This window comes from Mesocricetus auratus, unplaced genomic scaffold, assembly GCF_017639785.1.
Source record: "Mesocricetus auratus isolate SY011 unplaced genomic scaffold, BCM_Maur_2.0 Super-Scaffold_100676, whole genome shotgun sequence".
NCBI lineage: Eukaryota > Metazoa > Chordata > Mammalia > Rodentia > Cricetidae > Mesocricetus > Mesocricetus auratus.
This window is the reverse complement of record NW_024429266.1, coordinates 150868663-150937552: the sequence shown is the minus strand read 5'-3', so window position 1 is coordinate 150937552 and position 68890 is coordinate 150868663. Positions and strand designations below refer to the sequence as shown.

The 68890-nt window shown below is 50.1% G+C and overlaps 1 long non-coding RNA gene across 1 annotated transcript; it reads right to left on the bottom strand.

The window, feature by feature from the left end:
• Positions 1-8612: 8612 nt before the first annotated feature.
• On the bottom strand, positions 8613-56278 carry LOC121137205. Its single transcript, XR_005874436.1, has 2 exons — positions 55733-56278; positions 8613-8902 (listed from the first exon to the last, which is right to left on the bottom strand). It is a non-coding gene; the product is annotated as an uncharacterized LOC121137205 (long non-coding RNA).
• Between the last annotated feature and the right edge of the window lie 12612 nt (positions 56279-68890).

The window sequence follows — 68890 nt, the reverse complement described above, 5'->3', positions numbered from 1 at the left end:
TACTATGGTGTCTCAATTTCATTTCTATGTCTGTGTTAAAATAGCCTGATGAAAAGCAACTTGGAGGAAAATAGACTTCTCATTGTCTCCCCACTATCACACTCCCCTCACGTCATAGCCATTGGAAGCAGTTTTCCTTGCACAAAGACAATTGCAGTGTGCTAAGGTTATCTGTGTCTGTGTTTCCCTTCTGCTGCTCTGGTCATGTGGTCAGGAAGCCACAGGTATGTGCTCCTCTAGAAGGGACTCCCTGCCAGTGCCAGGAAAGGCAGTGCCTGGTAGCACTGGTGAGGTCCCAGCATAGGAGGTTTGTCTCACGTCTGTCTCTTTTGTTTTGTTTTAAGTTTGGACTCACCACAGCACAGAATGGTCTCTAGTTTGCATAAATCCTCCTGCCTCAGCCGCTCCAGTGCTGAGTAAGGGGATTACAGGCATGAGCTCCCATGCTTGGCTTGCATCAGATTCAAAGACAGGGCCATAGTCAGTCTGGGCAGCCCTGTTAGGAACCAAGCCAGATTCCCTTCTCTCTCACACAGCTCTCCTCCTAAGCCTCTGGGCTCCAGAGCTCCTGTCTACCACCTTAGGGACAAGGGCTTCCTTCCCAGTGTCCCCTCCTGTCTCCGTCACAGGAGCTTCCACTCTGTGCTCAGCTAACTCCACCAGCCCAGTCCTGCTTATCCCTGTCCCCCTGCCATCTCATCATAAGGCAGCTGCAGCCACCACTCTTAGGGGACACCAACAGTCTCCTGAATGCTCAGCGTTGCAGGAATGGTACCAGGGACATCTTTCCATGCAGGCACAGCTACACCTGTTTTGTCCTTTAGCCAGATGCATAGTTTTTCCTAGCAAGCATGGATTAGAAGTCACCTCCCAATTCTCTTAAAGAACCTTATGTACTCTAGTTTTTGTTACCTGTGCCTTGGCCCCAGATACCCATGGCTTTTGCTTTCTTTCCCCGCTTTGGTGTCACTCAAAGCTCTCGGTTCTAAAGACCTACCCTGACTACTCACTTAAGAAAAGTTTAGAAGACTTTTACCTACCCTGACTACTCACTTAAGAAAAGTTTAGAAGACTTTTACCTACCCTGACTACTCACTTAAGAAAAGTTTAGAAGACTTTTACCTACCCTGACTACTCACTTAAGAAAAGTTTAGAAGACTTTTCTCTAACGTGAGTGTTTTGCCTCTTTGCATATGTGTGTACCACTTGTGTGCCGGATGCCTGTGGAGGCCAGAAGAGGCTGTCAGTGCCCTGGAGTTACAGGTGGTTGTGAGCCAGCTGCTTGGTAGGTGATGAGGACCGAACCCGTGTCCTCTGCAAGAGCAGCCAGTGCTCTTAACTGCCGAGCCATCTCTCCAGCCCCAACTACTTGACTTAAAACCATAGCTCTCATGCTCTGGACAGTTCCATCTTCCTGTTCTGGTCCATCTCCATTTACTCCTCACCACCTTCCTTGCGATGTGATATCTCATATATTTGCCTCCTGTTTCCTCTCTCGCACTGGAGGCTGACACACCAGTGAGTGAGTGACTTGAGAACAAGTAAAGAACCATGGGAGAGCTGTCAGGGAGGGGCTCAAGGTGGCTACCGAGATCTGAGTGAGAAAGAAGCAGGGATGCCCAGCCAAGCTGGCCTTCTGGTGCAATGCAGAGTTCCCTCCTGTGGCCATAGCCTTCCAGGGCCCCTGCAGTCTCCCACTCCCTTACTTTCCTTCCTGCTCAGACACTATCCCCATAACAGATGGAGCCTGACATTCCAATGGGGGTCATGTGACTTTGTCTGGGTCCCACAGCAGGGGATGGTCTGACACGCAGTAAGGCCTGGACAGAAGAATCCATGTGGACCCTGAGCCCAGCACCCACTGACCTATATATTTCCTCATTCCAACCTTGAGCATACGCTGAGTTCTCTGGCCTCTCTTTCTGAAGGTTGTTGCTTGGCAACAGTTGCTAGGCAAATTTGCAACCAGTGAAGAGTCAAGGCTCTCTTGTAGAAGCCCTCGGGAATGCCAAGGTATATCAGGCTATGGTGACCTGTGTTTGACAGGGCCCAGAGATTCCTGCCCAAGGCATGCTGTGAGCATGGGATAAGCACATTTGTCAGGCTCAGCCCTTGGCCAGGGTGGTGATGGCAGCCACAGAGGACTCCCCTCCTGGTGAGCCTTGAGCTTCAGGTCCCATAGTTGCCAGGGTCTGATCAGGGTGCCTGCTTGTTGCCACCAAGACCACGGAGACATTTGGTACTGGCCCTCCAAGGAGCCAAATTCTGTCAACAACCCATGGGCTGTTGAGGAACTGGGGAGCCAGGCTTGGCTAAGGGCATAGCCCAACTGACAGACATCCAGCCAGTCTATGGAACGCAGGAGGTGGCTCCTAGTGATGGTCTGTTGGTCCTGTAGTTACCACCAGGTCTTCAAAGGTGATTGTGTCACTGAGTGAATGGTTACTTGCTATACAGTTGTGATAGTTAACACTGACCATCACCTTGTCAGTCTTTAGGATCTAAAAGATGAACCTTTGGGTATGTTTGTGAGGGGATTTTCTAGTTTGAATTAATTGTTGTGTGAAGACCCTCTAAATGCAGGCAGCACCATTCCACAGGCAGAGGTTCTGGGCTCATTAAGAAGGAGAAAGCAAGCTGAGCACCAGCATCCATCCTGACTGTGGCTGCAGTGTGACCAGCTGCCTCACGCTCCTCTTCCTGACTGTGTGATACAGTGTGACCAGCTGCCTCATGCTCCTCTTCCTGACTGTGGATACAGTGTGACCAGCTGCCTCATGCTCCTCTTCCTGACTGTGTGATACAGTGTGACCAGCTGCCTCACGCTCCTCTTCCTGACTGTGGCTGCAGTGTGACCAGCTGCCTCACGCTCCTCTTCCTGACTGTGGATACAGTGTGACCAGCTGCCTCATGCTCCTCTTCCTGACTGTGTGATACAGTGTGACCAGCTGCCTCACGCTCCTCTTCCTGACTGTGGCTGCAGTGTGACCAGCTGCCTCACGCTCCTCTTCCTGACTGTGGATACAGTGTGACCAGCTGCCTCACGCTCCTCTTCCTGACTGTGTGATACAGTGTGACCAGCTGCCTCACGCTCCTCTTCCTGACTGTGGCTGCAGTGTGACCAGCTGCCTCACGCTCCTCTTCCTGACTGTGGCTGCAGTGTGACCAGCTGCCTCATGCTCCTCTTCCTGACTGTGGCTGCAGTGTGACCAGCTGCCTCACACTCCTCTTCCTGACTGTGGATACAGTGTGACCAGCTGCCTCACGCTCCTCTTCCTGACTGTGGATACAGTGTGACCAGCTGCCTCACGCTCCTCTTCCTGACTGTGGCTACAGTGTGACCAGCTGCCTCATGCTCCTCTTCCTGACTGTGGCTGCAGTGTGACCAGCTGCCTCATGCTCCTCTTCCTGACTGTGGCTGCAGTGTGACCAGTTGCCTCATGCTACCTTCCTGACTGTGGATGCAGTGTGACCAGCTGCCTCATGCTCCCTTCCTGACTGTGGATGCAGTGTGACCAGCTGCCTCATGCTCCTCTTCCTGACTGTGTGACCTGCTGCCTCATGTGACTTCCCAGCTGTGACAGACTGTCCCATAACTGTGAGCCAAAACAAGCCCTTCCTTCCTTAAGTTGCTTTTGTCAGGAGATTGTCATAGCAAGGAGAAAAATAATTAATAGAACAGCACAGAAAACAAGCACAGGTTGGAGCAGGATGGGGACAGTGGTGGTGCTGGACTGAGCAGGAGAATGATGGGACCAGAGGCCACCACCCTGACCTGTGTCTATGACACTGTGGGTGGATATAAGATGGAGTGGGGTTCTTTGGCCTTCTGGTGCTGCTCTGTGCCCTCGGGCCAGCCATGCTCCTTCTGGGTGGTGGGTACATGTGTCTGTCCCAGAGGGTCCTCTGAAGCATCACCAGCTATGGCCCCAGCTGCAAGGTGTTGGGCGTCACCTGTGGGGCCTGTGCCAGGTCTGGGTCCCTCAGAGAAATACTGACCGCAAGGGTAAATGCTGGAGAACTTTCCTTGTGCCCTGTGACTCACACGGGACCTATTACCATCCTGTTTACCAAAAAAGGGAGCTGAGGCCCAGAACAGATGAGCGATTGGCCCAAGGCCACAAAGCTAGGGAGGGCTAGAGAAGCTAAGAGTTGGACCCAGCGGCCTGCCTATCAGCCCTTCCCTGTAGGCCACATAGGGCCTCTGCCTTCAAAATGTCTGTGCCCTCTGCTCTCATGACTCTGTTTCATACTCACACTGTAGGGGCAGCCCATGGTTAGGTCAACAACATCTCATGAGGAGCTGCCCTCGGCCACCCATTCCAGTCTGCCCAACCCAGTGGATGAGTTCCTGGGAAAGGAGGTCACCTGAGAGAAAGGCTATTTCTAGCTGAAGAAATCCATTGCAGATGAACAAGGGTCCCCTCTCCCATGCCCCACACCACAGATGAGTCCCAGGGCCCCATCTCCCATGCCCCACACCCCAGTCAAGTCCCAGGGTCCCCTCTCCCACACCCCAGTCGAGTAGAGACCACTGGTGAAGAATCCAGATGGTTCTCGAGCTTCCCAGTGGGGGCTGTGAGAACCCTGAATTGGAGAGCCCTATGCTTTATTCTATTTTAATAAAACAGTTACTAAAACCTAGGAAGATACATGCTCATTGTACAGCCGAGAGAGCACAGAATAAATGCAGAGATATGCCTGGTCACCTTGCTGGAACCAGGGCTGGGGCTGACACAGCTCTTTCCTGTCTCTTCCTATGTGTATGGACATGAGTTCTCTGATGACACGTACACCCCCCTCACCCACACACACCCCTACATTAGCTCATATACACTCACATATACACACCCAAACAGTCTCCCATATACACCCTCACTCCCCACATCTCCACATACACACCCCCATTCATGTCCCCACAGATACATTCTATACATATACATCTCCATATTCACATATACCCCCTATACACACCTTCTCCATATAAACCTTCCATATACATTTACACACCCACACCTTTACATATACCTCCACATACTCCCACATATACACACTCATACATATCCCCACATACACCCTCACACACATATGAATTTCTACATAATACCCCCATACATATTCCCTATGCTAGATGTTTTTATGGCAACTTGTCACAAGCTAAAGTCATCTGAGAGTAAGGAACCTCGGTTAAGAAAACGCCTCCATGAGATCAGGCTGCAGGCAAGCCTGTAGGACACTTTCTTAATCAGTGATTGACACGGTAGGGCCCAACCTATTGCGGGTGGTGCCATCACTGAACTGGTGGTCTTTCTGGGTTCTATAAGAAGTCAGGCTGAGCAAGCCGTGGGAAGCACGCCAGTGAGCACTGCTCCTCTATGGCCTCTGCGTCAGCTTGTGCCTCCAGGTCCCTGACTGTTTGAGTTCCTGACCTAACTTCCTTCATTGGTGAACAGTGATGTGGAAGTGTAAGCCAAATAAACCTCCTCCCAACTTGCCTTTTGGTCATGGGGTTTCATCACAGCAACAGTAGCCCTAACTAAGACACTGCACGTACACATACTCACATATATACCCTACAAATACATCTCTCTAAACACACACCCACACACACTGCTCCACATACTTAGCTTCTCTGTATATACACACCCACATACTCACACTTCTACACACCTACGCACACACCCCTCCTCCAGACGCACTTCCACATACACACACCCCACATGCACACTTCCCTTGGGTACCCACATGCATCCCCACAGACGCAGCCCCACACATCGCCACACACAAATCCACATACACACCCCTGTACCAATTCCTTCTCCCTAAGAAAAGCATAAAGCAAAAATAGAAGGAATGGAAATGGGCCACATTAGAAAGAGGACACACCATGTGATTAGTCTCTGTGCTGCTGTGACACTGTCTGACAGGACACCTGAAGGGAGTGGAAAAGGTCACATCGTGTGATTAGCTGCTGTGGTAATGTCTGACAGGACACCTGAAGGGAGGAAAGGTTTACTTGGACTCACAGTTTCAGGGGTTTCGGTCCTTGGTAGCAGGGAAGGCAAGGAGGAGTGGCTGTATGTAGATGATAGAGGGTGTGACAGAGGCTGTTTACACAAAGGACCAGGAAACAGAGACGACAGAATCAGGGTGTGGCTCTAACCACCAAAGACCCAGCCCTAGGACTCCCGTCCTGTCCTCCACCTCCTAAAGACTCTTGCACCGCCCCAAGCAGCTCCCAGGTGGGGAACAAGTGTTCAGCATATGAACTTCTAAGACACTTCAGATTTGAACCACAACTACACAAACACTATTGTGCAACTTGCCTGAAAGCCATGTTCTGGCCATGTCCTCACATCACAGCAGATGTCTGGCTTCATCTGGGCGTGGTCATGTCATCCTTTGGCAGTATGAAGCCGGAGGTGGAATTAGGCTCCTCCTCTCTTTCTATTCTATTTTCCCAAATACTTTGAAAGGGGAGCTCAGAGCTGTTTCATTTGGAGTAAATTTTTCTCTGAGACTTTGAAGGAAAACCCACAAGGAAGTCAGAGCCTGCAAAGTCTGCAAAATGGGGGTCCTCTGGGACTCCTGACACCATCTGCAGTGTCAGAGGCTCAGTGAACCTGTCTCCTGTCCATGATGGCCTCTGAACTGCAGAAGAGGAGACTGGACCTTGGGCCAAGGACAGTTCCTGTGTGTGTATTGTGACACGGTGAACTTGGGGCTCCATGCACCAGGCAGGGTCAGAGCATGACGGTCCCAGAGAAGTTCCCTGAGCACTCCTTAAAACTGTAGGCACTGTCTGCCTGGGCGGGGTCATCCTGTGCCACCATCAACTGTCACTTCCCTTGGTCCCCCATTGTAAAAAGCATCCATAGGTGGACTCAGCAAGACCTGGGAACGGATGCTGTCATGTATGACGTGGATTTAGAAAAAAAGAGATTCAAGACTTAAGAAAGAGGAGAGCTTTCAAATGTAGAAAATGGGAAGAGATAGGAGGGTGGGGTTGAAGATGGAGTGATAGAAGGGATGGGGCCTATGGCTGCTGCCCAGCGGAAGGCTGCAAAGGAGCAAGGATTGAGGATGAAACTGCTAAGGAGACTGAAAATGAGGACCCAGGGAGAGACGCTGGAAGCAAAAAACGAGATTGCAACTAGGAAGAAGCACAAGAATAGCACTTTCAGCTGCCCCCACCTTCCGAAGAGCATGAAGACAACCCAGCCTGAGTCAGGCTAAGCCGCCAAGGGAAGGAAAGCAGACCAATGGTCAACTGCAGCGAGACTACGAGAGAGATCAATGGGTACCAATCAATAAGATAACACAGAGGCAATGAGCCAGAAAGCCACGGGCTGAGTTCTTCCTTCCCGCGAAGGGGGAACACTTCCTGAAATAATCAGACCTTTCTGGGCAGCCAGACCTTATGACCTGCATCCTGTACCACAATGGGCTCCTAGAATTGGCTGAGCGTGAGTCTGCCGATGGGACAGTGTCCACTGCCCAGCATGGCTGCAAGCTACTTGAGTTTCCTTGGACCTTAGTGACCTCCGCAAGGGTGAGGTCAGGTCCTTGACTACACTCAAGCAAAGAATTTTGGGCTAAGCCAGAGTGAAGTGAGTTAGTGAGTTTGTTAAACAGGGGGGAAAGATGACAAGAGGACACACTTCATTTTGCAGAGCAGCGTTTAAAAGGGACACATAGAAAAAGGACAGTGTTATGATAAAGCACAGGGGGAGCCTTGGTGGATTCCATGGCAGGCGAGGGTGACCGAGGAGGAGGAAGAGGGACAAACACGCCAGGCAGATAGAGCTTAATGAGAAGTTTTATTAGGAAGGGGGGGGGGGAGTAAAGAGACAGAGACAGAGAGGACAAGAGAAGAGAGAGACAGGAAAATCCTGTCTGCCCCAGGGGAACAGCAGGAAAGAGAGAGGGAAAGACAGTGTAAGTGTGTGGAGGTCTTTCTTTTAAAGGGGTCCTTTGCACCTGGGCTGACCAGGGTGAAAAGTTTCTACACCCGGATAGAATCAAACTAAGTCAAACCAAATTAGAAAAAAGCCCACGTTTAATGGATACAGTGTTCCTGGATACCTTCCAGCCCCCCCAGAGAAGAGACAGGAAAGGGAAAAACCACGAGTCTGTTCTCCGGGGGCAGTTTAAATATCCTGGGTTGAACCTCCACCATAAGCCAGGATACTGCCTGAGCGCGTTCTGCCAGGTGACAGAATCCTAACAGACAGCCTGCACCTGAACACCAGACTGCAGAGGGACATGGGGGAAAAGGACAGCTTGCACACCAGCAAGGCTGCGAGGCACACTTAGGTGTATTTAAAATTGTTTCATTTGATCCTGGGGTTTTCTAAGTCACTGCTCAAAGGCTATGATTTACTCGAAGGCTTTAAAGATTAACTAACTTAAGGCATGAAGCACGGAGCTGGTTCACTTCTTTCTCTTTCTTTAAAGGGTGAAATTACCAAAGGCTGTGCGCTTTGCTTTTAGATGGAGGCAAGATGGCTCAGAGTCAAACTCCAGGTGACAAATTTTCTGTCCTCAAGTAAGCAGAACTTGCTTGGTTTTGAGTTGTTTGAGTTGTCTTTAAGAAAAGCAGGCATCATCTCTATAGGCAACTTGATTTTATTGGTTATGTTGAAGTTTCTTGACACTCAGTCAGCAGGAAGGCAGCCTGGGTCCCAGGGTGAGGGGCTTCCTCCCTTCCTCATGCCCCTTAATTTTCCACCTTTCTGTCTTGAGTTAGCATCTGAAATTCAGGATTGTAGGTTAGAATTTGAATGGACCCAGCAGGCAGTGGCTGGAAGCGGCCCCTCTGGTCCTGACCAGGACAGATTGACAGCCAGGGGGTGTCCGGCTTGGTTAGCTTCTCTGCCTTGGCTTGTCCTAGCTGGGCCTCCTAGGAGGAAAGAAGGAAAGTGTCCAGGGAACACCCTTTTCTATGCCAACTTCCCGCCCCCTGACTCCCCACCCCCCTGACTCCCCGCCCCCACCGACTCCCCACCCACCCTGACTCCCCGCCCCCACCGACTCCCCGCCCCCACTGACTCCTCACCCCACCGACCCCCGCCCCCACTGACTCCCGCCCCCCTGACTCCCCACCCCTACGCCAACTCCCTGCCTCCCTGCTCCTGAAAGATGCATAGCGGCTGAAAATTTCATCAAAACACTGGCCTCTGGTCACAGGAGTGAGGAGCCCAGGGGTCCAGGCATCCTGCTGTTGATCAGGTCCAGGATGCTGCAGGACGGGGTAAGGTGGTGTGGGGAGTTGGGGTTGCTCCTAGTGTGCATGCTGGGGGGAGGGGCAGAGAATAGCAGCACCAGCTTCCTGGGTGGAAGGGCAATGCAGATGGCGATATGGGTACCGGATGTAGTGGGCACAGGAGGTGGGACATGCAGGGTTCCAGGCCTGTGACTACCAGGGCTCCAAATCACAGGTTCCCTCCCCACCCTGAAGCTTTGGTGTATTTAAGAGCCAGATCATTCACTAAGATGACTTTAGGATAGGTGGTATGTGGGGACATGCCCCCACTGTGAGAACAAAGCTCCCTTGTCTGAGCTGATTTGAAGACACTCAGCTAGTCCTCCAGGTGTGCCTGCTGTGGGCAGGAAGTATGCTTTTAGGTCTCACCAACAAAAACAGCAAGTCCAATCTGATGGGAAAACCATTCAGAGAAGCACAAACAGGTCGCCTTCTTTGGGCAGGTTGTTCTGTGACCAGAGCACAGTGAGTGCTTATGTGTGTGAGTGTGTATGTATGCGTGTGTGTGTGTGTGTGTGTGTGTGTGTAGTGTAAGTACAGTGTCCTGTGCCCTCTGGATTGCTCAGTCACCTCCACAAGTCTGGAGGGAGGAATACCTAGAGAAAGGCTGAGGATAGGACAATTGACCGGGGCAGGGCAGTTGACAGAGCCAGGGCTGTGGTCAGGGACTAGTCTTGGGAAGTTGACGACTGAGGCTGGGTACTGCTAAACGTGTTGAGGCCATGAGGACCAAAGGAAGAACATCACGCAGCTGTGTGGAGGGGTGGACCATGGAGGTGGGAGGATCAAAAACCTGGAGTGTATATCGGCTACCTCCAACACAATGGTCCAAGCACTCCTTTGAAAGACTAGCAAACTGGGCGGATGCTGTGGGCTGAGCTGGACTGGGATGTATTACACTGTGCTGGACCTTCCACAGCTTGGGACCAGGCTTACTGTGTGCAGAGGCTACGTGTGAGGACAGGCCAGCTGGAAGGAACTGTCCTGGATAGCAGACAGGGACCTTGTGGGTGCAGGTGAGGGAGATATCTCCAAAAGGACATGAGGCCACAGGACACGTGTAGGGAGCCAGTGGTGTCAAACTGGCCACTCCCAATGCCCAGCCAGCAGCTTTCAAGAGTGACTCTAGAGGGCACAGTGTGGCAGGAGGGGGTGGCTATAGACAGAGGGGTGGCACTTGGAGCTGTAAGGGGAACTCAGGAAGGGCTCAGGAGTCACTCTGACTGGGGTGTGAAGGGTGAACAGGAGTTTGCCATGTGATCAGTAGGGTGGATTAGGGCCGAGGCCAAGGGCAGCCAGCTGCACCAAGGAAGTAGAGGCTCCTGTGGGCGCTCCTGAGCCTGCAGCACCACGCAGGCTGCTCTTGCCCAAGCAGCCCAGGGATTAAACTGACTTTGTTGGGATTACAGTTGCCAATCAAGTTCAAGTACATTTTTAAGAGCTTAATTTGCGGCCCTAGGTTTCAAATAAAATCATCAAGTCCAGTCGATTAAACTCATTAAGGCGGGCAGCCTGGCTGGCGTTTATGCCACCATCAGATTCGGAGAATTAATTAGTGGCTGTTATCCTTTGTCGGGATTAGTGGTGCTGGCCTCAAGGCCCAGGGTGTCTGTAGAAGGCAAGCTGTAATCTCTTTAGTGGGCCTCCACAGATCGGTGGCTGTGGGGCAAGAAGACCATGTGATGCCCTGATTCCACGGATGGGAGCGCGGCCTCAGGAGCATGGATATGTGCAGGCTCTGCCAGCAGGCTGGGCTGACTTGAGAGCACCGAGGTTGCAGGTCCTTCACCCCAGCCCTGACCTTACCCATTGCCCCATGCAACCAGGGGAGGGAGTCTGTGTCTCTTCCCCTCTTAGACTGCATAGCATCCCCCAAGTCGGCGGGGCCCAGGGCTCCAGTTTCTTGAGTGGAAAACTGTCATGTGCCTGTGGTGCCACTGAACTGGCTGTTGTTACTTGCAGTCCTCAGCATGGTTCCAGGAGCAACTTTTGCACACTAGAAATCAAGTCACAGCACAGCTTCCTCACTGACGCAGTGTGCTGAGGCACATTCACTTTCTAACTGAGAATGGATGAAGGAGAGAGAGAGACAAGTGGCCCTGTCACTCATATGCAGAAGAGCACCTGAGATAGGAAATTTGAGCTCTGTCTACAATTTGTCCCTAGTTCTTCTGTCCAAAGAAGTTCTCTTTCTCCCTTGCTGACTCATGCATGCCAGAAGTATCCTGCCTCAGGGACTTTGCATGTGCTGGTTCCCCTGGCCCCAGGTGCCAGACCCTTTCTATTCCTGAAGGTCTCAGTGTCAATATTTTGTCTTCAGGGAGGCCTTCTTGCTCCATCCAAGTATGTTCTCAAAAAGGACCATAAAATAGAAAGATCACATAAGCCATGTAGGTAATTTAAAAACTTACACTAGTCCCATTAATGAGAAATTAAATTTAGTTAATATTCTAGTTTCCTTTCTGTTATGATGAAGCACTCTGACCAAAAGCAACCTGAAGAGGAAAGGATTTGACTTACACTTCCAGGTCACAGTCTGACCTTCGCAACTGAAGGAAATTGGAGCAGCCATTCAAGGCAGAAGATGGAGGCAGGAACCATGGAGGGACACTGCTTGCTGGTTTGTTCTTAGGCTCATGTTTAGCTAGTTTTCTTATACAGCCCAGGATCACCTGCCTAGGAATGGTGCTGCCCACAGTGGGCTTGACCCGGCCCCATCAGTAATGAAGACAATCCCTTCAGACACACTGACAAACCCATCTAATAGAGATAACTACTCAACTGAGACATTTTCTTGGGTGATACAATATGACAGTTAATGCTAATTGGGATAGTTTATGTGTATGTTAAATATTTAGCTATATTTATCTAATTCACTTTAACCCAACATGTCAAAAACATTTACCATCCCATAGGTAACCAGTGTAAAAATATCAGCGAATGGTTCTCATACTCTTGTGTTGTGCTAAGGCTCTGAAATCTGATGAGTTTTATACTTTTGGCTGTGTCAATTCCAAAGCTCAATTTTTATCAGAAGCACTTGATCTGCATTTAGATTTGATGGAGTTTACGTCGAAAGAGATTTACATACCCAAGTAGTTCTAAAATATCTGAACTGATTTGAGTTTCCATTTTTTAATTTAAATTACTTAAAATTCAATAAAGTATAAAAGCCTCGGGTCCTCATCTCACGGGAACCCAGTGTTTACAATCAGCCAGGGAAGAGCAGCCCATCTTGCAGAAGGTTCTGTGGGGCTCTGGAATATTCCCTGACTTTTCTAGGCAGTCCTTGCTGCTGTCTGCCCAGAACGCCTGCGTCTGCTCACTGTGTCTCTCCTCCTGCTTCCTCTGGACCAGTGGCTTCTCCCGAGGTGGGACCCACAGGGAGGGGGTCTGGAAGCAGAATGGAGGACAGGGTGGGGCTGAGGGTAAATGCCGAGGTGAGTGATGATAGCAGAGCCTCCCTGAGGCTGTGGTGAGGAGGGTGCACCTGCAGTGTCTGGAGAGCGTGGTCCCCGCTGGTGTGGGGTGCAGATTTAGTGGGACAGGCTTGGAGACAGGAAGCACTATGGCTCCCAGATCAAAGCAGGGACGTACCTGGCCTCACTGGAACCGGGGCCTTGGGATGGCAATGGCGTTCTCCCTGTCCTTGCTCTGAAACCTCTACTCCGGTTCTAGTCCCGACAGCCCATTCATGTTGTGATTGCCCTGGGCTGGCCTTCCTCACCCTCCTGCACCTTCTCTCCAGTGGCCACACGTGGGAGTACCTTGTTTGCCCATCACAGATTGAGGAAAATCTGGTGACTGACCAGGCTGGGGCACAGCTATCCATGGGCTCAGGGAAGAGGAGGCCCCCAGGAAACTTCACTGCCTGGAAGTGAGTGGATATGAAAAACCAACAGTCACCATGTATGGCGGGCATGGAGAAGACCATGGGTCCCAGGACTAGTACTCTGCCAACTGAAGTGCTCCTGAAGTCTGCAGCTAGGACACTTTTCTTCTGTGGGGTAGGGTATAGGGACTCGGCCCAGTAGGAAGTGTCTGCCCTGCTTTCTTACTGTGAGTCACCAGAACACATATTGTGGCTGCAGAGGTTGTCTGGGAAATGGTCAGGGACACCCCACTTGTTCCCAAGTGTGGTAGTTTGAATGTAATTGGCTCCCATAATCTCATAGGGAGTGGTATTAGTAGGAGGTGTGGCCTTGATGGAGTAGGTAGGGTCTTGTTGGAGGAAGTGTGTCACTGTGGGGGTGGGCCTTGAGGTCACATATATGTTCAAGCCACAAACAGTGAGTCAGTCCACTTCCTTTTGCCTGCAAGATGTAGGATTCGTAGCAACTTCTCCAGTAGCATGTCTGCCTGCACGCCACCATATCCCGCCATGATCACAATGAACTGAACCTCTGAACGGTAAATACCACCCAATTGATTATTTTCCTTTATAAGAGATGCTGTGGTCATGGTGTTTCTTCACAGCAATAGAAACCCTAAGACACCAGGGAAGAAATGAGACAGGCATTCAAGGCATGGGAACCTGATTAGGAAGGGTGAGACTAAGAGGAGGGAGACGAAAATGAGGGGGGGACTCTCAGCCATAGTCCTTAGTCTAGCCTGAGGCTGGTGGCCCTGGAGCACCTTAGATCCATGCTGGTCAGTAGCGGTGTCCTGGGCTCTGTGCTATGTGTCTCCAGCATGGTGTCCAGATGGAAATTTGAGCCTGGGTGGGATCTAGCTTCCAGCTTGTGTGAAATGGTACTAAACAGTATCTTACTTCTCAGGCAACAGAGGAACTCTGGGATGGTGAGGGTGGAATCTCTGGGTGCTGGATCTGAGCTGTGTTCAACTAAGTGAAGCCCCTGTGTGTAGATATGGCCTGCTGATCTCTGTGAGGCCAGTTTCAGGGCCTCTGTGAGCACCTGTTCTGCCTAATGCCTCTGTGGGGCATCTGTCCTGGGTGGGTATGCAAGGGCATTTAAGGAATGCTTTTCTCCTTCCTCCTTCCTTCTTTCCTTCCTTCCTTCCTCCCCCTCCCTCCCTTCCTCCCTCCCTTCCTCCCTCCCTTCCTCTCACTCCCTCCCTTTCTAGGAGTCTTTCTCTGGGGTTCTGTCCTCTTGATGTATCAGCAGCTTCTCCTGTGGACATGACCTGGAAATTCTCATTCTGTTTCCTTAGCAACTGGGAGGCAGCTGCTGCCCTCCATCAGCTGGATCTCTGATCCAAAACTTCTCTGTGTCCTTTCTTCAAGGCCCCATCAGCCCCTCCTGTGTCCTATGGCAGTCTCAGGCCCTGTGTATCTGTCGGTCTTATAGGTGGCTCTGATGTGGCTTTCCAGAACAGAGTCTAGATAGGGGTGTGTGGACCTTAGACGCAGGCTGGGCTGGAGTGGGAAAGGGTTAGTGTCACCATCCAAAGTGGTCTGTCTGTTGTGGTCCAGGACCAGGAACAGTCCCAGTGTGTGTCCACTGATGTGACATGAGCTGGGGCACTGGAGCAGGTATCATTCAGGTTGGGAAAGACTAATGTGGCCTTGCCTTCAGCTGACCCCGTGGCTCTCATGGTCTCTGAAGCCCAGTAGGTCTGTATACCCCAGATGGGCCCTGTGTCCACTGTAGAGGGAGGGATAAATCTGGCCTTGCTTCCTTTGGAGGATGAAGAGTAAGCTCTTCCAGGAGGCGAGTGGAGAGCCAGTGTGCCCTGAGTGTTCTGGAGAGGTGGGACATGGGTATCCCAGTGACTTTGATAGCCTGAGCATTACAGGAAGCACCACCAAGGAAGGGGATGGAGACCATGGCTTCCTAGGGCTCAGGGTGATAGGAAGTTCCCAGGTATATTGAGGTCCATCCAGGAACCTGGCAACTAAATGCAAAAGAACACGGGGATATGCCTAAGATACCCCCACCCATTCACTGAATAATGTGCTGTCCTGGCTGCAGAGCACTGACACTCCATCCTGCTCTCCCTAGGTGTGTATATTGATGGGACAACCTGGCCATATATCCAGGTCCTGAGGGATAGCCTGGGACTCTTGTGGCCACCTGCAGCTGGGTTGCCTTCTGCCCTCTCCTGCCACAGGCCTGGGGCCACATTTTCTGTGTGACCTCTCTGTTCCATCCCAGTAACTCTGGCGGATGCACCATCAGTGCCTGCACTGGGTGGTGTTTAGCTGCTTTTAACCTGAGTTGACAGCTCACATCTTCCAAAATGTGCTGTGCTGCGCTCCTTCATATGACCCTTCCTTGACACCAAAACACAGCCCTTGGGTATGTGTGGCCTGCATAGGGTGGAGCTTAGCACCGCTATCTCCCAGAGTCTACTGTGGGTGGTGGCTTCTGGGTGGCGCTCTGCTTACTGATGAGGCCTGAAGACAGTGTGTATGACAAGATGAAGACAGGGAACTGGCATGACTGTTTGGTAGGGACTCTGTGATCACACCCAGGACCCAGCAAGGCCATACCTGGGGATCAGTCACATGGCAATGGTTTTCTGGAACCAGAGTGGAGGCCTGTAAAGGACCAATTATACCCCAGGAAGCTGTTCACAAGCTTATCTCCAAACGACATGTGCTATGTAACTGTTCTGAGAGATTGTCTCAACTGAAGCTATGCAGGAATGGAGAGTGGGCTCTCCAAAGCAGGAATACCGGGGTACCCTCTAGATGAGGAGCAGCTAAGTACCTCTGTATGTGTCCTTGATGCAACTATCGTTCCTCTGCCTAGAACTGCCATGAGGTGTGGATGGGGTGTGGGCAGGGCAGAGCATCCCAGGAAATGACATGTTTGAGACAGGGTTTCTTTTTGTAACAGCCCTGGCTGTCTTGGAACTCATTTTATAGACCAGGCTGGTCTCAGACTCACAGAGATCTGCCTGCCTCTGCCTCTCGAGTGCTGAGGTTAAAGGTGTGTGCTACCACCAGCTGGCCAAGAGTGATTTTAAGCACTCTTCTGATTATTTGCCCTCTCCTGTCCTGGGTGCTGAGGGGTGAGTCACACAGACACCACTACGTCCTTGAAGCATGCTGAGTGCCTGGTACCATCAAAGCTACTGACTCCAGGAAACTGGCACATGGTCCTGGGGGAGCTTGATCCAGGCACTCAGGGATGCTAGGCTGGCAGGCAGCTCTATCCCACTTAGACCCTGTATCCTTAAGCCCACCTCCTACTCTCTCTCTTTCCATGGCCCCACCTCAGAACCTCCAGAGCCTCTTTTCCTATGGTCTGGGTCTCTGCCCTGGCTAGAAAATCCTGTCACCTGCTGCTGGAGACACAGCAGAACAGGGGCTGTGATGATCTTCGCTGAGGGAGTGGTTAGGCTAGGGACAGCCAATCAGTTGCTCAGAAGGCTGGGGCCTTGAGTGGAGGCTCACATCTTGCAGGTCCCTGCTTTTCACCCATTACCAGGAGGTCTGCGACTCTGATTGGCACTGGGCACTGATAAAGAGGTGGTTGGCAGCTGGGTTGAGCCTCAAGATATTTGGAAACCTGGGACCAGCTACATTATTTTTTGTGTAGGTTGAGGCAGATAGAAACTCATCCAGAATGGAGAGCAGAGATGAAGGACCTATCCTCCATGTGAGAAGGTTTTGGCCCTCACACACATTTGAGTGGGAGACTTCTATGCAATGTGAACCTGGTGATTTCTAGGATTCTTGGCGAAACTCCCAGCCCAGTGTTTTACAGCTAAAAGCCCCAAGTTCCATCGTTAGCCTCATGAGCCATGGGTGGCAGTGGCTGAGAAAGAGTTCCTTGTGAGTGATATTTCATCAAAACTTTGCACAGAGCATCAGGGACCGAGTTCGTGGCCAGGGCATAGCTCACGCCAAGGCCCTGAGGCCACAGTGTGTGTAGAATGAGCTGACTAGACATCTGCTACTGAAGGCTGCTTTTCTCAGAACTCAATGGAGACTCAAGCCTTATAGCATCTGAGGCTGGCTGCCTGGGCCACATTTTTTATAGTGACAAGGACAGGACACAGGCCAGCAGTTAATTAAGTAACAATGGGCCTGCTCTCTCCAGCTAGGGGGCAGGGGAAGAGCTGAGGCTATGCAAGCCATCCTGAATCAGGGGCCTGCCGTACACCACAGCTCCTGCCTCCCTGACTGTCCTGGGATGAGGCCAAGGGACTCAGGTCTCTTCATTTCATGTGTGACCCCAGCCCTGCCTATCCTCCTCTGGTGTGGTCACCTCCTGAACCTCTGATACAAAAGCCACTAAGGTCAAAGGCCAGGTGAGCCCTTGCTGCACCTTAGCTCTGGGTGGAGTGGAGAGCAGAGCATCCTGTTTCTGAAGGTTGGATGAAGTCTGACCTGCCATCCCTGGGAAATGGACGAGCTGCCTAGCTGACCAGGTCTCCTGCTGCCCCTGGGGCTGATCATCAGTGTATGTGGACACGGCCTCCTCCTGGCCTTGCCCAGTTCTGTGGCAGAGATGGTGCCTACTGACCCTGCTCTGCAGCTCTGGCCTGACTCAGATGTGGCTCCTGCTGCAGAGCACTCGCTGGGACAGTCTCATATCCAGTGGTACAAGAGCAGAGCAAGTCCCTCTTTCCAGACCCCTCCTGTGGCATCCACTTCCTGATAACACTGAAACCCTCTGCAGCTCTGACATGCACCTGGGAAATGATGATGTAGAAGCCAGTGCAGTTGGAGGGTAGGGGCATCTGCTATACCCAGTACTATGCCTGCTCGGTCCTTATGGGAAACTTGTGTTTCCCCTTTAAGAGGACCAGCTCAGTCAGTGGAAAGCAGACAGCAGTAGCCTACACCCAGGTATTCATGGATCAATTGTATGCAAATATATGCACCTGTTGGGAGGGAGGTGGGTTATCTCCAGAAACAGGAAGCAGCTCATCAAAGGCCCAGAATCCCAGCCTGGGCTCCAAGAATCTCAGAGGAGCAGCAGAGGGGGAAGGGTTCAATGATGGAGCTCTCCTGACAGGTGGAACTCTGGGTCCTGGGAACACTGGGAGCCAGAGTGGCCAGCTGCTGAGTCCTCCACACAAGGCGGACATAGAAGGACAAAAGGAGCAGCTGTGTAGCAGCCTCTGTTATCTTGTGTCAGTTCATAGTGAAGGGAAATAGTTTATACATATTTAATAAAACTCGAAAAGTAATTCTACTTGCATCTTCATAGGATTCGTGACAACATAGCTGGAGAGATGGCTTAGTTGTGAGAAGGCTTGCTGCTCTTGCAGAGGACCTGAGGTGAGTTTCCAGCACCCACACCGTAGTTCAACAAGTATCTGGACTCCAGTTATTAAGGATTTGGTGCCTCTTCTGGCATCTGTTGTTAAATAGGCACCTGAGTCATTTTTCCCAGGCTCGAGACCTAATACCTATAGGTACCCACATACATGTGTGTATGCACAGACATATGAATAAAAACAAAGTGACTCTTAGAAATCACCATTAAAAAATGTACCAGCCAAGCTGGCTGTGGTAGTATACCTGTAACCCCAGCCGTGGGCGTTTGAAGCCTGGTTTGTAGTAATGAGTAACTGTCTCTAATAGCAAAGGAGGACAAAAGGACTGGGGGACGGCTCAACAGGCACAAGAATGTGAGTTCAATCCCCAGAACCTATGTTTAAAAAATGAAGCAAAATCAAAAGCTGGAGATGGTAGTATGTGTCTGTAGTCTCAGTGCTGGGCTCGGAGAACTCCAGACCAATGAGAAACCGAGTCTCGCAAAAACGAGGTAGATTGCTCCTGAGGAACAATACCCAAGGCTGACCTTTGACCTCTTCACAGGTCCACCTGCACATAAAGCAACAGGCATACACAATCATACACACACAAACACACATGCACAAGCACATACACACATACACACAATCATATACATACTCAAGTTCACACAAACACAATCACACACACAATCATATACATACTCAAGTAGACACATACATACACACAATCATATTACAATCATATACATACAATCATTTACACACCTACCCACAATCATATACACACACAAGTACACCCCCACACCCCCACACGTAACAGTCAGAATATTTAATGTCAATGTGGGTGTCTCTCATGACCTTCCCCTTGGGTAGTGCTTGTGTAGGTAATCACATGCGAATGAAGTGCCTGTGGGGACCCCGCCCTCCTGCATGAAGGGGTGTGTGTTCTCTCTGCTGGTGCATGAGGAGACCAGGAAGTCCAAGGCTGGGGGACTGTCTCTGCCTCATCCCACACTATAATGAGGCAGAAGCAGCTCATGACAAACCAGTGCACAGGAGCCAGCTGTGTTAAAAGCCAGAGTCCCATCCCTTTCTGTCCTTAGCACCTTCCACTAGGCTCCACCCTTTGCACTGTTGCCCTGGCAACTACATCTCAAACTGAGAAGACAGAATGAGGTCATCTCGGAGTAAACTCAGTCTGGGGGCCTTGGGCAACAGCACTGAGGGTGAGTGTCAGCTTGCCTCCTGTCTGTCTGTTGATGGGTGACAATCACTATGTCCTCCAGGCTATTGGGAGGATGGGAAGAGAGTTCTTCTTCTGTGTGTACGCTCACCATGTGTCCTTGGAGCCCGGAAGAGGGGGTTAGATCCCCTGGAACTGGACTTACAGATAGCTATATAGGTGCTGGGAATCAAACCAGGGTCCTCTACAAGAGCAGACAGTGGTGCTCTTAACCACTGAGCCACTTCTCCAGCCCATGGAATAAGATTTTTTTCATCATGGAGGTTGCAGGATAACGAGACAAACACACAATTGCTCTCCAATTATGAAGGAAAAGATGAAGGTGGGAAACGGCAGTATGGAAATCGCCCAGCGTAAGGGCCAGTGAGGGCCTACTTCCTCTGAGCCGTCTCTGAGGCACTCACAAGCATACCGTCCACAGCTGGGGCGGGGTCTCATTTCTTCACTTCTCTGGGGGCTTGGGTGGGCAGAGGCTCTTTGTGTCTGTGGAGGGAGTGATGCCAAGCTTTTAATGAAGTGACAGCTATTGGTCCTTCTGAAGAAAATGTGCACGTTGGTGGGAGCCAGTCACCTGGTGGTGACCTCTGCACCTTTCACCCCTGCCTTTTGAGAGCCAGAGAGATGCCTGTGGGGACCCCACCCTCCTGCACAGGTTGACCCAGCCCATACCTTTGAGGAGGCCACTGTGTTCCCAAGAGATGGACCACACGGGGCAGCGGGTGGGGAGCCCTGGCCAGCCTGGCCTCAGCCTTGGTTGGTGTCTTTGATCCTGGGTCCTGGCTCAGTTCTCTCCCACCACCTGCCCGTGAAGACAGGCATCTCATTATGTTCCACCTGGACTGGTGTTCACTTTGCAGCGGGAAAGGGGACTCTTCCCAGAGGGGGGTTGAAATGATGAGCAGGTAAGAGCCGGCGCCAGGTCCCAATTCATCTTTTGATTTCAGCAGGAAGCCTGCCTCGTCTCACCTCGCCTCACAGGCCTCACACGTGGCAAGGCTGGGGTCTCCGTGGAACGAGCTCTTCTCAGACATCAGGAGCAGCAGGGGCTTGGCTCAAAGGAAGGCAAGCAGTGGATGCTGCCACCCAGGCGGGCCAGTGTGCCGGCTGGTGGGGGTGGGGGTGGATGTTGAGGACTAACGTCTAAATAGGAACAATGGTTCAGCAGTGGTGATGCTGACAGACTGTGCGGACCGAAAGAAAGGACTTGCAGACTGTATCCACTAGTGACCTCCAGCTAGCTCCTCTGACCTCTGGAGTGAGTTGTGTGTAGGATATAGCCAGCCCCTGGGTCTGAACACTTATCACAGGACCTTGAGTTGAATAGAAGGGGCTCTGTTCTAGCCTGAACTGAACTGCTGGGGTCTAAGATGACTTGATATAGCCTTATCTGGTTTGGGCTGGTCTAGTCTGGTCTAGGTCTAGTCTGTATTCTTTTAAGCCTCTCTGGTCTTGTCTATTCTGGTCTAACATCTGGGCAGGTCTAAACTTGTCTGGGCTAGTCTATTCTGGTATAGGTTGGCCTAAACTGGCCCAGTTTGGTCTATTCTGGTATTGTTTAAGCTAGTCTAGTCTGGCCTATGGTAGTGTTGTCTAGCCTGGCCTAATCTAGTTTAATCTATTCTTGTGTACTTGGTCTGGTCTGGACTGATCTAAGCTAGTCTGGTCTGATTTGTGCTGGTATGAGCTAGCCTGATCAAGACCGGTCTAAGCCAAACAGTTCTGTTCTGTTTTGGGTTGGTTTATTCTTCTTTGGTCTGGTCTGTACTGATAGAGTCTAGCCTGGTCTATATTGATAGAGTCTGGCCTGGTCTGGTCTGGTCTGAACTGGTGTGGGCTGGTTAATTCTAGTGAGTTCTAGCCTTGTCTGGATTGGCCTAAGTTGACTGGGCTGGCCTAAAGTGTCTGGTCTGTTCTATTCTGGTATAGTTAGTCTAGTCTGAGCTGGTCTGTTCTGGTACAGTCTAGTCTGGACTGGTACAAGTCACTTGCCATTCATTATTTCCTCTGGGAGAAACTGCTGAGCAAAGAGAATCTTAGAAGAAGCAGAAATTATGCCACCAAGCAAAATCTGACAGGGCTGAGACGGGATGACAGGATTGAACATGTGGTGACTGACGGGACTGAGGGCGGGGTGAGATGAAGACCTCAGGGACAATGGAGACTCCGTAGGAGCAGAGTGGCCTGCACGTTGAACTGAGCTCTGTCTTTTCTGCCCAGGACTAATTTTCTGTGCTTCATTGTCACAACAGTTGACTTTCTTAGAGAGAATCACCTGCACTCAACCTTGTGGCACAGGTGGCCTGTCTCCTGTCACCAAGTACAGAGGAACCCATGTCACCTGGTCTTAGCCAAGCAGACTATCCTCCTCCCTTTCAGCCCTGTGGCGATGGGCTTGGATGGTCAGTGGACTTAAGCTGGGTAGTGAGAAAGCCCTGGCGAGAAGTCTCCTCAGGGGTAGGACTGGAGAGCTGGAGAGAGCCACATTGGTCACCACCTGGCAGGGAGCTTCCTGAGGATGCTCAGAACTCTCAGGAAAAGTTGGACGATATTCTTAATATTGAATTTCCAACCAAGCTAGGCCTAAGAGGTTTTGTTTTGTTGTTTTTAATTGTAGGTTGATTTTGTGTTGCTAACTTACTAGAACACCATACTTCCAACAGTCATTCAATTGATTCTATCAAAGATAATTTAAGCACTTTATGTTCAAATTGTTAAATTTCAGTTTTTTTCTTGTCTTATGGCGCTGGCTTGAATTTCCAAGGCCATTAGAAATAGTAATATCAGTAATGTCACAATCTGTAACTCACTTCTGAGTGCAGTGGAGACACTTCCAGTGTGTTAAGAATGATTTTGCTGCTAATTTAAAATAGGTAACTTTCCTCCCATTCTGGAAACGTCTTACTTCATTTTTAACTTGTCAACAGTTTTAATAGGAATAGATATTTTATTTCATAAATACCCTTCACACATCTGTCAAGACTTGGGACTGACAGATCCAGGGACATAGCCTGGTGGCCTGTTTCTGTGAGCTGACAGCATCCTTCTACTTAAAGAGGGTTGCTACCCTCTGTAACGAAGGTTGTGTGTGACTCATAAAGCCTTATGTATCTATCACCCAGACATTCACAGAACAGATGTTCTAACCCTTGGTCTGGAGTGGTTCTCAGACTCTGAACTACCATTGTGATGCTCTTACTGCTTATACTTAGTCACCCTTGAGTTCCTGGAACAGAACAAAATCCTAGTAGAGTGTCATCACTAGAGCAGCTGAGGCAGGGTCCATGCTTCAGCAAGCAACAGTCTCTAACCGTCATCGGAACTCCTGAGCATCCACGTGTTTAGGACAGAAGAACCTGGAAGAACAGGAACACTGCATGATATGTGTGCAAGTGTGTGCCCATCTGTGGGATGTGGTGTGTGCGCGTGCACACGCATGTGTGATTTTGCTGTTGAATAAATGGTGATTATTTTAAACTTCATTGATATTAGTGTCACTGCTCTCACTGGTTTCTTGGGAAGCAGACTGTGTCCAGAGCAGAGCTGGTACACATTTGGTTTGTTTGTTTTTTGTTTTTTGTTTTTACGAGACAGGGTTTCTCTGTTTTGGAGGCTGTCGGTCCAGCCTGGCCTCGAACTCACAGAGATCCGCCTGCCTCTGCCTCCCGAGTGCTGGGATTAAAGGCGTGTGCCACCAACGCCCGGCTCACATTTGGTAAACTGAGTTGTGAATGAACCTCCTTTCCAGCTCTTGTGGCAAGCCCTCGTGTCTGGGCTGGAAAGTTGTAACGAGTCAAGAGGCAGTGTCAAAACCTGAGAACAGGGGCTTAAGAGATGGTTCAGTGACAAAGAAAACTTGCTGATGCTGTTGAGGACCCTGGTTCAATATCCAGCATGCACACAGTGGCTCACAAGCAGTTCCAGGGAATCCCACGCCCTCTTCTGGCCTCTGTGGGCACTGCATGTACATTGTGCACAAACATACAAGGAGGCACTACTCATAAGCATAAAACAAAACAAAAATTTAAAGCCTGAGACAAACAGCAGGATGTGTAAATTCAGAGATGAATGAAAGAGGATATGGTTGAGCATTGGAGACTGTGACCAACCTTTGCCTTGCATGATTCTCTTAGACCTGGATTCCATTCTGTAATTTGACGTTGATAGCATTGTTGGGATATGACCACTCTCTTTTCCTTTGAATTCAACAAAATGTTCAATACAAACATGTCCTCTGTGGCTTTTTTTCCTGTTGGGTCAGCTCAACTGTTGGCAGAGATCATCCAAATTTCTGGAGCCAATATGTCTCCCACACCTTGAAGAGGGAACTCTGCAAGACATACCTTCAGTGTATGGGCAGGCAGCTTGGAGCTCTGCCTTCTTCTTCCCTTCCTTAGTGAGTGCTTGTGGCCTCAGAGGCCTTCCCCAAGCACATCCGACCTGCTGTGCAGACACAGCCCCTCATCCCTGCATTCCCTCCATCCCTCTTACAGACTGCCAGCCTCAGGTGGATTCAGTGTCCCTCCCCCTGTGGACTCCTCCCTCCCAGCTCTCCTTCACTCTCTGGTGAACCTGTTGCTGGTGTCACTGCCCTGTGCAGCCTCATATATCTTCAACAATGGCTGCTGAAAATTTGGGACAAATATTTCCAAAGCACAGGCCCTAGGTAAGTTCTGAGTCAGTTCAAAGAAAGGCAGGTTTGTGATCTATTAGGAAACATCAGGCAGGTCATGCCCGACCTCTCTACTGGTTGCCTAGGCTGTTGGGTTTTGAGGTCTATTGGAGTTGTGGGGGATGGGGAATGGGATGGGACAGATTAAAATGCCACCAAGTTGTGAACTATTCTGGAGTCAGCTTTGTGTGTGTGTGTGTGTGTGTGTGTGTGTGTGTGTGTGTGTGTGTGTGTGCCACTCCCCCCATCGAGGGCTGCCAGCCTTTGGTTAATTTTCAGTGTTCTGAGATGTTGATTCTGACAATCTTTGCCAGGGTGCTCCGTGCTTCTGTGGAGGAGAGAATTTTTGGAGATCCTGACTCAGCTACATTTTAGAGCAAGCTCTGCCTCTTATTTCATGTAATAGTTATCTGGGGCTTTTCTGCACAGGGCTGAGTCTGCCAGCTGGGAGGAGAAGGAGGGAGGTGGTATGGTTCTTAGGTTGGACTCCCCACCACCCCATTTTTCTCTAGGCTTGGAGTCAGGGTAGAAACATGTAGAGAGTGAGATAACTCAGGGGTGGGGTGCCCTATGCACATTCTCTGCACCAGCTCCGGGGAGTGTAGCTGGGCTCTGAGAACCCCCTCCAGCTGGGACCTGCTTGCATGCAGGTTTACAGAGTCTGTGGCTTGATAATTAACTGGCTCAGTTGTCTGTCCCTGCTCTGGAGACCTCCCAGTGCCAGCTCCTGCTTCCCTCTCTCATCCTCATGTCCTGCACAGCTGGGTGGCAGAATAATGACTTTATTAAGCACATCCTGCTCCTGGTTCTCCAAGGACATCGGTCCATTAGGAAGACTAATCTGCCAACAGCAGCCACACTGCTGGTCTAGTGTGTGGAGACCAGGGAGGGGGCCCTGAAAAGATATGGTGGCCTAGACTCAAGCTGCCACCCTGTAGGGTGGTCCAGGCCTCCTGCATGGAGTGAGGTATGTAGGCACTGTCTCCATCAGTCACTTCTTCCCACAGCTGAGGTGGGGCTCTGCCTATATGAGCCTGGAGGGTCTGTCCTGGACATCAGGAAGGGCTGGGTAAGGACTTACGTCAAGGGACTTGCTTCTGAGCTACCCATTGGGTGGAGACAAGGGAGAGGTAGATTTGGGAGGGGGATGTTTACAAATGGATGCCAGACAGAGCCTGGAGGAAAAGTCCCAAGAGACTTGGGTCAGGAAGTAGTTACTCCTTTGTGAGGGTCTTCACTGTTCACCTGAAGCCCTGCTCAGCCAGGACTCCTCTGGCTCCGGGGAAAGACATGGGCTTCGTGCTGGAGTCAGTGGTAGAGATGGCTGGTCTGGCCAGTGTGGAGCCAGGCCAGCCAGGCCTCTCCTTCCCTTTATTGCCTTCATCCTCAGGCAGGCCACCCTTCCTTGATGTCCACAGGCAGCAAGCTGCTCCAACCCAGGGAAGACAGGGTCCTTAGCACCTCATCTGACTCCAAGTTCCCTGCTGACACTTGCCTGCCGCAGTCATGACTCAAACATGCAGGCCAGGAGGGAAGTGTGGACAGGGATAGGAGGGGTCTTTGCCATCAAGTGAAGTGAAATCAGAGTCATGCCTTCCTCCAGAAGTCTGTGTCAGGGTGCTGAGACAGGGTGCTGTGTCAGAGAACTTGTCAGGGTACTGTGGAGTACTATGCCCAGGGTTGTGTTCTCACTGAGCTGTGCCAAGGTGCTGTCTGCAGGATACTGTCCTTAGGATAATGTCCCTTAGGGACATCAGGGGCAGATCCTCAGGGACACTGTCTTCAGTGTGCCATCCCCAGGGTGCTGCCCCCAGGGTGTTATCCCCAAGTGTCTCCTCCCTGTCCCATCCTACTCCCATCACTTCAGCCAAGCCACCAGTGTGAGCTTGGGGTTTTTCATGTTTATGAAGACCTTTATTTTTTTTTACTACAACTCTTTTTGGTGGCCAAGGAAGGTAGTGCTGTCTCTCACATGCCTTGAAATCCCTTGGGCAATGCTTCTTTTTTGTTGTTCAACACAATTTTTAGATTTGCTCATTTAATGTGCTGCATAGTATTTCATTGGATAGACAATTGTTTGAGTTTTTCGTTGAATAAGCAGACAATTTGTATTCCTTGTTTCACTGAGCTGAGCAGCTAGTTTTCTTCTCATTTTTCTCCATAAAAGCTGTTGATGGTTATGGGCATTCTTGTCATTTATGGGCTTAGGAATGACGTCTCCGGGTCATGGGGTAGAGAAATCCCTGCTCTTATGTACATACCTACAGTATAAGAGCCATTCTGTGTTCTAAGTGGCGGACAACTGCCCTGTGAAAGGTAGGCACTCAATAAAGAAGGCTGGAGCAGGAGGATTACAGGTTCAAGGCTAGCCTGGACTACACAGTGTAACCATGCCTCAAAACAAACAAATTAAACAAGCACACACAGGCACCAGCACACACACACACACACACACACACACACACACACACACACACACACACGGCTCTAACAACACAACAACAACAACACCCAAACAAAATGACATCCGTGAGACCTCTGGCTGTGTCTTTAGGTTCCTTTGGGCTAGGAGTCTTTTCCCTCCTGGATCCCACCCCGCCCCCATCTTCTGCTCACTCATTGTTGGGACCCTTATCATTACCCTCTGACTCTTGCTCTTCCCAGGTTCTCAACAACGATCTTTGTGGGGTAGACGTGGCTCTGACAGCTTTCTCAGCTGGCAAGTGTTCATTTTGTCCCGTGTTGTTTGTCTTACTGAGTTTTCCATCTTAGCACGTTCTGCAAGTTCAGTCTCTTCCTCTGTATTCTGTGATTTGCTACCCTTGTCAATGAGTCGTTCACAGCTGAATCACATGGATGCTTCCCATAAGCCTATGCTCTTTCTTTACTGTCTAATCCTGCAATGTGCCAGGCTTTAAAGTGCTTTATGCTCTGGGTTAAAGATTTTCTTTTTATTATTTTCCATGTTGTCCAAAAAGAGTGGCACCAAAAGACTTTCCTTTCTAAAAAGTTCCACTTTTGTCAGGCATGGTAGCTCACACCTTTAATCCCAGCAGAGGCAGATGGACTTCTGTAAGTTCTTGACTAGCTTGGTCTACACAGTAAGTTCCTAGCTGGCTAAGGCTACGTAGTAAAACCCTTTCTCAACAAGCAGGCAGACAGACAGACACTCCAGTTTTCTGTCACACTTGCTGAGAGCTGATGTGACAGTCCCTGCCCTTTGAGTCTGAGCCTGGGTCCCCTCCCTGCCCTGCTCTGTGCCTCCACCCACTTTTTCAGTTGCTGCTGCTGTTTCCGGGGACCCTAAGAGCTGTCGGGATGAGCCCCCACCTTTTCATTCAGGAGCTCAGAACCCTTCTAGCTCGTCTATTCATCCACATAAATTTTAGAATTATCTTGTCATGTTCTCTAACATTCTCTGTTGGGATTTAGTTGAGATTAAATTAAATTTATAGATCAATTTGAGAGAATTGTCAGTTTTATTACGTCAATTCTTCTCACCCGTGAATGTGGTATATCTGGCTAATTTGCTCTGGCCTTCTTTATGTTTTTCAATAAGGTCTTATAATTTTCTGTGCAAAGATTATGCATAACTTTACTATATTTTGCCCTAATCCTGTACATGCATTATTGTATTTTCTGGCATCTTTTTAAAATTAAAAATTCTGATAGCTGCTGTGGGGCATAGGGACACAGTTTCTCTTTGTGCTCTGATCGCTGACCTGTCCTACAACTTGCTCAACTCTTGAATTAATTGCACTAAGTTGTTTATAATTCTATAACTCTCAATGTCAGATCTCATCACATGGTGTGGGTCTTTGTTACTTCTTTTCCAGTATTCACAAACTGGATTTCCTTTTCATGTCTTACTGTACAAGGCAAGACCTTTAGTACTATGCTGAATGGACATGGTGGGAGTGGGGGTCCCTCGTGTGCCTGGTAAAAACTGCAATGGGTCTGACTATGAATTGGGACTTTACAGCAGGTTTTTCTCTTACATTGAACTGCTCTGGTTTTTCCTTCGTTCCTCATTTAGAGTTTCTAGCCAGGCATTGGTGGTACACACCATTAATCTCAGCACTGGGGAGGCAGAGACAGGTGAATGGATCTCTGAGTTCAAGGCCAGTCTGATCTATAGAGTGAGTTCCAGGATAGCCAGGGCTACACAGAGAAACCCTGTCTTGAAAAACAAAAACAAATCAATCAAGCAAACAAACAAACAAACAAAAGCGAACTAGAGTTCCTGCTGTGTGTCACTAAGCCATGATAACTGAGTGTTCCAAATCTGCTCTGACAATTTTGTGCGTGCCCTCTAGATTATTCTGTTGAGATGTGGGGTCCCTGTGTGACACTGAGGCATGCTCGCTTGGCATCTCTGGTTACTCCTAAATTAAAAGCAAGCTAATACTACAGAAGCTGTGCACTGTTAACCATGTCCTAGACACACGGACTGGCCATCACAGTCATGTTGTTGGGTTCTCACACTGGCTGTGGAGACTATGGTCTAACTACCTACAGGTCTGCCAGTCTGGTATCCTAAGCTGGGTATCATAGACACATTGGCCTTTGAACATTGTGGGCCAGAGAACAGCTTTCACATCTGGCAAGGGCTGTCTGTGTGTCCCAAGCCTGCATCACTCCATTTTGTTCCGTATCAAGGTCATGGCTCCTGTTCTCACCACACATGGCCTTCAGGACTTGAGCTCTCTCCCTTCCAAGACCCAGACACTTGCCTCTCTGACCATGCCCCTTACCTCCATTTTTTAAAGTCAATTCTCTGCATTTATTTTATATTTTATTTTATTGGTTTTTCAAGATAGGGTTTCTTTGTGTAGCTCTGACTGTCCTGGAACTTGCTCTGTGGACCAGACTGGCCTCAAACTCAGAGATCTGCCTGCCTCTGTCTCCCAAGTACTGTCATTAAAGGCCTGTGCCACCACCTAGGTCCAATTATCCGCTTTTAAAGAGACACTTGTCTTATTTTATCCTATTTTTGCTTGTCAGCTGCAGGGGGTCTTTGATTATTTAGGGGTTAAACTGGCAGATGAGTCCCAGTATCTCTGAAGGAAGGACTTCTTTCACGTTCCCTCAGGAGGAGTCCTTGACAGATCCCGCAGAGCGATTTACCTGGGTCTGGTCCATCAGATTCAGATGTAACTGCAAAGACTTGCTGAAGCTCTGATAGAATTTCTTTAGCAAACCCTTGGTGTCCACCAGTGATGGAGACTCTATGGTGGGTTGCTTCAAACATAGCTACAATTTGGCCGTGTTTCAACCTTTACACCTGTACCAAAAGTATCGATGCTGGCCCTTATCTTCGAGCCTCATGTCTTGGCTTGTGATGCAGCATTTCCCCTTCCCAGCCCCTGGCTCTGGACTGGATGAGACCTGTCTTGGCTGGTAGAATGTGCTGGCTTCCAGCCTCAGTTCCCCTGTACTCATGCTGTGAGAACCAGCCCTGGCAGGCCAGCATGTGAAACAGACAGCTGGCTCAGTCTACCCTGAGCCCTGTTTCCAATCATGTTGCTAAAAATCCTTCCCTTGGGGAGATCACCTGCCCCTCCTCCTTCAATCCCAAAGACAAACCAAGATGCGATTTCACCAAGGTTCAGAAAAACCAAGGAGTTTGTTAGACTTACTGACAGCCAACGGACGAGGGATTATAGGCAAAGAGCATGAGTGACCTTAAACAGTGACCAGTAGAGGTGATGATTTCCCTATGAGGATAGTGCCCACCCATTGATTCTATCCTGAAGGAACTCTATGCAGATCAAAGATTGCAAACATGGCTATGGCAGGCCTTGCCCTTCTCCATTCCTTCTGTCTTGCTAAACAAACATGGGACTGTATTCCTAAAACTAGCCCCCAAGATCTATTCCCTTATTTGGCCACATCCTCCTCCTAATAATGACTACCAAGGTCCAGCCATCAATGTATTGGACTCCAGAAATCAAAAGTCCCCTTTGATCATAACTACCAATCCCTTGTTATGGAGTGTCTGCCATTCCCCTTTAGTCTCCATGTGTCTACCCCTCCCTCTCTTCTCTGTTTCCCCATCTCTCTCCTTCTCCATCTCCTTTCATTGTCTTGATAATACGGAACTGAAGACAGAGCATATTTTCTGAAGCTTTCTTTAAGTCATGGATTCAGAGCTCTGTAGTTGTATCCAATTCTCTCTTGGATCTGAGCACCCTCCTCAATTTCTCCCTCTCCCTCTCTCATTCTAAATATTGCTTTTCTTCTTTGGTACCTACCCCCAGTTTATTTCCCCAGAGATTCTAACAGTTGTTGTTTGGTTGAAAAAAATTTCCCTTTGACCCACCTAATTAACATGCCCAATCAAAATTGAACACCTTATCCTAATTCGGGGTTTCCCCTTTACTGTTATAAACAGTCATTTGTCTGTGGGACCCATGAGCCTCCTCACCCCCTCCTGTGATGATCTTTACCAAGGGGGCCCAGCCAGGTTACTGAAGATGGGGGCAGTTGGCCTTGGAGGACAGCCCTGTACAAGAGATGACAAGCTGAAGACGGTGAGTGTGCTCAGACAAAGCCATCTGGGAACAGTGGACCTAAAGACCACTTTGGGAGCTGATGCCAGAATCCTGAGCTAAATAACTGGTGATCACACAAGCCAGTGTGCTTTGGGGGTCATACCATACCTAGCAAAAGATGGCATGAAGCTTCAGAGTTTGTCCCCAGTATCTGTTGCATCTTAGTATTACCTGTGGACATGGTCATTCCACACTATACTGAGTTTCATGGTCCCATGTGTTTCTCTGCTCAGCTCCTGGATCACAGATGAGCTGGCCATTGGCATCTCAAGAGCATAGGGAATGCCACCTTTGAAAGCAAGAAAATGCCCAATTTTTAGTTCAGGTCTTGTACTTCATTCTGGACCAAGAAAATAAAGCATCTGGCCTCCTGGGTCTGGGAGGAGTGCTACCGTTAGACCCAGCTCCATGTGAACCATAAGCCGAGAGGAGGATGGAGAAGGATGTTGGTAGTGGACAGTGATAGGCATCATCTTTCTGATTTTTTACTGGTGCAAGCCTCTCTGGCTCAGGTGGGAGGACAGGAGAGACGGGTTTTTATCTCAGGAGAAACAAATACCATGGTGTAGATGTTTGGGGTTCCAGGTTGGGATACTAAGAAACTAGGGACCCAGACCCTGCATATGACTTCACTTGTCCCCAGTACATCCTTGATATGTCCCTTATGGAATCCCTGATGCTCACACACCTGACATCTGCCTTGAATCCCTTTGATGGATTTAATCCCATTTCTAGGGGTAAAGCCATCCTCTTTGAACTGGCCAGACCCTGTATCTGCCTCCTTGCTGGCTGAGCATACCTCCCTGCAGGCTCATCACCCTCCTCACCTGGAGAAGCTCACGGGCAAGGCAGAAGGGCCAGACCTTGAGGCGGTCCCATCCCTAATCTAGTCCTGCCCTGTGCCTACTTTGACTTAGACTTGAATTGTCACTGGTGTGACTTGTCCTGAGTCTGATAACAGCCTACACACTTTGCAAATATGCTAATCTCTTTTTATTGGTGGTTTCACTTTTCACAGTTTCAGTTACCTATGGTCAACTGGGACCTGAAAATATTAAATGGAAAATTACAGAAATAGATTATTTATGAATTTTAAATAAGATGAGATCTTGTATCACCCTGTCCTGCTCAGGCTGTGACTACCCATGTCCGGTGTATGCACTACTCCCTATTAGCCTCTCTGTATCACCTTGGAGATCAGGCTGTCTGTCACAGTGCTTGTCATCAAATGACTATTTATATAGTTACCAATGTCCCCAAAGAACAAGAGGAGTGACACTGGCCATTCAGATGTGCCAAAAGAGCCCTAATGCGTTTTCTTAACTGGTAAGGTGAGATTCTTAATGAAGAAAAATGTCACACACCAAGGCTGCTAAGATCTAAGGATGAATGGAGTTTCCAGTCCTGGGATTCTAAGAAAGGAAAAAGAAATATGGGTCATCTCTGCTGTGCCTCTGCAAACTACAAAAAGTTATAGCCATAGTGTAGAGTGTATAGCTAAGGTGAGAAGGCAGCAATTATAAAATAGACTACACTCATGGCTCCAGACATTCACCGCAAGTTTGGAAGGGTATTCTGGGATGTGACCCCTGTGGTTTGGGGGGCCTGCCGCATCACCCCAATGTCACCCTCACACCTCCTCTTTGATCAGGGTTGGGTGAGGAAATGGAGTGGCCAATGAAAGTCACACAGCGAGAAGAGCAAACATGAGCAGGCCTTCAGCCTGTACTCGCTTTGTAATGTCCGATGAGGTGAGCGGCTATGGCCACAGGACCGAGCATCTCCCACATGATGCTCCTGTCCTGGGGCCACAGAAGTGAAAATGGCGGGTACAGGTCTCACCATCTGAGGGCTGGCAGCCTAGGCAGGGAGACGGCCAGTCACCCAACAGCTGGGCAGGATGAAGCTGTGTGAACGGCAAGCAGTAAAGCTCTCCAGAGTCCTATGTGACTGCAGGGTGGAAACACGGGTGGGCTAGCCTGGGCAGACTGTTGGAGCTGGCAGCTCAGCTGAGAAGGTCAGAAGGAGGGGATTTGGGAAGGGAGACCCTGAAGGCCATGTGGCTGGAGCATGGACTGCAGACAAGAAAGAGCCAAAGCTTTTGAAGAAGGCCAGGATGTAGCACAGAAATAGTGGTGTCTGCGGCTGTTTTGAAAGGATCTCGTCAGGGCTTTACCAGGTTTGGTCCCATGTCCTGGTCAGTTCTCCCCGCTTCACCATTCAGCCCTCACCCTCCAGCCCCTCCCTCCATCCTCCATCCTTGTGTCTGTGCAGTGTGGGGACCACCACTGCATCCCACAACTCTGACTTGTCCTGGGGGTTGATGCTGCTGCATCCCAAGGTCCTGGGTCTCCATGCATTTTCAGCAGTCTAGTCCCGATCGGCCCATCCTTAGAGCTTGCCACGTGGACAAGGCTTTCTCCCCGAGGCTGAACTGTCTGCAGGTGGCTGTAGGGTCTTTGCTCTTGTGCTCAGAGAATCAAGGTGGAGACAAATGTTCCCAGGCCATGCAGGACGGAAGCCATAGTCCTGACCTAAGACGATAATTTCATGAGCTGGCAAAGTGTTGGCCGGTCTGGTCTTTGCAGGAAGAACAAAGAGGCACCACACAGTGAGAACAAGTTCCTGAGGCTAAAATGAGAAGGCAGTGTGAGAGAGGCTGAGAACCCAGCAAGAAGCACATGACAGGCTGGCCTCCCTGCCTCAGGACTCCATCAGGCTGGGAACAGTACTTGGCTCCTTGTGGGCTGCTCGGAGCTGAGGGAGAGAGAAGGCGCGTCTGCAGTCTGCTGGAGGCTGCCTCCCCCACACTATCCCTCCTCCCTGCTTGAAGACTTTCTTTTTTATCAAAGATCTGTGTTTTTGTCCTAACCTTTTAAAAATGCACATACATATACATATATAATTATTGTTTAAAAAGTGAATGGGCCCACAGTGTACCATTATGCCATCTCGGGTTTCTCTGAGGTGACGGTGTGCTTTGAGATATTTCTTGGTCTCTGTACAGCTATCTCATTCTTCTTAGTGGTAACAACATGATTTCCTAACAAGTTCCTGGCAGACAGTCACATAGCTTCCAATTCTTTCAGTTTAGTCAAAGATAGGTTTCCTTGTGTGTTGTGCATGCACACGTGTGTGTGTGTGTGTGTGTGTGTGTGTGTGTGTGTGCCTGTGTACTGTGCTCAGTATTTGTCTTCTTTTCTTCTTTTTTTCTTTCTGAGACGAGATCTCATTGTGTAGCCCCGGCTGGCCTGGGGCTTGCTTTGTAGACCAGACTGTCTTCAAACACAGATAACCACCTGCCTCTGCCTTCTGAATGCCAAAGGCATTCACCTCTATGTCCAGCAAAGATTTTTTTTTTGGTTTTTACGAGACAGGGTTTCTCTGTATTGTTTTGGAGGCTGTCGGTCCAGCCCAGCCTTGAACTCGCAGAGATCTGCCTGCCTCTGCCTCCCGAGTGCTGGGATTAAAGGCGTGCACCACCACCGCCCGGCCAGCAAAGATGTTTTTATTTGTTCATTTGTTCACTTGTGTGTGCGTGCCTGTGTGAGTTTATATGCACCATGTGTGTACAAGTGCCCTCAGAGGTCAGAGGAACCAGATCCACTGGAACTGGAGTTCCGGGCACTTGTGAGGCACTTGGTGTAGATGGTGGGAACTGGAACCAGGACCTCTGCAAGAGCTGTGCATGCTCTCAGCTGCTGAACTTGCTCCCTATCCCATCCTCTTCTCTTGTAATGAAACAGTCACTACACCACGTGTGTTTCTGTGCATGAATTTCATACATGCATGTTGAACATTCATATCTGTTTTATGTGCACATCTATGTCCTGTGCATACATATGGGTGTGTGGTGTGCAAATGCTTGGTACATCTTAATTTAGTAAAAACAGGAGCCCTATCTCAGAGTGTGTATGCTGTGTGCAAGCATATGTGTGCATGGTATATGGTGTGGATGTGTCAGCCCAGTACCTTCCCTTCCAATGAAGCAAGAATGTGTGTATATATACGTATGTGCTGTGTGCATGCATCATATATGTGCATCCTGTGTGGTGTGTATGTTTCTTTTAGTAAATCAGGAGCTCCTTCTTGGGCACAGCTTACCATGCCTGAGGAGCTGGCTCTGAGGAGCCAGCATAGGCCCCAGCAATGATAGACCAAAGTCCTGGTCAGTGAAGATCTCCAGAAGGTCATGGATCTCAATATGGGTCAACCAGAGTCCCTCTGACACTTTGCCTTCAGAGATGAGTCTGCTGTCTATCAGGAGGGACTCCAAGGCTGATGGTAACCAGTCTCCTGCTTATGCTGGAAAGACTTTGTCTCTACCCTTATCACAGAGCCATGTCTTGTGCTTCTTGGTACCTCAAGCCAGCTGCCTTGTGTCCCCTGGATGTATGACCCAAGAAGTTCTCTTTTCCCATAAACCACCATTCCGTATCTTTATGGTGCCTACCATTAACCTAGTACTAGAGTTAGTAGTCAGGGCCATGCTGTCATGCAGTTCACAAGTTATGGTATTGTGTGACACTATTCCTGGGGACATGGTGAACTTATCCCAGATAGGAAATTGATGGCAGACCAAAGTATAGGTGCCACTAGAGTCCAACTTGATAAACCAATGAGTTCATTGGAATTACTTACAGAACAAGGGACTCATAGACAACTATGCCACCAAAATCCAAGCATGGGTCACACTCTGGAAGGATCCCTAGAGCACATGGCAGAGCACATGACAGAGCATGCAGACAGTTCAACAGGCTGTCTCTTTCAGGTAGCTCAGGAGGTCTGAGCCTTTGCTAGGCAGCTGAACTTGTCTGTGAGTGTCTCTCTGCAGTTTTTACTGTTTATATATGCCTGGGGAGGAAGGGGGCCTAGTGAATCTGGTCAGTTTTAGGGTCTTCCTAAAGGCTTTGAGTTGTTTACTTCCTGAGACTGATGAGTTTCCCAGAGGGATGGGTTGGAAGTTTATCTCAGAAGAAATTACAATAGAAAATATGGAGGGGGGAGGGGCAATCACCTGGTTACCTACAGATGATGACACACGGTCCTGCCAGACACCCACTGATGGTATGGGGCAGGGGCTTCCGTGCTGCCTACTAGATGACTGGCTGGGAAGGGTGCCGAATCCAGCAACTGCCCAGCTAGTTTTGACTGCCTGGGAGACATAGAGAGGAAGCAACAAAATGGAGGCTGTGAAATCTAAGATGGGGTGGAGGAATTAGAGGGCCTTGCTGCATCCTGAAGCAATCTCGTTTCCTTTGTAGCTACAGGGCTGATCCTGCTGGAAACGAGACTCACGATTTGATCACACGGGCGAGCAATGACAACGGCGATTGAATTTGCAGCCCTGACAGATGTGTTTTATGAACGCTGGGGCACTGATCAGAGAGGAGAGGAATGCCGGGGCATGTTATTGAACTTGGATGAGTCTGAAAAACAGCTGCTTCTTCCTGCCTGGAGTGATGAGTCTCTCCTTTCCTGAGAAGCCCATGGGGAGTTCACAAGAGTGAGTTCCCGGGAGAACACTGACTCTTCTCTGTCCGCTGCTGTCAAAAGCCTGTTCTTGTGCCCCAGGATATTTGTCTCAGTTTTGACCCAGGAGGAGCTCATTAGGGATCATGGGGATTTTCCCATGACCCATTGAGAGAGGAAGAGAAAACACACCTCCGGTTTCCAAACGCTTCTGTTTGGTACAGCAGAGCTTTTTCAGACCAGCAATTTGTGAAGACCGGGTCTGTTTGGTTGACTACAGATCCAAACAGAAGTGTGCCTATATCATGGGTATTGGGCTTGGACTTGGGGAGGGTGGGTGGGCTTCTCAAAAGAGGCTGAGTGTCAGGAAAGGCAAGCCAGCCTTGGCCGGGGGCTGCGTTTGCCCAGTCCTGGCATAAACTCCTGCAGATTCAGTTGTGGAACCAGCAAGGAGGGTGCCCACTGTGCTTTAGACGTGTGACCCACACAGGGTGCTGTTCTATCCATAGTTAGACTATGGATCTGGAATTAAGGGAAGTGAGAACGGGTGAGGCAACATATTTTAGCTTGAGGCTCCATTCCCTGGGCTGCAGACAGCACTGAATTAGACACTGTGTTTCCTGGGTGGAAACGCTTCCAACAGGGTCTGCAGCAGTGTTTCCACATGCAATGCACTCGAGCTTAACAGGTTCTGAGTCAACAAAGGAAGGATTTTGTTTTGGTTGTAGGCAACAGATCTGTCAAGGGAGAGTGGGTGATGGCAACCATGAGGGGCCAGTCTGGAATCTCTCTGGGGACCTTTCCTGAATTTTGTCTGAGATAAGGGACATAAGAAAGCCAGAGTGACAGAGGGCACAGCCCCCTCAAGGAGGACAGTTGGTTTTGCTGTCAGTGAAGAATCTCAGCTGAGGAATCGAAGGGAACTTAAAGCAGATAGAAGGACGGAAAGAACTTGGGTTGGACAATCAGAGAGTGTAGTCACGCTGTCTTCCCCCTTGCTTAGGATGTGCTTATTCGCTGATGTTTCCAGATTTCTCCACTGTCCCCATTCTTAATACATGGCATTCAGCATTTAACCCAATGCTAGAGCGTACTAGGCTGCATGGTGACTGAGCTGAAAGGAGGGTCAGAGATGAGAATGTTCTCATGCATACAGGAGATGGCTACAAATGGGACATGCTTGTGCTGCTTTTGTTCGGGAGAGCAAGAAAGTGTCTGGGTTCTGAGGCTGTGATCTAAGCCCCGTCCTTTGAGGCTGGAAGAACGGGAGCTATATTTCCTGGGCTCATTGTTAGCTGTCATGTCAGCATGAGCCAATGAAGTCACTTAGAAGGACAACAGAGAGCCTGCAGCTGTGGTGGCTAGGCTCCGGGTCTGGACCCAGGTACACAGCATGAAGGCTCTGTGTTCCTTTGGTGGCAGGGCAGGCTCCTGCTCTAGCGCAGAGGCTGTAGTACTGTTCATGACGGAAGCAATGCCATGACTGCTCCTCCAGTTAGCATAGGCCCTGAACAGCCTTGTATCCTACCCCTCTCAGCCCTGGGTGCAGAGCCTTCCTCTCTTTTCTGTTCTTTGTGCTACTTGGGTTGGAATGTGTCCCCCCAAAGCTCAAGTGTTGGAGAAATGATCCCCAAACTACATGTTAACGGTGTCTGGAGGGTCAGTCTCTGGGAAGTGACTGGGTGTGGAGGAGGTCTTGATGGAGGCTCCAAGGTGGCATCAGCAGAATAAGAGAGACCTGAGTTTAAGTGATGCTCTGTCAAATGAACCACCGTTCTTTATAAATTAGCCCCTCTTGGGCATTTTCTTTTATCAGTATAAAATGGTCTAAGGTTTATGCCTAGGGTGTTATAGCGATTGCTACAGAATGAGACAGCCTCCATATGCCCCAGGCTCCTGGATGTCTTTTTAGATACCTTCAGCTTCCTGGCTTTTCTGAATGTGAGTGTCTGTTAGGCTGTTGGGAGGATATGTCTGTCTTCTAAGTAGTAAAGAAGGACATGTTGACTTCAGATGGGGCTCTCGGCCTCAGACCCTTCACAATTGAGTCAGATAGTTCTTGCTGTGGGTCTGACGTAGACCTCTTTCCAGAAGTCACTAGCATCTCTGGAGTGCATCTCCAGGCACTCCAGGGCCCTCAGGATACTTTCCTTGGGAGTAAGAAACACTGGGTGAGGGAGCAGACAGAGATGGGGCATTTTCTCTAGGCATAGGGACATGAATAGGATCTTAAAAATAAGGACAATTTTTAATTTCAAAATAATATACTTTAGCTGAAGAAAAACACAAATGACTCAGAAATACACAAAGCAAAGAGTATGCTGGCATCATCCTACTGTGGCAGCCAGAGTGTTTCATTTATAATCTGCTACGTCCAGTGCATATAAATAGATATGCTTTCTATTTTTCAACAAAGAGAGATTATGGTGCTCTCACTGTCTTGCAATGTCCTATTTTCACTTAAGGACATAGGATGGGCATCTTTTCATATCATGCATAAAAATTTTACAGTATACATTCCCCCAGCTGTTGATTGTGACTGCATCATGGGGTTGTAATTGATGCAGTCTCTCATTGTTCTCTAAGACATGTATTTGTATCATACAATTAATGTATATTTATTGTAGAGATTTAAAAGTGGAAATAACCACAAGGCAGGAAGAATGTGCCAATATCTCAGGGTGTATCCTGTCTGATTTTTCTTATAGAAACTGATTTTTTTGCACTCATTATTTCATCACTTGTTCTTTTCACACAACAATACAGTATTTGTATTCACACTTGTGCAATACTGTCCTGGATGGCTGCATAGAATTCTATTGTATGAAAACAGGCTTTATACACACACACACACACACACACACACACACACACACACACACACACACACACACACACACGGCTGCCTATTAACTGACATTACAAGAAAAAGAAAAGGCAGCAATAAATGACCTTCAAGCTAATTCTTTGTTTTTCATGACACAGTTCTACAAGATTGGGGGTCAAAATGTGCTCAAAATGGATATGGAAGGTGAAATTGCCCTCTAACAAGCTATGCCACTTCAGGTCTCCCGGAAGCAGAAACACCCAGATTCACCCGCTCCCTAAGCCAGGTGCAAAAACAGTAATAATGAAGAGCCAATTTCATAGGTGAAAACGGGGGCTTGTTGTTTTAATTTGCATGTACTTGAATACTAATGAGGCTGAGTGTTTTCCCCAAATGCTTTTTGATATTTTCATTTCTTTCATTGAAAGTTGGGGGTTCAAAGTCCCTGTTCATTTTTCTATTTGTATGTTAATATTTTCTTGTTTCTTTAATATGTTACAGATGTTAACTCTTTACCAGGGTACTTACAGGAGTGCTGAAATTATTTTCCCACACCATCACCTCTTTTCCACTTTGCTTTTATTTTTCATTTTCTTTATTCCACTTGTTTAACCTTGTAGAAGTTTAAGGTGACAATAAAGTCAATTTTTATAACTTTTGCTTTTAGCATCATGCCTAGGAAAGTGTCCCTAACCTATAGATTTATGGATTCTCATCTATATGTTATCTATCATCTGTCTGTCTGTCTGTGTCTGTAGTGCTGGGTGTCTAACCCAAGGCCTCACATATGATATGCAAGTGTTGCTCCACTGAATGACATCCCTAATCCCTTAAATTATTTTTTCCCTAGAACTTGATGCATTTTGGTTAGTCAATGCATTACTATACAAAGCCTCTTTTGCTTACTGTCCCGTTACCCAGGGGTATCATAGGAACATGCGCTTGCCTCCCGGCACTCAGCTCTGCTCTGTGGATAAACTTAAGATACAAGCGGGTGAGTGATTCTGCCTCCAGCTGGCTTCTCAATTTTCCCTGTCTACTCCTGATACATCTTCTTGGTCAGTTTTGTGATTTTCTTGAGGTGAAACTTCATCTGGGTTTTGGTATTTCATCATCCCATTTGGGCTGAAACTGAAGGGCCAGGTTAAGATCAAATCTTTCTGAACAAGGATAAGGCACTTGTCTGCATTTATCCAGGCCCTCTAAAGGATCTTTCTGGAAACTTTTGTAGTTAAAACAAAAGCATTTCCAGTCACAAATACACTGGGGCCAGAGGACAGGGTCTGTGAAATCCCCTTTGATTTTTGGTGGGAATTATATTTTTATTTATATATCCTGACAGTTTATTTTGACAACTTGACTAGTTTATTCCTGAGTCGTCATTAAGGAAGGACGACTTGTCAGGTTCCAAGCTTCACACCTATACTTGCCTGTTTCTCTACACGTGCAACCATGTGCCCGTGTGTGAATACTATACCATTAATAATATATTTACATTCTTTGTTGACTTCATTTGCCTACTTGTACTATCAAGAGTTTGAAGAGTAAATTATAGTTCCCAATTAATGTTTTTACCAACTCCCTTCATATTTTAAGTTGCACTGCCAGCAATGGAGAGATGGCTCAGTGGTTAAGAGCAGTTGCTTCTCTTGCAGAGAGAGAGACCCTGATTCAGTCCCACCTCCCACATGGGGGGGCATCTCACACACACTTGCAACTCCAGCTCCGGGGGGGGGAGTCTAACACCCTCTACTGTCCTCTATGGACCTTGCATTCATGTGCACACACACACACACATAAATGAAAATAAATATAAAAAGTTTCACTTTAGAATGTGACATAATTTGGGTCCCCTGCCCTGTGGAAGACTTTCTGTCATATGCTACTGAACCTGAAGTGAACTCTTGCCCACGTTCTCCTTCTGATTTTTATGCTGGTGCGATTCTGTCTTTTATAACTTTGCACTAGAAGAATCTCGGATGAATGGTACTTAGTCTGATATTGTCTGACTCATTATGGAAAGATTGGCTCTTTAGTTGGGTGGTTATTATAAAACAGTGCGTTAGGCACTTACTGTAATTAATAGTTCCACTCTTCAACTGTCTTCTCACTCTGGGTTTCTGCTTTCCCTACTTCTATGGCCATCTTCTTTCCTTTACGTTTTTTAAGAAGTCATTTTTATTGTTTTATGTGTGTGGGTGCGTTCCCTGCTTGCATGTCTGTACATGCATGAACAGTGCCTGAAGAGGCCAGAAAAGGGCATTGATCCCCTAGAACTGGAGTTAGAGACAGTTGTGAGCTGCCACGAGGGTGCTGGGAATAAAGCCCAGGTCCTCTGGAAGAGCAGCCTAGGCTCCTAACCACGGAACCACCTCTCTAGACACACATCTCCTTGGCTTTTGATGGACTTCGGGGTTTGTGGAAAGTTTGTGTGTTCTCTTTTAGACTGCACATTTCTAGTTTCCAAACACGGTCTCTCTTGGAGGCCTCCTATTTAAGATCCCCATTGACATACATCCTGATTCAGATAGACTGCACCTTCATTCTGCTTGGGACACGTTGTTCCCTTCTACGCCCACCCCAGAGGTGTGCTGGCCTCTGACAGGTCTGGTGTAGGCTTCTGAGAGACTCTTACATGCTGAGCTGGACATCTGTCTCCTGGGAATACTTTTTATTGAAGAGCAATGCTCCAATGCAAGCAGATATTTGATGGTCCTAACAGCAGATCGGGACATAGGAAGTTGCATCAAAGAGGCTCTTTTTGTTTTTATAGTGGTATGGGCAGGATCAGAGGGAATCTCAACGGTCCCTGAAATGCCCAGAAATCATCAGCTGTTGGCTACCTCCCAGGGCTGAAAGGTTGGGGAAGGAACAGTCTTGTTCCAAGAGAACAGCTATAGGGTATGTGGAGGAGGGAGTGAGGATGGGAGGATGTTGCATGACTTTTTTCCAGGGAGACACTACCAAATAAATGAGTCTTCAGTTCAGACAGGATATCAGCAACCAACCAAAGAATGGATTCCAGCAAAATCTAGCTTGGTGAGTCAGTGAGTTTATTGGGGTCACTCATGGAGTATGGATGAGGGTTTACTTACATGGGTGTGGATGAAGAGCTACCTTTGAGAGCATGGCTGACTCAGCCCACCCCAGCATGGGTAACCAACTGGTGAGCCATTGGCCCAGCCTGCAGACAGCTCCTCTGATGGGAACCAGGCACATTCTACTGGCTTAGTAATCTTCTAACTTGAAGCTTCCTGCACCCAGTCCTACAAGTCTCTCACAGAGAAAATGTTTCAGTTCCACAAAACAGCTGCATGACAGAGGGCAAGTAAAGTTCCAGTGATTTTTTACCTGGTTCTACTCATGCCAGCACTGGAGCTGGTCCTCACTATCACTGGGAAGCTAAGCTAACCTGTGTCAGAAGAGTCAAAAGGTCATCCTTCTGGGCTCAGGCAGGTTGCAAGGAGGATGGAGAGAAGCCAGACAAGGGTATCTTCAGAAAGCTGATGAATGGCAGTGTTGTGTTTCTGCTTTCTCCTGCAACGTGTGGTGGTGGGATGCTGCTGTAGCTTCCAGTACCTCACATTCATGTGACAACATCCAGCCAGGAATCATAGAGGTGGGAGGAATACAGCCTCCCTGGGTTACCCTTGTCTTGTGTTCCTGCACCCCCACCGAATTTAGCAGGCCATATGATAGGCCCTTGGCCAACCGGAAGAGAACCTGGTGTGTCCAACAAAGGCATGGATTGTGACGGTCTGCAGCAACTGGAACCATCTATCACCTTGACTTCCGGTTGGCCACCTCTATGATTCCTGGCTTTAAAATTAGGCCTAGGCCTCCTCCTGTTTCATCAGCCTGCATGAACTGAAATAGCTAGTCAGGATCTTTAGAGACTGTTCTTCAGCTCAGATGCTGTGGAGACAAGGCATGCATGGGCAGCTCAGCCTTTCTTGGTGTGGAACTATTTTTCTAGGCAGGAACTGCATGCACGCAAAATGCAAACACAAACAAACAGTGTGTATACACACACACACACACACACACACACACACACGCGCGCGCGTGCACACACAGGCACTCACTCACACATGGCTAATGCAGGCCCTGCCTTTTGAGACACGCACTTTCTTGGCTTCCTGGAGACCTCCTCCTCTCCACCCTCCTTCTCTGCTTTCTTTCATCTCCTTTCCTTTCTGTCAAGAGCCCCACGCTTGTGCAGATCTTCCTCTTGTATCTGCTATGGGGTTAGCTCAGTGTCAGGACCTTGGTCACTGCCCAGAGACCAACAACTCCTGCTTCTAAGCTCTTACCACACCCTTCAGCACCTACCTAGCAGCTGATCCAATCACACGAGCCTCTGCCTGCTGAAACAAATGCCCACCCGCAGGCTGCGTGGCCTTGGCAATGCCAGTTTATCCTTCCTCAGTCCTCAGGGTGGTGGGTCCCAGAGTCAAGGTGTTGATGAACAGATGGGGACTCCATCCCTCAAAGCTTCATGCTTCCTGACTTGTAGGCTCTTCTCACTCTTCAGATCCCTGTGACATCTTTTAGGGGTCACAAGCTAGACAGAAGTGGCTAAGAGAACCTAGTGTGTCCAGCAGAGGTGATGGATTGTAACTGTCTGTGGCCACCAGAATCACCTACCACCAATGTCCTTGGGGCTCTGTGACTCTGTCCCTCCTACCTCCTGCCTGCAGTGCCTTGGGGATGACATGAGGCTCCATTAGGATTGTCCAGACCAGCTCTCTACCTAAGTAAGGGTCCTTCCCATAACTGCACCTGCAAAGCTTCTTTTTGCCCTGCAGCACCTCTGGGGGTTGGGTATGGATATCTCTGAGGACATTTGTCCACCACAACATGCAAGCAGAACTCTGGACTTGCCTTCCCATCAGTACCTCCTGCCTCAGACTTCAGCCATGATCAGCCTCATCCTCCTCATGTCTCAGGACAGCCCTCTGGGGGAATCTGGTGGCTCTCCTCTGAACCACACCCAGACCCCAGCCACGTCTCTCGCCTGCTGCCAGTCCTGAGTGGCTCTTTCAAGGGCAGACCCTCAGCAGGGCCTGGGCAACCCTGGCTGGTGCTCTCCTTGTCTTCCTGGTCTTATAGCCGGCACTCCCTCTCTCATGCAGGCTACATGTTAGCTCTTGCTTCTCTTTGTCCTGGCTGTGCACGCTCCAGGCACCTCCCTTGCCCTGTCTCCTCTCCTGGGGTTCAGTGTCTTCATCTGACTCCTGCTGTGTTCTGGTCGCAGTGTCACGGGTGCAGGTCCAGTGAACTGCTTGCCTATGTACCTCAAGTGGGGTGCCACCTGCTTCACCCCACGCTTGGCGGCGGCGTCATTGACTGATCAAGTGAACAAGATGCGGAAGTCAGCTGAAGCTAAATAGTGATGGGAGAAGGAAAGCGGCTTTCCCTCGGGGTGAGAGAGTACCCCCACAGGGCACCCAGGAGAGGGAAAGCGGCTTTCCCTTGGGGGTGAGAGCGCGTCCCCACAGGGCGCCCGGGAGGTGTGGGAATACAAGAGTGACCATCTGAACCAGGCTCCAGAACAGTTCCCCTTAGCTGGGGTGGGGATTGGGTGGGGAACGCCTGGAGGTAGAGGAGAGATGGAATAGGAGGATGAACCGGGCATGCTACAGAGCTCTGATGTTGAGGGCTGGCTCCTGACTGTGATGAGGCGAGGATTGACCATGAGGAAAGCGGCGCCTTGTGAGTGGGGTGGGGGGCACAGTTGTATCTACAGGGACATGTGTTTCCTGCAGGAAGTTCTGGTCACTGTTTATGTGTGCAAACAAGCTTCTGGGAGCCTTCAGGGTGTGGTTTGTGTGCATGTGTGTGTCCTTGGGTGACTGTGCTATGTGCATGTGAGAGTTACCCTGTGTCTACTTCAGGGTCTCTGTATGTGTGCCTTGGCACTATTGGGAGGAGGTATGTTTGATGCCTGTTATCTGGTACCTTTGGGTCTGGATTTCCATAAATGTATGTAAACATCCGTGTGTCCATGTGTGTGTGAAGGTGGGTCTGTGTCTCCTGCTGTGTGTCTATGTGCCACACTGTGTGCCTGCATGTTCCAATGGGTCTGGGTATCTATGTGTGTGTCAATATGTAGGCGACGTGGTGTGCATTAGAATATTCATGTTTGTGCGTCCATGTGTGGCTGCCCCAGGCATGTGTACATGGCAGTTTTCAACCACACTGCTTTGCCTCTTCCCGGTATTCCCTTAGATGGAGAGTCCGTGTGCCTTGTAGCCCTTGCTGGCGAGCGCTGTGTCCTGTTCCGAGGCCAGGTCAGGCAGAACAGGCGGTCTGAGGCTGGTCTTAGGAGTGGACACACCCTTGGTCCATCCTGTCCTCCTACCACTGTCACTGAAAGCCTGTGTCCAAAGGCGGGCTGGAAATCAGCCAGCCCCAGGGCTCTTGAGCCCAGCACCCTCCTCCGTCCCATGCTGTCACCAGGGCCACTTGCTCGGGTTAACTGATGGCAGTGAAAAACCCATTAAGTGCCTGCTTCTCCGAGTCATTTGCTATCATGAGGCAGCCGGGCTGACACACGCTGGCTCTTCTTCACGTAATTGGAGAAAGTTTTCCCGTCACCGGGTTCTCTGTGTGGCAGCGCTGGCCCTCTTGGGCCCCTCTCTGCCATCACGCAGGCTCTTCTCTCCTCCTTCAGAGGCTGACCTAATTTCCACTCTGTCATTTTCTCCTCCATGCCATGTCAGTTTCCCTAGGAGCTCCCAGGAGCCCTAGTCCCAGCAAGCCATCTGCTCTTTCTTTCTCCTCCCCAGAGGGGTACTGGGATAGTGCAGCTGTACCCAAGGGAGGAAGGAGCAGCCCCGCCATGTCTCCAGCCTGGGTTCCATGTCCAGGACTCCAGGAGGGACATGGCTCTCCCTCCTGGAGTCAGTAGGCAGATTAGGAGACATCTGAACTCAGGGACTTGCCCCCAGGCAGGATAGTTCATCTAAGATAAGAGCAGGGTACTGGCTATAGTACTGGATGCTGGACATCCAGATGGCTGCTTCTGCGGAGGTCTCCCCACACTGAGGCCTGACGTGGGCAGGTTGACTCCAAGCATGCTGCATCCCTGATTTCCTTGTATCCCCTCACCTCTGAGCCTCTGATACCCCCTGAGGCCTATCTTCCAGGTTCCCATTGCCATGGTGTTCTATAGCCAGTGCAGCACTCCAGCCAGATCGATGGGCTCCACTTTGTGAGGATCTGGAAATGTCCGGATGAGGTCAAGCTCTGGGGAGTACACGAGGGTGTCCTCACCCAGAGGAGGAGCCATGTCCCTCCTGGAGTCCTGGACATGGAACCCAGGCTGGAGACTCAATATGTACAGCCTCATGTATGGAGAGCCCAGGAAATCCTCTGACCGCCTGCTTCCCATGCTAGCTGGAGTCGGATAGAGCTAGGTTAATCCTCATCATTAGAGTCCCTGGTAGACAGAGCCCCAGGGCGCAGGTTGCTAGAGTCTCGTGGACTTTCTGGTGTTTAACTCAGTCCCTCTGATCTCTAACCCTAACCCAATCTTGGCTTCAGGAGCAGGGAATTCCCGAGTTACCTTTGGTTAAGGTGTTTTATAACAGCAATAAAAAGCAAGCTTTTATTTATTTCAGTTGTAACTAAAAGTCCATCATAAATGGAAGTCAGGGCCAGCATTTAAGGCAGGGACCCAGAAGCAGAGACTGTAGAGGAACACACACTGCTTATAGGCTTACTCCTCAGGCTGACATTCAGCTGCATTTCCTAGACCTCCTGAACCACCTGCCCAGGGGTGGCCCCACTCATGGTGAACCGGGCCCTTGAATGCCATTCATTTAGAAAATGCCCCACAGACTTGCTTATAAGTCAATCTTACAGAAGCATTTTCTCATTTGAGGTTCCTCTTCCCAGAAAGCTCTAGCTTGTATCAAGCTGGCAAAAAACTAACCAGATCACCAGGCCTTTCTTGCCACAGCTCTGCCCTGCCAGTCTCCACCACAGGATCTTGTCATCGCTGTACGGGTACTGTCAGAATAGCTTCCTGGGCTCCCCAACACTGGTCAGCTAGGGCTGACCTGGAAGCCTGTCCGTCCCAGTCAGAGTTAGCTTTCATGAGTGCAAAGTCCATGTCCACCTAGGTGAATAGCAGCCAGGTGAGAGGACCACCTTAGGGCAGCAACCTGCCTATGGCTTTCCCCAGGCCGGCTCACACTCTGACTCCAGGGTGTGACCATTCTGCTGCCGATGCTCCCCATATCCTGTTCCTGAGTCAGCCTCCAGGGAGTTCAGGGCCTGGCCTAGCTCCCACCCGAAGGTTCTGTACCCATTCAGGGCCTTCATGAGAGCCACATGTCCCTTCAGGGTTAGCACATCCCTGGTGGCATGCCGTGTCATCATTATTCAGTATTGCAAAGTGCACATGCTGTCTGGAACCCTGGAAGAGTTTTAATTAGTGGATAGCATTCAACACTCCAGAGACTTCATATGAAGCCCCAGGTGTCTGGCTTCTCTGTAACCATTGGGAGCTTGAGGCACACGGGTGGGGTGGCATGCCTGTGCTGGGTGCAACTAGTGCTCAGGCAGGGTGTGTTCACGTGAGCCACAGTTTCCTGTGGGCTGCACCCAGGCTGGCTCCTGCATGCACACCATCACAGCGTGGTCCTGATGGCCTTGGGCTGGGCTGCAGCCACTGGGGATTTCCATACATCTGCCTCCAGAGGACTGTCCCGATCACTGCAAAACTGTCCAGCCACACATTCCCTCCACCCCTCCCTGTGCATAACTCTACCACAGAGCTCTGCACTCCATCTTTTGCAGAATGGGTCTGTCCACTCACTTTTGTAATGGGCCCAGCCACATGGCTTGTTTGAGCCAAGGGGCACCGGATAATGTGGGTGGAGACTACCCGTCTGCAGAGGCTGCAGTGGCTAACCCACTGCAGGAGGATAAGATGCTGAGGCTACAGCCCGGAAGCTGGGAGTGAGCAATGGCACCGTCTGTTCATTGAGGTATGGGAGAGCCTGGCAGACCTGGTTTAGACCTATACCCATCTGCCCAGAGAGCAGGGTGCTGATAAATCCTGGTTGTTTTGAGCGTTAAGCACCCGGATGGCATGTTACATGGTGGAAACTAGTTGATACATTATGTTTACGCCACAAGTCAGCTGATTTTGCTAGAGGACCCTGGAAAAAGGACATCACCACTTCTTTTCACTCTGACCTGTCCAGTACCAAGCTACTACCCGAGGATCTCAGGACCGTCTGGTTCTGTATGATGGTGTCTGCCCACCAGCAGCAGGACCTTGGGAAGGCTTCTTGGAGCCACACAATCAAGGTGACTCCTCTGCTGGGTAACTCCTGCTGGGTGTGCCTGTTTCCCATTGGCCTTAACTATGGCAGCCCACACACAGCTCACATACCTGCTGCCCTGTGAAGCAATCTGGCTTTCAGATGCCTTGGGCACACATAGGCTCCTCAGACCCTCATCAAGGCCACTGCCTGGCTTTCACTGTCTTATGCGTGATCAGGTCACTTTCAGCTTTTCTAACTGTTGAAACTGGGATGCGCTCTGGCCGAGTAGACGGCCTGCAACAGTCCTGAGCTCCCTCACACAGCTCACAGCACACGCATTGACATCCACAACAGGGCATGTCCACTCATACTCACAGGCATACATGGCACACAGGGACATGCACATTCCTGTGAGCACCCATCTTCTTCAAGATGCTAAGCATTGCTCTCCAGGGTAACACTATCTGTTTGGGGTCAGCATGCCACCCCTGGGCCTGGCAAGTCCCTACCATACAGAGGACATGAGAAGCTTCTAGTGGCTGGTTAGAGAGGGGTGAGGGGCTGCTGGCTAAGCAGGGGTGAGGCTCCATCCCAATGCACTCTCTGCTCATCCCCCTGGCCCGGAAAGCCTCCCCATTCTATGCTGAGCATGCTGTGTGCTCTGGCAGACGTCAGCAAGCTGAGACAGAGCCTGGAAGTGACAGGTGCTTCTTGGCTCCGGGCGTGCCCCAGGCTGAGGCTGAATTGGCTGTTGCAGCCCCTGTTTCCTGGGCTAATTGGGGAAGGAGAAGGAAAAGGAGGGGCCAGAGGGGAAGATGCTGAGCTCTGGGCTCAGGCTTAAGGCAACAAAGCTGCTTGTGAGAATGGTTATCTGGGAGTGGTGTGTGTGTGTGTGTGTGTGTGTGTGTGTGTGTGTGTGAGAGAGAGAGAGAGAGAGAGGGAGAGACAGAGAGACAGAGAGAGACACAGAGAGAGAGACGGGTGTAGAGAGGTATAGAGAGGAGACAAAGAGAGACAGATGCAGATATACAGAGGGAAGGAGAGATATAGACAGAGAAGATGGGAGAGACACAGAGAGAGGAAGTAGGAGTAGGAAAGAGCAAAACACAGAGATCAGAGACAGAGAATAGAGAGGGAAGGACAGATGGGGGGGCAACAAAGACACGGCCCATGCAGGAATGCCTTGAATCTTCTCATGTCTATCAGCATGTGGCTATGGACGACCCTCTGATAGATTCTAGCCCTGTGGGCCGTAGTTCTGCTCCTGCCCATCTGTCTTCTGCTGTACCGTGGTTCTGGCCCTGGGCTCCCTGGCTGTCAGCCTGCCCCAGGCCTGGACCACATTTTGGTCACATGAGCAGCCTCAGCAGACTGAGACTGGGTAGTGAAGCTTCCTTCACAGGCTCACAGGCTCTTCTGGGTCACCCCTCTTGAGAAGCAGATCTCATAAGAGCCGGTTTTCTGTGATCTCCTTATCTCAGTGCTCTGTGTGAATGCTGAGGCCCCAAATCACGGCTGACACATGTTAGATGCTGGGAGCCCGAGTTAGAGAAGAAATTGCTTCTTGAGCTGAGGACAGAAGCTGTGCTTGACCTCTGTAGAGTGTCAGCAAGGCTGTTGGCTGGGAATGTGTTGTGTATCTTCTGGAGACTCTGTCCAAATCAGTTTAATGAGGACTACAATGCCCCTCAGGAAGTTGGTTGTAGGAGGGGCCATCGCAGGTGGAGAGCAAGTTCTGTGGAGGAACATGGGGTGTGGTGGTCGGAAGCAGGAGCAGCAGATAGGTGGGCACTGTGGGAGCCAAGGAGACTGATGTCACAGTGGACCCTTCCTATGTGGCAGGACCTGTGTGGACGGGTGTGAGTTAGCATGAAGCAGGTGCCAGGCTTGTATCCTCACCAGCTACACCCAGCTGGGAAGTTCTGGGTCTACTGTCTCCACGGGTAGAAAGAGCCTACCTAGAAGGCGCTGGCATTATTTGCATCTATGTGGGGCAGGTAGTATGATGTGAATGTGCAGGACAACCAGCACACACACACACACACACACACACACACACACACACACACACACACACACACACTCGGGAGTCAACTGTCAAGCATTGCAGTTTAAAATGTGCTTATTTATTTGGTTTGTTGGTATGCTATCTCCTCGGCTGCCTTTATAAATATTTATCAATGTTGTCAGAGTGACATTTCCTGGGAGGAGGTGAGAAGGGGAGGGGAAGAGAGAAGAGGTGTCAGAGGGAGCTGACAGGTGGAAGGAGGCAGGTTCTAGGGCCCCAGACCAGCCTTGATGGGAGGAAGCTGGGGGATGCTCTGAGGGATGGAGGCTACAGCCTGGAGACCTGACCCATTCCCAGCCAGACGGGGTTCTAAAACAGGATCCAGAGGTCAAGGTCTCAGGTGAGGATGAATCAGAACCTCCCATCACGGGCTGAGTTCACCATGACTTATTAAGCCAGTGGTTAATACTGACTTGCTGTATTTAACACTTAACCTAACAACTTAAAAATTCTGTGAGAAAGGGTCTCCAGGCAGCCAGTAAGAAGCTTCTCATGCCCTCAGGCCCTGGAGATCCATGCTGAGCCCAAACAGCCAGCTGGGTTCTCTTGGGGATACCTGCTGTCTTAGCAGAAGACAAGTGTTCCCATGAGGTCACTATAAAAGCCTCAGAAATGGCACGCCAACGTGTGCTGTGTAGGCCTGTGAGTAAATGCAGATTTGTGTATAGCGGTTGTATGAGGGTTGTACACAAGGTTGTTTACCACTGTGTATATGCTCATCTGTGTGTAAGGATTTGGTGTGTGTTTGCATGTGCACCTATGAATGCATATATGTGTGTGAGGTTGTGGTTTGTGTGTGGATCTCTGAATGTGAACACATATCTGTGTGTGTGTGAGTGTTGCATGTGTCCACTGCATGTGCTGTGAGCCTATGCAAAAGGGCTCAGGACTTCAGTATTCCCTGGAAAAGACACAATCAGCCATAGTGTAACAGGGAGTCCAGGTAACATAAGACAGAGGGGACTTGACAATCTGAAAGGAGGTTGCCATTCTGAAGCTAAGAAAACGGTGAAATTGGTGGCTGTATCAGCCAGCCTTTTCCATGTCAACAAACACCTCGAATGCTTCATGGCCTCACACCCACTGTTTTAGTTAGGTTTCTATGGCTGTGATAGAACACCACGACCAAAAGCAGATGGGAGAGAAAAGGTTTATTTCAGCTTGCAGCTCTCGGGCCACACTCCGTCACTGAGGGAAATCAGAGCAGGAACTCTGGAGGCAGGAACGGATGCGGAAGCCGCAGAGAAGTGCTGCTTTTCTCCATGGCTTGCTGAGCCTGCTTTCTTACAGCACTTAGGACAACCAGACTGGTGGTGGTGCCACCCACAGTAGACTAGATCCACCTGAATTAATCAAGAAATGTCTTGTAGCTGGGCGTTGGTGGTGCACGCCTTTAATCCCAGCACTCGGGAGGCAGAGGCAGGCACATCTCTGTGAGTTCGAGGCCAGCCTGGTCTACAAAGCTACACAGAGAAAGCCTGTCTCTAAAAATAAAAAAAGAAAGAAAAAAAGAAAAGAAAAAGAAAAAAGAAAGAAAAGAAATGTCCTATAAACATGCTTATAGGGAATCTGAGGGAGGTATTTTCTCAACTGGGTTTTCTATTTCCAGAAGATTTTAACCTGTGTAAAACTGACAAAAAATAAAACTAAACGAAGCACCTACCAGGACAGCCATTGTTCACTGGGCTCTCCACTCTGCTGGCCATTTGAGCTGATGAATTCAGCTGTTCTTTGAGTCTGACTCCCATGTGGGTCTTGGTTGGGATAATATAATCTTCCTCATAGGTATTATGCTCCTGCAGCTATCCTGGGCTTCTTCCCATTCTGATCCCATAGTTCCCAGGGTGAGGATGTAAGCACGCATTTTGAGGCCTTGGATCAGAACTACTGCAATGTTATTTCCAATATGTTCTGTTAGCCTGGAGTCCTGACACATGGCTTTCCCCTGACTCCCATTGCTGTTAGTGCAGCTCCTGTTAGGAATTAGGCTGGCACCTCTACCCTCACCCCTAAGTTAAGCTCACCTCAGCCAGGCACTCAGTATCTATGACGGCTGCCTCTCTTGCCCCACCCTGACAAAGCTCACCTTCATGGGGCACCTAGACCCCGCCCACTTCCTCACCTCCTCTTCCATCCACAACCATCCCTCACCTTGACTGTCCAACCTGCCTGCCCCGCCTTCCCATCTCCAGACACACTGAAGTCAGAGCATGGCCTGCTATGCAGGGTCATGGCCTCACCATGGTCTGTGTGAGTGCCCATGGTTCACCTTTGTATACTTTACCTGTTCCCCAGCTCATCAGCATCCTGTACTCCATAGTGCATCCCCAAAGAAACTTCTTTTGGCAACCTGTTTAAAGTTTCAATCCTACTCCCACCCTGACCTGCGTGTCTGCTTTGATTTCCTCTGTGGTGCTGATATTTCTTTTTTTTTCTTTTTTCTTTTTTGGTTTTTCGAGACAGGGTTTCTCTGTATTGTTTTGGAGGCTGTCCTGGAACTAGCTCTGTAGACCAGGCTGGTCTCGAACTCACAGAGATCCACCTGCCTTTGCCTCCCGAGTGCTGGGATTAAAGGCTTGCGCCACCAATGTCTGGCCTGATATTTCTTGTTATACGTTACATCTTGGGGACTGTCTGCTGGATGCTTCAGGATTGAGTGCCCGTAGGCACAAGTGCTTACATCTTATTTACCTGTATATCCTGCAACAGGCACCTGACAAGCAGCCACAGATGGTAATGGATGTTGTGTGGGATGGGCAGGTGAATGCATTGGTAACCTGGGGTCAGGTGGATGGGTGGGTGAGTAGATGAGTGAATGGAAGAATGGTAGATAGGTGAACAGTTGGATGGGTGGCTGGACAGACAGATGGATGAATTGTGGGCAGGTGGATGGATGAACAGGTAGATAGCAAGCAGAATGGATCTTGATCCCATTACAACCACAGCCAAGTGGCCAGTCTATGATGTATGAGGGTGGGGGGGCGGGTGTGGAGGAAGGAGTGACAACTTGCTGCCTTCATGCTGACACAAGGAAGGCTGTCTGCAGCAGGGACTTGTGACCTCCTATTTCACAGCCAGCCCCAGCCTCTGCTGGTGACTGAGAGCCCACACTCTGGTGGGAGCTGGGGACAAAGACAACCTCACAGAGGTTGACTAGGAGACACTTACAGGGCAGCTCCTGAAGATCAGCTAGAGCCCCAGAGGAAAGTCACATGCCAGGGTTACAGAAGGGAATCCTGGGCACAGGCTGAAATTCACGAGGGTCAGAAAAGCAGAGAGCCGAGGCAGAGATCACTCAACCTGTCACTCTGCCCAAGCAGCGACACTGACTAGGCTTGGTGACTCATATCTTTAATCCCAGCACTAGGGATGTAGAGGCAGATATCTGTGAGTTCAAGGACAAGCAGGGCTATGTAGCGAGAGATCCTGTCTCAAAAAAAAAAAGTGATGCTTGCTGGACTTGGGGACCTTGGGAGGGAAACAGCAGAAAACAGCGGCAGGTAGGAGGCACTTCATTGTTAGAGTGAAGTACACATACCTCTGGGAGTGCCTTTTTAGGGGTAGCAGGGGGATGCCATGGAGTCCGCTGGGTTTACGGACAGACAGCTCAGGCTGGGGGCTGGACAAACTGACACTGGGGCAGTTGGTCACAGGAGACAAACTAACTCTGAGGACACAGAATGACCTCACCAGTAAATGGGGCTGGGTAGGGAAGAAGCCAGAGGTGGGGATTATGCAGGGTGCTGTCTGTGTCAATGGGGATACATTTCAGCAGAGCTACACTGTGCTTACACCTACACCGTGACCCACACACAATCCAGGCTGCTTCCTCGGGAGGAGGGGCGGGTGGAGGAAGCACATGTCAAGAGATAACTCAAAGTAAACGAAGCTTCCCGGAGATGCTAAGAGCTAGGGTGGCTACCGCAGCCCACATACCGGAGCTTCTCCCCATTCCTGTCTGCCTCTCTGTAACCACAGTCAAAATACAGGATTTAAACAGGAACCGAACAAACTTATCCTAACACGTCTTCATCTTAAGGATGAAATGGTTAAAATAGCAAAGGTTGTTTTGAAAAACAGCAAAGCCATCCTACATGCTCTTGACAGTTTTGGGCACATTATGGAAAGCCATAGTCACTGAAGAGACTGACAGGAACAGAACTGAAGTCTAAAATGCTCCTGGACCTGGTGCATGGCGGGCTGTGGGACACAAGCTGCATTTCACAGGCTCAGCCCTCTGGTCACACATGAGAGTTAAACTTGAACTCCACCTCATCCTGGCTCAATGCTTGGAGGCACAAGGACCAACCTAGTAGACACCAGATTTGGGGTAGGGGTTGTTCTTGGTCCAAGGAGAGGAGACAGGAAGTCCCCTTCAGGATCTGGTAATCTGTAATGAGAAGGGGTCAGCTATCTGCAGCCACATCATCCTGGACACACCAGGTCTCCTAATCTCAGACGCTAAATAGAACAGAGCCCGGTTAGCACGTAATTCAGAGACATGGAGACGGTCAAGAAAGGCAGGCTGGGGAGAGGTGGCATTTACAGGAGTGTCTGCTAGAGGAGGGGGTCTCTGATGGTATGTCCCTACAAACAGACCAAGAGGTTTGCCTTCCAACTGTTGTCAGATTGAGAACATCGGTCCTCGAAGCTGGTAGTATAAATGAGGAAATAGAGGCCTATGAAGATGAAGCTGCTATGGAGGAGGCAGTTTCTACCTGCCAAGACTTGACCGGACCTCTGTGCCCTAGAGTCCCCAAGGATGGGATCCGGCCAAGGTCTCCTCTCAGAGGTGGGCACCTGGAATTTAAGCAAAGCTGTTGGTGTGTTTAAATACTGTCATCGATGACTGTAAGTGGGCTTATGAGCCTTATCGGCTTAGATTTGTATCTGCAGGAGAGCCGTTCATCTTAAATAAATATGTTTTTAATAATCTCTGAGTATTTATGGAGCATAAAGCTGTCAGAAGCGATGGAGATGAGGATTTCTGAAGTCGCTTGCTGCACAGGGCCCTTGCCGAGTCATTAAGGAAACCGGCTCCCAGCAGGACGGCAAGTTCTGCTGCCAGTGCGAACAAACGCGCGGACGATTATCATCCCGGAGGATTTTTAATAAGCTGGGGTTGGTTATTTAACCTACAATAACCACTTAATAAACATAGTAAATTACTCACAGGTTTGCAAGTGTCTGCTCCTCCCCAGCTCCTCCCAAGACCACCTGTGCCCTGGAGTTCCTCTCGGGGTATCCTGGCATGAGGCTTGTTCTTCTGGCTTGTGCTTCAGCGGCCCCAGGCTGGCAGCTGCTCCAGGGTCTGGGAACTGCAGGGCTCTCACTCCTCTTCATGTGTACAGTTGACCAGGTGCACTGCTGCCTGATTCCAGCAGGAGTCCAGGCCCGACCCTCTGGTGCCAGGCAAACCCAGGTTCTTCTCACTTTCTGAGTTGGGCCAAGACATCCAGGCCTCTGTCAGAGCTGAGGTTTCCATCCACGAGCCCACCACCTTGGATGTCTCTTCTCTGTAGATTGCTGCCCAAACACAACTCTCTTACCCCAGCATTCACGGTTCTCAACAACACAGCAAGCAGCAAACGCCCATCCGTGTGAGAGCCAGTCGCTACTGAAGATCTATGAAGCACCTGCCAGTCCTATTAACATCTAACATGGCTGAACATTGCTCAGTGCCTGCTGCCATTCAGAAGCTTCATAAAGATCTGCTCATGTCCCCTCCCTTCCAAGCTGTGGGGCAGAAACTTTCTTAACAGATGGGGAAACTGAGCTTGGGTGCTTGTCTAAGTGACATTTGAAAGTGTTGCATCAGGGATTACGTGCCCAGATCGTTAACTGTTTTCTCTCCCACATAAAGTATGCTTTCCACAATGTTATATAAAGGTTTGTGAGCTGCCTGATGGACAAGACTGTTATGTCTCAGTCAGCTCAGTCTGTAACAAGCATACCGCACCAGGTGGCTGGAAAACCAAGGTCAAGGAGCTAGTAGTTTCTTGTCCAGGTAGTGACTTGTGTCCTGGCTTTAGAGCCACGTCTTGCTGTGTATGTGTTGTTCTCACAGTGTCTAGCTTACCTTCCATTGCAAGCCCTATCTACCCATCCTGAGAACCCCTCTCCCAAATGCATTATGGGTGGAGGGTCAACACATGAGCTCAGGGCGGGACACAAAGCTCTGACCAAAGGAGCCTGAAACACTTGATGTCACTTCTCATGTTCTTCCTGGTCCTTGGAGGGCAAGGGTGGATACAGCCAGGTGGGCTTCTCACAACCCCTCCCATGGCCATGGAACTGGAGCCACCTGAGGGCACCTCCTGATTTACCCATTGTCATTCCTGATCAGGGCTCTGAGACTGGATACTGCCAGAGATAAGGGGTGGGTGCTGCACCCCACACATCTTGGATCTAGAAAGGTGACTGAGGCTATGGGAATGAAGAAAGGACAGATACTAAAGAAACAACAGACACATCCGCAGAAAAGCTGGGGTCAGGTGGACTGTGTGGACTGTGACAGAGTGGTATCAACTTCTGCAACTACTGCAACCAGCTGGCCTTGGTAGGAGGTCTTTCTAGGTGAGCATTGTCGGGCTCTAAACACCTGGGAGGAGGAAGCTGCAGGTGCTTGTTTTTGCACACACTGATCAATCATCTGTAAGCACACATACTTGGACCAGAAGAAGGCTTTGCCACTCCATGGGTGTGAGGCACTGGTCTTTGGCATGGCTGTGCCTATGTCAACAACACACATTATTCACTCAGAACTTCATCCATTCTTCACGTGTTCACTCGAGGCTTCCTTGTCTGCCCACAGGTAGGACACTAGGATCAAAGACTTCTGCAGGGCAGGGTATATGCTCCAGGTGCATGTCTGGAGCAAAAGAAGGCTGGTCAGACTCCCTGGGTCAGACTATATTGTCCTCTGTCACACTGTATCTCTGACTCAGACTCTCTTGGCCCTGACCCCAAATTCTGGGGGTTTCCCTTCTCTATAGGACTTGTAACACTGAACAGCATGGAAGGTTCCAGCCCATTCATGCAAGCATATGGCCATGGACCACACAGCTCAGGAAAGACTGCTGGTTGGTTTTTATTGTCAGCTTCACACAACCTTGAGTCAGCTGGGAAGGGGAAGCCTCACCTGAAAATTGACCAGATCAGTTTGGCCTGTGGCCATGTTTGTGAGAAACTGTCTTTATTGGTAATTGATGTGGGAAGGCACCGCCCACTGCGGGCAGCACCATCCCTAGGCAGGTGGGTCTGGGCTGCCCAAGAAAGCTAACTGACTATGAGCTGATAAGTGAACCAGCAAGCTGAACTCTTTTATGGTTTCAGCTTACATTCCTTCCCCGACTTCCCTCTATGTAAATTGTGCCATGGGAGTTGTGAGCTGAAATAAACGTTTTCCTCCCCCATGTGGCTTTGACTAATATTTTATCACGCAACAGAAAGGGAACTAGAACAATGTGGAAACATTTCCTCAGTCTGTCATTAGCAGCAGAGAAGACATACCTTAAATCCTTAAGAATGGCTAGGAATGCTGAGCTGGGCACCCTGGATAGGGCTGTGCAGGAGGCTGCCCAGTGGCAGTGGCAGGGTTTCATACAGGAGAGGAGGATGGCACAGAGGCTTCACATGGGCCGAGCTGGGGGCAGCTGGGGCAACCAGCAGGGCAGGGAGAAGACAGTCACAGTGCAGCTGGACAGGAGGGGGCACAAGGGCCATGCTGCCCAAGGGCTAGGGGTGCTACTAGCGACTTTGTTGGGTTAAGATTGGCTAGGAGCAAGCTGGGACAACAGCTTGAAACAGCGATGCATGCCAGAGGCAGCTGGGGAGAGGGAGTCCTCAGATGGGTCGACCTGCCTGGGATGCTGGGGCCTTTGTGTGTGAGCACAAGTATTTGGGTGGGTTAGTGACAGCATTGAGAGTGTGCGAGCACATTTGAGGAGATGAGAGTGGGACCTTGGGGGCCTGCGTGTGCCTTCCCAGGTCTCAGGCTGTCCCTCCCCAACTCTCTCCATCCTATTAATTCTCTTCAAACTGCCCACAGCATTCAACACCCCCCTCCCCATTTAAAAAGCTTTAAGGTAAAATATGTGACCCACTCAAAGCTTGCACCTTGTATGTTTCGGTTAAGAAAGAATTTAAGGGAACTTGAGACGTGCCTGACTCCCACAGCTCCCCCACCCCCATGTCCCATCTCCTACACTGCCACGACATTTTGCTGGCCAGTCCTGGTGGCATGTAGCTGCCTCCACAACCACCTCCCCCCATGAACTGTTTGGGCCTGCTGCTTTTCTTAAAAGCATCATGCAAATGGAATCGGACCTGTGTATTCTTGTGTGACTTGATTCTGTCAGGGGCATTGTCTCTGCCACACGTTCCCGATGCTGTGAGTACCTACACATTAATCACTGCTGAGGCAAGTGGGCTCCTTTGTCTGAACACCCAGCACATCTGCATTCTCTTGGGGTGGGCACCTGGGTCGTCTCCAAGGTTTCTTTTGTCCCAGGGAAGCATAGTGCCACCATGAGGGTCTTAGATGGCTACACAGTCAGGGTTGGGGTGATCTGCAGGGTTATCGATATGAAAATGATCAGCCATGGCTCAGGCATGGCCCCCAGCAGGCAGGGACCCTCCCACTTCATCCCTGTATTCTGATAAGGAGGCCATTCGGATGAGCTGATGTCCTTGCTGGCTTGATCAGAGCAGACTGCCATCAAATGCTCTACCACTGAGCTACATCCCCAATCAGAGCAGGCTGTAGCCCAGGAAGAGCGATATTCTGGAGCAGGGTGGGGAAGGGCATCCATCCTCCAGCTCGGTGGCCCTTGCAGCCCAGGCAGAACCACTCTTGGGCCCTGTGTGCATGTGTGCCTGGCTTAGAGCAGAGCTGTACAAATACCATTTCCTTGGCTCAACCAAGCCCGCAAAATTCACCCATGCCCAAGTAAATCAGGACCTGGGGTGAGGTGGGGGCCTCTCCAAGTGCAGGGGTGTCCACATAGCCAGCTCTGGGTCTCATCTGTCCCAGCTGCTCAACTGCCCTCTAGAAAGGAAGCTCTCACAGCCTCTAAAGTCATGTGGTGGACTCTGGGGAAGATGGGTGAGCTCTGTAGTGTTTTTGCAGGTGGTCAATAAACACTCCAAGGAAATGCTTCTAAGAGCCAGGCCCTGTGTGAGCTCTGAGCTAGAGTTATGTGGGAGAGGACCCCTACGGACTGACGCCCACGGGCTGCTGCTGCAGCTTCCAGTGCAGATGCTGCCCTGAGAGAGCTCAGGATGCCTTATGACATGCTGGCTCTCGCTCATCCGCAGGGGTACCAGCTGGAGTTGGAACATTCCAGCAACCAAGGGGGTGCCCTCCAAAGCATTGATGACTCTAGCACTCCCTGACTTATTGCATATCTGTGACTGAAGAGGTGTGGACCCAGGAGCGGTTGTTCTTTGAGGTCTCCAGGAAGGTGGTGAATAGAGAAAAGCGAGAACTCAAGTTGATATTCATCTGAGTGACACTTGGGGTTTACAGAGATGGGCATTTTTAGCCCACTGTTCAGAGATGCTTGCACCAGGCAAGGAATCGTGGAGATGTTCATGAGGGGACGATCCTCACCAGTTCCACCCCCTAGAACCTACTGTGCCCCATTAGCTTCCAGGTAAATCAGGAGGCTGTGAGCCCAGCGTCTAAATCCTAACCCTGGAAGGCAGAGCCCACTCTCAGGAAGAAGTGGTAGCTTATCGGTGGACAGGCAGAACCGGGCCTTGTGATTAAGAGGGAGAAAGCACAGCAGGCTGAGGGGACAGTGTGTGAGAGAACACAGCCCTGGAGGCTCAGGGTATGGAGATGAGAGGCACAAGGTGATGCTAAGGCCAGGTTGGGGCCCTCAGCACTCTTGGATACTCTGCTATGGGTCACAGAGATTCCAAGACGCTTCCCACCTCTCCAGGGTTGTGAGAAGTTATACTGGTATCTCTCACTCTCTGAATTGATAGTCCCTGCATTCTGTGCCAGGGCTGAGGAGGAAGAAGGCAGATTCTAGGTGGCACCTGGTAACTGTGGCCTTGAGAGCACCACTTCCTTAGGCACATCTTTGCCCCTCAGGGTCCCACCCAGTGGGTTGTGACAAGCAGGTTCTCCTGTGAAAGGAGCACGGAGGTCTCACCATGTGTTCAGTAGTTAGGTGTGACAACAGTCCCTGCCACAGGCTCATTGACAGCCAATCAGGGGCTCCTGAGGCCAATGTTCTGTGAACAAGTCTACCCCAGAGGGAGCTGAGGATTAAGTCAGCAGGGATGTGCCCCCCAGGATCTCTGTGAAGAAGTGACATAATGTTGAGTGACTGGGAGGCTGGGCTGAGGTGGGAACCTGCCAGGAGGGGATGTGGCTGTGGAAGACCCAGTACAGGTGCCAGCTATCTGTGACCGTGGAGACACCACTGCCGTGTGGTTGTGACTCAGTAAGCCAAGCTCCGTCCTGGACTTGGAAGTCTCACTTACCCCGCCCGTTCAGGGTGAATGGAGGCCTGTGTGGGCCTTGTCCAGAGCTGAACTGATGGCCAGATACTAGCTTCCCCACCTGCTGAGGGTCCTGGTCAAGCTTCAGAGCCACCAGGAGCACGACTCGGATGGCATCAGTGGCCCTCGAGGGGCTGTTGCATGAGGGGAAATCCACCACATATAGCCCAGTGCATGCAGGTGGTTGCTGGTAAGTGTCTCATCCTGTCTATGGCACATGGACAAGTCTCTTGCCATCTATGAGCCCCAATTGTGGGGACAGAGATATCTCCAGGGCATGAAGCTGAGAGGACAAAGGAGGTGATAAGGGTGTTATGTCCCCGGACTTCAGAGCTTTTGGTGCTTTAGATGGAGTGGGACCCTGGTTGACGGAGGCACTACTCATTCCTTGGACTGATATTCCCGGCTGCCCTGTGGCACGGGCTCCTGAGTGAACATCTGGAAGCATATGGTGGTAGGAGAGGAAGACGTGAGTGAGGTGTGAGGCCCCCTCTTTCCTGTTAATAGCTCATGCAAGAGCCTCTTCTCCATCGGATTCAATTTATTCCCATCTGGGCCCTGCTGTCTCCATCAATTCAGCTAATAAAGAGAGGTGGACGGCTGTGACCCAGGCCACTGCAGAGGCCTCTTCCAAGCTAATTAACCGGCCTGAACAATCCCTTTTAATATCTCTGTACTTAATGCCTTAAAAGGAAAGACTGAACTGGGGGTGGGGGGTGGGGAAGGACTGGGTGGGAGGCAGGGAGGCTTTACCAGCTAGAGAAAGCATGGGCGCAGGGCTCTCTCTCAGGCATGAGAAACTCTGTTCTGTGACAGTGGATCCATCGGGGAAGGATTTTGCCCTGGCTGGGGTGTTCTCTGACTTGGGTTGACCTTGCTGGAGTGGCTGGCTCCTCCCTGTTCCTGAGCCAGTCTCAGCCCAGGTTGGGAGCGGGATGGGGTAGGGGTGAGGTTGAGTGCAGGGCTGCGGAGCTGTCCACCTAGCCGTGCTGAAAATGCTGATTTGCAGTCTCCAGGGGCACCAGTCACCAGCTCACCCTGCCGTCCCTGACAGGCTCTGCATGTTCTGAACCCTCAACGGTGCCCTTTATTACCAGAGAACCCGTCCCAAGCCCTGGCCATGCACCTTGTGGTGGACTTGGAACAAAAGAAGGGAGTGGACTGTAGCTGTTTCCTGTTCCCTGCAGAGAGCCGTCTTCTGCAGATGAGACCTTGGGAAGACAGCCTGTAATTACAGCAGTAACTTCCAGGCTGGATGACAGGTGTGGGAGGGGATGGAGTAGGAAGCTCACTGCAGGCTTGTGGGGTCAACACGCAGGTCCTTAGGGCCAGGCTGGCCATGCACACAGCAAGGTTCAGGTGGATGATCTGTTCTGTTGCAGGCTACCCTGCTCAGACACCCCTTGAGGGGGGGGGTGGGAAGACACCGCATCAACGACACAGTGAGTAACAGAGCATGCTGCAGGCTCATTTATTCAGGAAGTCAGACCTGCCTTTATACCCCCTCCCAAGGTCCTATTGGCTCAGGCGGCTGGCTGTGCTGTGTGTCCTTTTCTCATTGGCGTCTCTGAGTCAGATGTCTCTCTGTCAGAGTCTCTCGGCATTGAGGCAGGCTTGGCGGCTTGGCTCAGGGAGGAAGTGCCTGCTGCACATGTGCATGCGGGCTGGCCTGGGCACTGGGGACAGGGTCACTGTGGCTGCAGTTTCTCCTACACTGCTCTTATATACTCACATACTACTCAAGGCCTGAAGAATAGTGTGGATCAGGCAGAGGGGGCTCAGCACTCAGGGCCTACTTCTCTGTCGACTTTATACCCTGGGGTCCACAGCAGAGAGGTTCCACAGATATAAAACTCTTTCCAATCCTAACTCATACATACATACATACATGCATAGGTACATACATACATACATATGAATGAGAATGAATCCTATAGATTCATATACTTGAATGCTTGGTCCCTAGTTGGTGGAACTATTTGGAAAGGATTAGGAGGTGTGGCTTCGCAGGAGGAGGTGTATCACTGGGTTTAGGCTTTGAGGTTTTAAAAGCCCACACTATTTCCAGTGCTCTCTCTCTGCTTCCTACTTTCGATCAGGATGTGAGCTCTCAGCTACTCCAGTGCTATGTCTGCCTGTCTGCTCCTATGTTCCCCACTAAGATGGTCATGAACTATAACCCTGTAAAAGTGTAAGAAAATCCCTAATAAACTCTCCCTTCTGTAAGTTGCCTTGGTTATAGTATCTCATATGAGTCGCTAAAACTTAGAAAGTGATCTACACCGTGTCTACATAAAATTGCTAAATTTCTTATCATCGGGGGACTTTCCCCATCTCTCACTGCAGTGTCTTAATTCTTGCTTCTGTGAAATAACCCACCCTAGCTGACCTGATGCTAGTAGGTTCTGCTCTCTTGTTCTCACACAACCTTGTTCCCCTTGGAAGGGAGGCCACTCTGTCCCTTCCTCTCTTGGGTCTCTTCCATCTCTAAGGGATCTTTACCATACTTTCTTGCTCCATGAGCTCTAACCAGGCGAGGAGACAATCAGAGTAGTTTAGGGCTCTGTCCAGAAGGGGCCAGCCACCCTGCGGAGAGCATGTGGAGCAAGAGACAATGTGTCAGCTATTTCTGGAAAAGAGGTCTTCCCTGAGCGGGGGTCAGGTGGGGTGGATGAATGGCAGTGTATGAAGACATGGGGCGGTGTCATTTAGGGGAACTGAAGTGCTGGGGGAAGGGTGGGGGCTGTAGAATGAAGGAGTGGGTCTCAATGTGGAGGCTATGCCAAGGGAGTTGGTGATTAGACAGATAGGCTGGGATGAGAAAAAGTGTTCTTTCATAATCTCATTCTTTAATATCAGGGCCTTGCTAGTCCTAGAGAGAAATATGTCCCCCTCAGTGAAGCCAAGTTTTAGGAATAACATGCAGGGCATACCCTCACCCCCGAGTCTTCCTATATTGGGTTCCTGCATCCAACCACCTGAATAACCTAGTGTCAGACGACATCAAGCCAAGATAGCCCCTGTCCCACTAACCCTTCACCCACCCGTTCTTATCCCCTCCCCATCCTTTCCACAGAAGCCACAGTGATGCTCTTGTCATCAGCTCACCCCTGACCTACCTGGTGCAGCCCTGTGCTTGTGTGGCCCTGATGCTATGAGGGAAATGTGAGGAGTGACCATCTTTCCTTCCTCGGTAGTCTTCTGACCTGTGGGCCTCACCACGCCTGAACAATAATGACAGCATATCTTCAAATACTCACATGGATAAAGACACCTAAGGGTGCATGCCGGCCTCCTCCCTTGCCAGCCAGCCATCTCCTGTGGCCAGAAGAAAGGAGGAAGCCCATGCTGGAGTTGGGGTGGGGCAGTCCACACCTCCATTCCCACTAGCACCTCTCCATTTTTTCTGTCAGGAGACTGTTCCTATAGCAACCTAGTGAGTAACAGTAGGCAATCCCTTTCTCCAACAGGTGGATCCAGCTAGAATGGATGGGCAGAGAAGGGATGAATGAGTTTGCTACAACCATAGCTACATTTGAAAGCAATCCAGGAAAAAGAATCACAGCTCCTCCACTTTCTCTTAGCTCTCACACTGACTGCTGGCTTTCTCTAGGACATTTCTTATTGTTTGCTCCATGGACGTTTCTGTTTCTCCTATGATACTCCTACCCACCTGCTCTCAGGTGCCAGTGTGGGAAGTCTGGGAGATCTTTCTCTGTCCCTACATTGAGCTGTGTGCTGGGTGACTGCATAGTCTCCTAGCCAGTGATTTGACACTTGAGGGCTGTCACCAGGGGAGCATGGTGGGCTCTGGTCCAGCTGCTATGCACAGCTGCCTGGCTGAAGATTCAGGCCAGGTCTGACATGCCGCAAGTGACTTGCCAGATCCCAGGGAGGGCAGCTGAGGGCACAGCCAAGCCAGTGGGCCAGGCACCATGGGTGGCAGGCAGCCAGGCCAGGCCAGAGCCGTTCCAGGCAACCCACGGCCAGCTGCTCATGGTTATATTTAGCCCTTACTGCCAGGGACAGCAGGACGCTGGGGCTCCCCAGGCCAAGGGACCATACGCTGCCTAAGTGGTCCCTGGCATTGGACATGTGAGATTGTTTTCCATTTTGAGGACAGTATTTTAAAATGTTTCCATGAAGGAAAAGAGAGGAAGGGAAAGCTGATCTGGAAGGAGAGGCCTGTAAGAAAGGCAATAACAACAGCCTCAAATCCTTGTTTGCATTCCGACACCGATGCACCAACTCCAAAGAGATCGCTAGAGACAGCTGGGGATTCACACACAGTCTGAGAATTAAATGATATTAAAGAATTATTAATTTTGTTGAGTGTGATGATACTGAGATTAGATGTCTTAAACTCCTTATCTGCCAGAGACACAAATTGAAATATTTATGATAAAAAGGTAGGATGACGTGTGAGGCTCGCTTGCCACACAGATCATGTGGATGCTGCCTCAAAGCTGGGGCTGGCACACACTCGTTATTCTTGTCTCTCTGCTTTTGTGTGGAGCTGACATTTTCCGTAATCAATGCTAAAAAGTGCTTCCACCCGTATATGCTTGCCCGAGGCGTTTCTTCCCCAGTTCTCATGCCTTGCTCGATGGGGAGAATTCCCAGGGGTGGGATTACTGGATCTGGGAACTTCATGAGTTTTTTCTTGGATATGTGCTGTTGAGAGTCCTCGGACAATAAGGACGCACACTGCGGTGAGCATGGGGCACCTGAAGCCGCTGCCTAGCAGCAGGGCTGATGCTCTCTCCGTCCCCCACCTCTTAGTAGGTCAGTTGCTATAAAACTGCCATGGCGTTCCGCACTTGACCCCCAGCTCCTGAATGAAGGTGGGGCAGGGCACAGTCACTGGGTGGCTGCCTGTGTCTCCCCTGGAACCTATGGGACCTTTTGTTTGGAGAATGCTTGTGACCTGCTAATGACCCCCGTCTCTCTTGATGCAAATCTGTGCTGTCCCACTAGTTTTCAGTTTTTGCTGCTTTTAAAGATGGTATGTAGGGGCTGGGAAGACGGATCAGTGGGGAAAGAGCTACTGTGGAAGTGTGAGGACCAGACCCATATCTATGCTGACTTGTCATGGCTGCTGCCACAACCCTAGGCTCCAAAGGCAGACACAGGGATCCCTGAGAAAGCTGGACAGATAGACTAGCTGAGTCAGCAATCTCTGGGTTCAGTGAGAGCCTCTGCCTCAGTAAATAGAGTGGAGAGGGTAGAGGCAGACACCCTACACCAAACTCTAGTACACACACACACACACACACACACACACACTTAAAAAATAGCATGCAGGCAGGAAGCTCTATTTTTATTCCCTAAGCTTTACATCATCTCTGTCTTTTCCATTTTGAGACGGGCACTCGTACTTCCAAATATGTACACGGACATTGACTGTGTCTCGGGTGATTGAGTCTACAGTGCAAGGTAGTGATTCCTAGTGTGTGTCCACAGTTGATCTCTAGTGACCTCTGCAAGTCTTTTCTGTTTTTCACTCTTGATTGTGAGTGATTCACTGCCCACATCTGGCAGGCTTGAGTCCTTCCCTCCAGCCCGGTCTCCTTGTGTTAACATATACAGCTTCAGTCACAGCTACAGCAGTCTGTGCCCCATATCTGACCATTCTGGCTTCAGATGTCACCCCTCTTATCACCTTTCAGGCCAACGATGTGTCTCCCTACTTTCCTCAAAATGCCCTGGACCTAGAGAGACAGAGAGGGAAGATAAGGGTTTGAATTCAAATTTTGCCATGAACCTTATATTTGGAGAAGTCCCTGGCCCTCTCCGAGGAGCAAACAAGGTGTGACTTGTTGATGAGCTAACATGTATAAACACACTGTATTTAAACTTAGAATTAAAAAATACCCCCTTGGGGGTAACAGAGGCTGCAACTAGGTAGGTATGGGGGATGGGTCTGGACACCTCCCTAAGAGGGAATGGGTATCACCCCTCTTTTAAGAACCCTGCAAGGGGTAAATTGCAGGGCCGGGGGTCCGTAGCAGCTCAGGTAAAGGGCATGGAGACACCTCATCTTCACGAAAGCCATAGCTGCTCATAGCCCTGTTTCCATGGTTACTGCCTAGGGATGAGATCACCTTCCATACAGGCAGGAGCACCAGGCACTCTGCCAAGGAGATTCACTAACGTGTGGCCAGCAAGATGGCCACAGGGCATGTCGAACCCTGTTGGTACACACCCCCCCTTGGACAGCAAAGGTGGGGCCACAGGATATAGGTGGTCATCAAGGAACTGAGCCACAGAAGCATGAAGCCAGGGCTGCTTGCCTAACCAGGCCCATGTGACATGTCAGCGCTGGCTCCTGACAAAGGAGCCTCTGGGAAGCAACACCAGCCAGGCAGGAATAACCACACCCAGCACTGCCCATGTTGGGTCCTCACCTCGGAGCTAAGATTCCCCCACCACAAAGTCCTTTGGAGACCCAGCTGGCAAGGGACTGGGACTCAGAGACAGCCATGAAGGCCAGGGAGTATCAGGGGTGGTTCAGAGAGGATGTCAACCTCTCCTGGAGCCCCGGCCTCTAGACGCCAGCAGGGTCCCTCAACAGGATCCGGGCTCTGTGTTTTGACACATGGATAGAGGCTTCTGGAGTTGCACCAAGCAGGGCAGCCAGGGCATGAGAATGAAAGAGGAAAGTCTGTGCTCTTGGTTTTCTTGCAGGAGATGACAGAGAACTGAAGCCTGTTGCCACTTGCTGAGATGTTTAAAGAAGAGGACAAGGAAGGGGTTCTCCCGAGTCCTAGTTTAGAGCTGGGATGTAGGTAATATGGATTTACAGAGGAGAGAACGGCCTTGGAGAAAGGAAGGACACAGTGATGTTGGTGGTGAGTGGTGTGGGAGAGAAAGTCTGCCTGAGGTCTGCTCAGGGATGGTTCTGTAAGAAGGCGTACCCAATGTGCTCCCTGCCAGCATTGGGAGTGACACCAAAACCTGTTCCTTCCTCAAATAACCCATGTCCATCTGCTTCTAATTCTGGCTTGACCCTGGGGTCTCTTCTAGCTGCACTGATCTGAGCCTTGAGACCCTGTGTGTCTTGTCTCTGACCTTCTGGCTCTAACTGGTCCTTGAGGCTTCTGCGCCCCTCCCCCACAACTGACAGTCTCCCCAGCTTTTTCTTTGTCTTGCTATCCTGGTCTGGTCTGTCTGCCATTGCTTCGCCAGCTCCCGGTGGGCAGGAATCTAGTTCTGTTTCACAACTAAGGTCCTGGTCCCTAAAGCACATTTGGCATGCTGGAGGCAGTTCACCAAGGGTTGCCAGAATCCACGAGGCCTTTAGTTCCAGTAGCCTCTCTGCCCCTGATGTGAAGTGGGTATTGCCTCTGTTCTATTCCAGTGAGAAAGAGACCTCAGTCCAAAGTGACCCAGGAAAGCAAAGGCCATGTTTGTCACGAGGTCCCTGGACTGGTCTCCCTCAGCTTCCGGTCTGACTGGCTTTGTGCGGACGCTTGTCCAGGCCAGGAACGTGCTGCTGGCTGGGTGCCAGAGTGGCTCTTCTATGAGGCAGCGGCCGCTAACTGCTGGGGCGGGCAGAGACCAGAGCCTGGAGGCTTCTCTGCGGGGGCTGATGTGTGAGGGATTTATGGGTCGCGGTTCGAAATGAAAAGCAATTCAATTCAATCCCAGGGCGGTGAGAGCTTCCCAGAGCCTCGCTAAGTGGGTCTGGAGCAGCGATCAGCGTTGCGAATCTATTAGCCCACACTCGGCATCTGAGTCACGGGGGAAGAGCCAGGAAGCTGCAGCGCCCAGCGGGCTGCACGTCAATTATGCTCCTCTCTGTTTAATTAAGTCA